The sequence below is a fragment of the Caretta caretta genome, chromosome 1, assembly GCF_965140235.1.
Source record: "Caretta caretta isolate rCarCar2 chromosome 1, rCarCar1.hap1, whole genome shotgun sequence".
Lineage (NCBI taxonomy): Eukaryota > Metazoa > Chordata > Testudines > Cheloniidae > Caretta > Caretta caretta.
In genome coordinates this window covers 23273925-23346013 of record NC_134206.1, presented here as the reverse complement: position 1 = coordinate 23346013, position 72089 = coordinate 23273925, and the positions used below count along the sequence as shown (strand labels likewise).

At 44.2% G+C, this 72089-nt stretch overlaps 1 protein-coding gene across 4 annotated transcripts; it reads right to left on the bottom strand.

Moving 5' to 3' along the window:
* Positions 1–37849: 37849 nt before the first annotated feature.
* Positions 37850–50623, bottom strand: PRSS23 (serine protease 23). 4 transcript variants are annotated; one of them, XM_048841823.2, is made up of 2 exons: positions 50187–50623; positions 37850–41211 (listed from the first exon to the last, which is right to left on the bottom strand). In XM_048841823.2, exon 2 carries the CDS (start codon positions 41196–41198, stop codon positions 40080–40082), a length of 1119 nt encoding a protein of 372 aa, XP_048697780.1. In that variant the 5' UTR covers positions 41199–41211; positions 50187–50623; the 3' UTR covers positions 37850–40079. The 4 variants fall into 4 exon arrangements, with proteins under 4 accessions (XP_048697780.1, XP_048697771.1, XP_048697797.1 ...); XM_048841814.2 differs by having other exon boundaries at positions 50191–50621; XM_048841840.2 differs by lacking the exon at positions 50187–50623 and adding an exon at positions 48077–48101.
* Between the last annotated feature and the right edge of the window lie 21466 nt (positions 50624–72089).

Genomic DNA, 72089 nt, shown 5'->3' with positions numbered 1-72089 from the left:
CCCTGCCCCCATGGGCCCCAGGGACATGCTGGCTGCTTCTGGGAGCCTTTTGGAGCCGGGGCAGGTAGGAAGCCTGCTCCCTGACATGCTGGGAGAGAGGGGTAGGAGTTTCTCAGTGGGGCCTATGATCCCCCTGGAGTACCTTTGCGGGTCTGCAGACCCCATTTTGAGAAACACTGATCTAGCAGGAGTAGATGGTCCAGCACTACAGTGGCTTCAGTTTGTTCCTCTCCAGCAGAGCTCAGAGTGGTGATGGATAACTTCTCCTTCTCTTCAAAGGCCCTTGTCAAGATTCCTTCCCCATTCTGAACTCTAGGGTACAGATGTGGGGACCTGCATGCAAAAACCCCTAAACTTTGCCTTGTCTTTGAACCGTATGCTGCCACCACCAAGTGTTTTAAACAAGGGACAGGGAAAGAGCCCACTTGGAGAAGCCTTCCCCCAAAATATCCCCCCGAGCCCTACACCCCCTTTCCTGGGGAGGGCTTGATAAGAATCCTCACCAATTTGTACAGGTGAACACAGACCCAAACCCTTGGATCTTAAGAACAATGAAAAATCAATCAGGATCTTAAAAGAAGAATTTTAATTAAAGAAAAAGTAAAAGAATCACCTCTGTAAAATCAGGATGATAGATACCTTACAGAGTAATCAGATTCAAAACATAGAGAATCCCTCTAGGCAAAACCTTAAGTTACAAAAAGATACAAAAACAGGAATATACATTCCATCCAGCACAGTTTATTTTACCAGCCATTAAACAAAAGGAAATCTAATGCATATCTAGCTAGATTACTTACTAATTAACAGGAGTTGTAAGGCTGCATTCCTGATCTGTTCCTGGCAAAAGCATCACACAGACAGACAGACCCTTTGTTCCCCCCCACAGATTTGAAAGTATCTTGTCTCCTCATTAGTCATTTTGGGTCAGGTGCCAGCGAGGTTACCTTTGCTTCTTAACTCTTTATAGGTGAAAGGGTTTTGCCTCTGGCTAGGAGGGATTTTATAGCACTGTATTCAGAAAGATGGTTACCCTTCCCTTTATATTTATGACAGCCCCCCTCTATGGGGTCCTGCAGGGATCCAAACTATCCCTGCTTCTCTTCAATAGCTACATGAGGTCACTGGGAGAGAGAGTGAGACACCATGGGCTCAGCTGTTAACAGTATGCTGATGACACTAAGGGTATGTCTTCACTAGCAATGTTAAAGCATTTTAATGTGGCTATGTAGTCATGGCACCAGAGAGAGCTCTCCCAGTGCTGTAAAAAACCCACCCCCACGAGGGAAGTAGCTACCAGTCCTGGTGCACTGTCTCCTTCCACCAAAGGCTCACCACTCCCATTCATCATGGGAGCACAAGGCCTCAGCATCCTCTTTGAAGACTCATTAATCTTGGATGGCCAGTTAGTATCAGCTTCTAAAACTGCCTTATTTGACCTTCAGCTAGCTAAAAAACTTCATCCCTTCCCCCTCACAGATGAGGATCTAGCCAGAGGAATCCATGAATTCATCATCTCCAGGCTGGATTACTGCATCTGACTGTACATAAAACTGGATGTGAAAAAATGCACAGGTTCCAGCTGGCACAGAATGCAGTTGCCCATTGTTTCCAGGGCTTAGGCTGCCCTCAATTTATCAGGCCCATGCTCAAGTCCCTCCATTGGCCCCCATCAGCTCTGGATGCCAGTTTAAGGCCTGGGTCCTAATTTTCAAAGCAGTTAATGGATCAGCTACATCAAAGACTGAGTTTCAATCTGTGAACCACCACAGCGGCTGCACTCCTCTGGGTCAATGTGGATCACCGAGACAAGGGCAAAACACATAAGAGCTGGAACAAAGAATTTTTTTCAGTCAGGGGAATCTCGCAATGGAACAAACTTCAAGAGGCGATCAGACAAATCCAGAGGAAATCCATTTTAAGGAAACACTGCAAAACCTTCCTCTCAGTGTCAGCTCCATTAAAGTGTGACTCAGTCCAACAGCAATTAAACATTGTTTTCATTTCAGCTGCATGTCTCCAAGGTCACTTTTGGGATGAGATATTTACTGTTTATGCTTGATGAACACTTGCTGTCTGGAAGCAAAAAGAACATGATTTTCTTCAGGAACTGCTCATCATTTAGATAGACCTTTTTTAGCCCTTCCTTTGCAAAATACCCTTTGGAAACAAATGTCTGTCCCCAGAAACTGAACTCCTTTTTAAAAAAGTCACTAAACAGAACTATTTGGAACAAACAGATGATCCATGATCTAAACTAGAAAACCAAGGAAATAAGTCTCCCTGGTGCCATCTGACAACAATGACATTTAAACCATTAATTTCCCCCAAAGCTTTGCATTTATTATTAATAATCTGTTTTATGGAAACACCAATAGGCACCAACCAAGGCACTGTACATACATACAGTAAGACAGTCCCTGCCCAAAATTGTTTCTTTTCTAAATAGAAGAGACATATGGTAGGTGAAAAAACCCTTATTATCTCCATTTCACAGGTGACTTGTTCAAGGTCAAATAGCAAAGTCAGGGTGATCTCTTTAGACTCAAGCCAGTGTCTGAACCACAAGACCAACAGTCCTCTCTGAGCCTTTACCCATATAACTCCCATTCACTTGACTAGGAGTCACATGACCAAATCTCCAGCCAATGCTTTGAAAATGCGTAGTGTGGACAGCAGGTTTGGTACTCAAGGATTAGGCCTTCTTTTTCAATTGCCCATAACTTGGCCAAGCTAATTCTTTTGGGCTGAAGACTTCAGTGCTGCTTCTTATCACAGTGGTGAACCTTTTGGAACTTCAGAGTAAAATCAGTTACGTGCTGCCTGCCCTACCCCCGCCCTACCCCAACCCACCCACCCCGGCCTACAAAGCAACAACAGCTAGATCTCAACACTACAGTTCCAGAGAAGTTGGGTACAAGTTGCGATTTGTGTAGACTTTAGAGAGTGCGGGGGTCAGATCTTGTCAAATGGAAGGTATGTGACCACCGTTGGTAGCCTGCTTTTGAGCTGGCACCATGGGTTAACTATTTATTGTTTATACTGTGGTATTACTGGGTGCCTTGGTTTATGACTGGGATTCCTATTGTCCTACACACTGTGCAAACACAGAACAAAAAGCCAGTCCTTGCTCCAAAGAGCTCACAATTAAAGTAGTGAACGCACTCGCCTTACCTTTGGATTCAAGTGCTGGTTTAGGCGTCAAGTGAAGATAAGCATGGGCGCCTCTGCTGATCTCCATTTGTGTATGTCACAAACTACTACATCCTTTGTTATAAATGGCAGGCTCTGCTAAAGGTGTTCAGCACTGCAACAACAGGGACTGTTACAGACCAGAACTGAGGTGCTCCAAAAAAAAAAAAAAAAAATGAGAAAGATTTGCACAGAACTTGCCTTGCTCAAAAGAGTCTTGTTTTCTTGATCCCCTCCCCAAATCAACTCAAACTAAAACAAACAAAGAAACAAGTACCCCCTTGTAGTGACATATTGAGCTGAATTTTAATACATAGTAAAGTTTGTAGATAAATTTGTTCAGTTAAACTTTATTTATAAAGCAAAAGAAGTATAAAGCCATGTATAAATATAGCAACCTACCCATGCCAAAGGACATGACTCACAATATTACAAGTTATAATATTTATGGAAAGTTGGCAGGGTTTGGAAAAATACAGAATGGTCTTGCTTAGCTAGACTTCATCTAGAACCAGACACTGGCTGAAGTAGCTACAGGGCTAAACCTAAGAACAACAACAGTAGTCAAAATGTTCAAAGTGCCTAAAGTTAGGTTGCAAAATTCATATTTTAAATAAAAATCAGTCTGATTTTGAGAGGTGCTGAGGTCCCACAAAACCCACTGAAGTCAATGAGAACAGCAGGAAATTAGCAAGGGCATCAGTTTAGGTGCCAAAATGTGACTTTACCAACCTATCTGAAGGCACCCAGCTTTAAACATTCTGACAAACATTTTTAGTACTTCCTTACAGAGCAGAAATTATGTTTCTCTGTTCCCATAGCACCTAGCATAATGGAGTCTTGAGTCTTATTGGGGTGTCTGGGTGCTACAGCAGTAACAACATTACACATTTTATTTTAGTGATATCCCTATTTGGATTATTCAGATAACCTAGAGACCTTTGCAAGGAAGCAGAGAAGAAGTAATTTTCTTGCAGTCATTTAAATGTGTTTAGATTATGCGATAGTGCCACACTGTAGGTTTACAATTTCGATAAGTGTACCTAGCATGATCTCTAGGTGCCCGGGGTCCCTACCATAATATAAATATAAATGTCAAGTACATCAGTGTTAACTAACTGAAATACAGATCTGGATAACAACCGTGGCCATACCAAATTCCCGAGAGGAGCACCCCAAACTTTGAGAAAGTTCAGATTCAGATGCCCAACGGGGCTCCTTCTCTTCATTGGGTAAGGAAGCTATTATTGTGCTTTGGAAAGCGTAGTTGGGAACCAGGTTCTACGGAGAATTGTTTGTTATCAGAAGAGGCTAAAGCATCCGGCGTCATTCTGATTGCAGAAAACTTAGAATAATGGAATCATAGAAATGTAGGGCTGCAAGGTCCTTGAGAGGCAGGACTCCCAACAGTCCCTTGTTACAAGGGACAGCCCTTATTTTTTCACCTCTGTACAACAAGATTGGGAGTTGCTGAGTGCTGCAAAAAGCAGCAAGAAATATCCCTGGCAAATGTAGATCACTACTGCTTATTATTACTAATAATAATGATGATGATGATGATATCGGGAGGTGGGGTGCAGTGTGGGTGCTAAGGAAACCGTCCTTTATTTTTGAAATGCAACGCTGGCAACCCTATTGAGAGGTCATCTAGTTCAGCCCCCTGTGCCAAGGCAGGACCAAGTATACCTAGACCATCCCTGGCAGGTGTTTGTTTAACTTGTTCTAAAAGACCACCAGTGCGGAAGATTAGAATCATAGAATATCAGGGTTGGAAGGGACCCCAGAAGGTCATTCCACAACCTCCCTTGGAAGCCTGTTCCAGAGCATAACTACCTTTTTAGTTAGAAATATTTCCTAATCTCTAATATAAATCTCCCTTCCTGCAGACTTGTCCTACCTTCCACGACTGTGCAGAACAATCAATCACAGTCCTCTGGATAACAGCCCTTCCCATATTTGAAGACTGTTGTCAGGCACCTACCTCAGTCTCCTTTTCTCAAGACTAACCAGGCTCAGTTTATTTAACCTTTCCTCATGGGTCAGGTTTTTTAAATCTTTTTTTCCATTTTTGTTGCTGTCCTCTAGATTCTCTCTAATTTGTCCACATCTTTCCTAAAGTGCAGTGCTCAGAACCAGACACAATAATCCAGATAAGGCCTCACCCCCTGTGTCTTGCATCCTCCTGTTAATACATCTGTGATGACGTGTTCACCCCCTGCAAGCCCTGAGCAGGCTAATGTGGGCCAGAAAGGGCCAATTAGCCTTATATGCTGCATCTGGAGAGGAGCCAAGGCTTGATAAAACTCAGCAGCAGGAGGAGCTGGGATTGAATTATAAAGCCAGGAAGTGAAAGCAGGATTGGGCTATAGGGAAAGGGTCTGTAGTCAGTTCTAAAGGAAGAGAGAGTAGGGTAGGGACAAGGAGGAAGTCTAGGGGGAGAGTAAACCCTGGTATCCTGTCCTGGATCAGGGAATTTGTTTATGAGGATGTTCTGTGGGACAGTGTCAAAAGCCTTACTAAAATCAAGATATATCACATCTGTGGCTTCCCCACCCATCTACCAACTTGTAAACCTGTCAAAGAAAGAAATTGGCTTGGTTTGGCATTATTTGTTTTTGACAAATCCATGAACTCTGAAGTATTCAAAACTCTGTGGGGCTGAATAGTGTAATAAGATAAACTGTTAACAAATGTGAGAGTTATGTAGGCAGTTCAGAGCAGGACTCCTAAGCTCTCTTTCTAAATCTGCCACTGACATCCGTCAATTTCCTGAGGGTATGTCTACACTGCAATAAAACACCCGCAGCTGGCCTGTGTCAGCTGACTTGGAGTTGTGGGGCTCAGACTGCAGGGCTATAAAATTGTCGTGTAGACACTTGGGCTTAGACTGGAGCCTGGACTCTGCAAGGGTTCCTGAGCCTGACTGTCTACACAGCAATTTTCTAGCCCCACAAGCCCGTCAGCTGACACAGGCCAGCTGTAGGCGTTTTATTGCAGTCTAGACATATCCTTCAGGGCCAGCTTTTCAGAAGTGCTGAGCACCCACAATTTCAGGTGATGTTAAGGGCAGCTGCAAGTGCTCAGCACCTCTGCAGACTAGGCTCTCCTGTTCTGTTCTATTTAGGTTCTTATAACATGCTCATCAATGTAGTGTTCGAGGGCCTTCCAGTAATCCATTAAACAATGTGACTCATTGTGACAAAGGCAGCTCTGGTGCCAGTTTATGCTATGTCTCAGCTGAACACTGACAAATACATAGCTGGAATCGGTCTGGCTCACCTGTGTGTTAGTGTTGTTAAAATAGGTATTAGAATTATAAAAATGTGTTTAGCATTTATTGAATGCTTGTGAGTTGCTGCCTGCATCAATTTCACTTATAACATCTGTATCCAATATTGAAAGGTAATATTTGAGCAGTTGCATTGTGAACCTCTGTGACTGTGTTAATCACCAGATAGGAAAGAGACATTAATTAGTGTGAAGGGCTGACCTTCAGCAGAAAGTGTTATACTCTTCCCAAAAGGAAAGGTCCATCAATACCAGATGGACTATTGACAAAAGACTTGTTGTTCTGCTCTCCTCCCCGTGAAGATGAATCATGTAAGTAGACTCCTCCCGTTAGCTGCCCAGAGCACATGGCAGGAGTGGGATAAAAACCCTAAACACAAGGAACTTGTTATCTCTATGCTGTTTGGACTGTGGGGGGCAAAGTGTTTCTGGGCATAAGCAAGAGATCCCCAGCTGCTTAGCCTAGGTTAGCACTAGAGGGCATAAAGAGCTTGCTGAGTATAGAAGCTTTTATGAACTTTTGAAACGTAAGTTTGTAACTCATTTGTGTATCTATGTTTACCTGCTTTAGCCTTGTAAATAACTCAGGTTTCCTTTTCCTGCTTAATACAGCTTTATATAATTTATTATAGGATTGGCTATAAGTATTGTTATTGGGGTAGGATCTAAGATACAGTTGACCTGGGGTAGGTGACAAGTCCTTTGGAGTAACCTGAGTATTGGTGTGATTCTTAGTGTAAAGGACAATCTATCACAAAGGTATGCTCACCTGGGTGGTGAGATAAATTGCAGTATCCCAGGGGATGTCTGTGACATATTAAGGCTGTTATAGTGCTTGAGGAGTTGACACTGGATAAATGATTGGTAAAATCGAAGTATAGAACTCACAACCAATTTGGGGATTAGGACCAGGGCAAGACAGTCTGCCCTGAAGTTGGTATTCATGCTTTTGAGTCACTGCAGGCAGCGTTGTGCTAACATCTGTCAGATCCTTTCCCCAGGGAGAGAAACATGTGTAGTGGAATGTTTTATTTTAGTAGGGGTTTTGTTTGTTTTTAAATATATGTTGCTGTGTATTTCTCGGCCACAACTCATCCGGTGTAAATTGGTAACGCTCCATTGACTTCAGTGGAACTATGTCAGTTTACCAGCTGATGATATGGCTTATTGTGCCTCCATTTACGCTTCTGAAAAATGAGGATAATAATACCAAGACACAGGTTTGTTGTGTGAATGCATGCATTAACGATTGCAGTGCTTTTCAGGGAGTGTGGGAATGGTGCTGAATTAATGCAAGATATATTTTTATAACCCTGGACCACAATCTTAATAATAATAATAATAATAAAAAATGAACAAACAGGCCAATCATAAAGAGAACAAATTGCCAAGTAAGGCAATTGAAGTTAATGGTACAGCTAAATTTGAGGCAGGCTCGTTATCAAGAGAGGAAGTATTACAAGCTGCAGTAACCAAGCAACCATAGGAGTAAAGAGGAAAGTAAAGAGGAGTAAAGAGGGGGGACTGAGATAAGATTAATGAAGAAAGACTAATAGAGCCAAGTTTCAGAGTAGCAGCCATGTTAGTCTGTGTCTGCAAAAAGAACAGGAGCACTTGTGGCACCTTACAGACTAACGAATTGATTTGAGCATAAGCTTTCATGGGCTACAACCCACTTCATCAGATGCATAGAATGAAACATGTAGTAAGAAGATATATATACATACAGAAAACATGAAAAGGTGGAAGTTGCCATACCAACTCTAAGAGGCTAATTAGTAAAGATGAGCTATTATCAGCAGGAGAAAAAAAACTTTTGTAGTGATAATCAAGATGGCCCATTTCAGACTGTTGACAAGAAGGTGTGAGGATACTTAACATGGGGAAATAGATTCAATTTGTGTAATGACCCAGTTGGCTTTTTCCTGTTTAAAAAAATAAAATCCTCATGTCCTTATCTGACTAGAAGATAGAGTCGGGAGGTTCTTCAATAGAAGAGTCACACTAAGTGATCTGACAGCAAAAAGAAATAATGGAGAGGAAAGTAGTTAGGGAATCAGTGACACAGAAACAAGACTCTGGGTTAAGTTCAGCTCCAGATATGGCTTCAAACATCTTGGCCCAAGCCCATTTCTAGGAACACGGCAGAGGATAATCATGTCTTAAAGACGGATGTGGATGTTTCATTGTCAGTCCAGAGTAGATAGGCTACAGACTTCCAAGAATCCATGGTACTTGCTGTTTTCACTCTCCCTGAAGTCAATTGGAGCCAAGCATTCTCAGTATCTTGTAGGATCGGGTTCTTGGACTGTAAGTGTCTAGGCCAGAGTCACCAGTGTGTTACTCCAGTGAACTGCTAATGGACATAATGCCTACTTAGCTCTTATATAGTGTTTCATCAGTAGATATTGAAGTACTTTACAAAGGAGGTCAGGACCTTTATCCCCATATTCACATGAACTATTAAAAACAAAACAGTAACTTAGGTTCATTTACTCTATAATACCAGCATATTTCACTACTGCCAGATTAACCCCTTGTAGCAGTTAGCTAGCAAGATGCACCTGCTAATCACCTCTAGAACCATTGCGCTAAGAACAGATGTTTTAATTAATTTCCAGCTGCAGAATCTTTAATATTGGTGATGAAAGAGCCAGGAAAACCCCAGTCTGACTTTAGGCCTGATGCAACACTCATTGAAGTCAGTAGAAACATTCCCATTGACTTTCAGGGTCACTGGATTGGTGCTTTTCAGATTCGAGGCTGAGTTTACAGCTCTAGCGGTTATAAATTCAGCGGATTAGATCTGGATGCCACTGAGAGACAATAAATATGGCACAAACTACTGTCTGTTAGTCATCTTTCAGAGCAGAATCTCCCTCCCTGCAGGTTTGCATTGAGTAGCGTAACCTTTTACAAAGAAGTGTGGTGATGATAATAACATGTCATACTCTCAAGGCTTCATCACATGACAATCTTTACTTAAAGACAATCCTGGAGAGTTGGCAACCTGAGCGACACCTCACAGCAGGGCGGTGAGAAATTAAGTGAGGAGGGGCACCTCCCAAGCCAGGTGTTCACACACAACTGGCTTCAAGCAATTATCCATTGCTTAACCCAGGAAAGGATAATGGTGGACCATTAAAGTTAACGGAAAAACATGGGGGAAACGTACAGTTGTCTCAATCTGAATAACCATGAGTCACCTTAGTCTGAGAGGGGAAGCTAGAAACTGAGGTCTTTATCTAGAGACTGAGGGACAGACACATGGAGGATGCTGTCCAAAAAATGCTGGATCCCCTCTGTGACCAAAGGGTATGCTGAAAAACTGTTCAGAGGCAAGAGGTGAGTTGTACTAGCAAAGGGAGTTTATCTAACTTGAGAGTGTAAAGCTGAGGATGCATCTGTTTATTTTCTGTGTAAATTATGTTCACTTTTCCTTACTATTCTATCTCTGACTTTTCTCTTAAATAAAGTGCTTGTTTTTTACCCCAAGCAGGTCTCTGGTGTGCAAACTAGCTGGTGACTGGGAGCCTGGTTTCATGCCTTTGGGGTTGACTAAGCAGAGGGGGAAAGTCCAGTGTCAGATACTTAAGAACTCAGAGGATGGATCTGGGGAGACTTGGGGCTGTTGATGTCACCCTGCAAGGATTAACTAGGCTGGTGGAAACCAGGGTGAGACCTTGTACTTACAGGAAGGCTATTGGTGTCAGAGGTTTGAACCAAAGCTGTTTTCCAATCCCTTCGTTTACATGGAATAACTTCAAGTGAGCATTTGGAGGATTTACGATAGTAAATAAAGGCACCCAAGGTTACAGGGCAGGCAGTCATAAGAACTGCCATACTGCATCAGACCAAAGGTCCATCTAGTCCAGTATCTTAACTCTGACAGTGGCCGGTACCAGCGCTTCACAGAGAGTGAAAAGAACAAAAGAGTTGGAGTGATTCACCCCTGGCTTCTCCTCCCCTTATGTCCTTCATAATAACACCTTCACAATATCAACCAGAATTCAGAAGTTGCACAGACAGATCCTCAAATAGTCATAATTACTGTGCTCTATTTAACAGATCCAGCCTTTGTTTAGCTAGCTTCCCCTTTATTATACAAAATGCGGTAAGTAATTAAACAGAACACTACTGGCCCAAACGTTGGGGGCATTTGGACTTGGGATTTTGGTTACTATCTCAATAAATTAAGTCTGCAGGCGGTTAGTCAATAAGAAGTGGGTGTGACACCTCATCCCATATTCTTCACAGTGAGATGATGATATGATTATGACATAATCATAATGTATTTTATGCAAGATAAGTCATGTGGGGTGTCATTGGAAAGGTTATGATTTGCTGAGTGTGATTATCTTATTTGTATGCATGAATCATTTTTGTATATGAAGTTATGAATATTGATTATGTAACTGTATTTCAAATGTAGTTACACCTGGGTAATGCCCACTAGACAAGTTGCTTTCATTCTAGATAGTGGGTGGGGAAGAGCTATTAGAAAGAACAATAGTCCTTAGGAGAAGCTTATCTCCCACCTGGTGAGCCTTCCTAAATGCTCCAAACAACCTGTGAATGATGGCTGCTATGACTCTACAAGGACATGCGATGAGACCACATCTCTAGACTCCATCTTGGGATGTCAGTGTTTTTCCATAGACCGGTCTGGGAACCAAACTTTGGAACAAAGGGTTTCCACCATATGCAAAAGCTATATAAGGCAGGGAGTGACATCATCTGGTGTTCTTCGCTCCCCACACAAGAACACTCCTGGAACCACCTGAGGAATAACGACTGAACTGGGGGAAGCGTTGGGGAAGTGCTAAAGGGATTTTTAGCCTGTGAATGAGACACCTGGGGATTCCAAGCTGTAAAGCAAGTGCAGCTTGCCCCTCAAGAATCTGCAGCCTGCTTCTATCATCTTTTAGGGTGAGAATCTGCTATTCCTATCCAATCTACTTCGTATATTTGCTTTTTTATTTATTTGCTAGGTAATCTGCTTTGATCTGTTTGCTATCACTTATAGTCACTTAAATCTATCTTTTATAGTTAATCAATTTATTTTTGCTTATCTAAACCAGTGTGTCGGAATCATAACTTGGGGAAAAGGCTGTTGCATATTCCTCTTCACATTAAGGGAGGAAGTGATTTTTATGAGCTTATAGTGTACAGTTCCCTGTGCAGCACAAGATGGTATAATTTTGGTTTTATACACCAGAGGGGTGAGGGGGCATGCTTAAGGAGCTGGGAGTAGTTTTCCCATGCAGGGGCTGGTCAGAGAGCCTGCTTATAACTGAAGCTGGGTTTGTCCCTACCTGTGTCTATGCTGGTGAAAGAGTAGGCTGGAAGACTTTGTAGCTTGTCACAGAACCCAGGCTGGTGGGTCAGGGGGCTTAGTCATATCCCAATTCCAGGTGGCACCCTTGGGGGCACCCATCACATTCTGAAGGGCAAAGATTATTTTAGAACAAGTAAGGTACTTAGGGCCTCAGTTCTGCCCTTGACCGTGCAAAGGGATAAACATTGAGAGCCATTTTCTCCCATCATAAGCATTGAGAGCCATTTCCCCCATCACACACATACTCAAGCAGCAGGGTAGGATCTCGCTACAGCACCCACTAATGTGTTTGCGGTGGGTCCAGCTAACACAACAGCCCACACATAACTCCTCCCGTGGAATGTGGTCTGTCAAAGGCCTCCCAGACTGACTGCCTCGTACAATGTCATCCCCAGTAAGAGCTGCTAGGTGTGTGTGTTACTCCCTCTGAGAGAGGCAGTAAATGATGCCTGCTGAGTGGTGCCATAAGCCTTGCTGCGGCATCCTGCTTTGGCTGGCAAGATCACTGTGCCAGAGGACTTATTAGCTAGTTCTTCTAACTTTTTTTTAACTAGTGATGCTAAGAAAACATTCAGGACCAGATGCAATTAACGATAAAAAAATTCCACCCAGCCTGGAAATCTGTGCAAACCCCGCAAGCCCTGAGGACACAGCAATGCCCAGAGAGGAGTAGTGATGTCAAGAAACTGGAGAGTAGTTGGGCAGCAGATCAAACAGGGGGCACGTACTCTAAAGGACGCGTAATGGCTTTGTTCTGGGTCCCAATTCTGTTCCCGCTGAAGCCAATGGAAGAAGTCCTGTCAATGTAACTGGGTGCAGGAGCAGGCCCTTGTACTGCAAATGAAAATGATTTCAAGTAGAGAGGCTACCAGGCCAACAACTGGCCCTCAACGGAAGGAAAGCAGATAGGTAAAGAGGGGAGATAACTTCATGCTGGTTACAATACTTGATGGCAAATTTTGTACACCTATGACACTGTTTAAAAATAATGCCCAAGGGACTGACTAGTGCTATTCAAGCATTAAGGGCCTGCTGCGATGCCCACTGCAGTCAAGTGGAGTCTTTCCATTTACTTTAATAGATGTTGGATTGGACCTTAAAGGAGACTAAGTCAGTCCTTGATTGGCACACATCTAAGAGCTTAATAAGGGCTTGCGTCATGCAGAGCCAGGCCAAGCCTGAATTATACAACCAATCAGGGCCAGATTTCCAATTAGGCACAGTAAGCACATGCTGAGGGGTGCTGGCATTCTAGGGGTGCCTAAAAGTTAAAAGTGGTTTAAAAGTTAAGTTAATGCAGTAGAACCTCAGAGTTACAGAACATTTCAGAGTTACGGACAACCTTCATTTCTGAGGTGTCCGAAATTCTGAAGTAGAGGTTACAGACTTCAGCCACACAGGGGGTTGGGGCTGCAGCTGCGGGGGGCAAAGGGGGGGGTCAAGGCTCTGGGCAGCATTGGGGAGTTGGGGCTTCTGACTCTCAGGGTGCCAGGGCTCTGGGCGGGGTGCTCAGGGTTTCTCCACCAGGGCTCAGTGCTTTAGACCTGGGGGCGGCGGGGGAGTGCTGGGGTCAGGGCTTCAGCCCTGCGTCTCCGCTCCCAATTTCAGCCCTGGGAGGGGGCGGGGATGACGGGGCACAGGGCTTCCCCACAGCTTCACTCCCTGCTTTAGCTGGGGTGGAGGGTGTGCCAGGGGTTGGGGCTTTAGTTATGGGGGGAGCACTGAGGCTGAAACTGGTACTCCACCTGTAGCCCGAGCCTCTGGGTTGAAAGTGGGAACAGAGCTGCTGGGCTGAAGCCCCGAGCTCCAGGGCCCCCCGTGGGGCTGAAACCAAGAGCTGAGCCCTGGGCCTGAAGCCCCCAAACCCAGTGCTGCCCCCTGTCTAAAGCCCTGAGACCTGGTGCTCCTGAGGGTCATAAGCCCGGAGCCCTGACACACCCTGTGCAGCTGCAGCCCCAACCCCCTGTGGGGGGAGCTGAAGGTGCTGTGCCTACGGGTGCATCAGGTATAAAGTTGGCCCTGCAGCCAAGCAGCATTACTCTGGAGCCTATTGCTTCACAATATGACAATGGGCTTCTCCAGCTGTATAACTTCAGAATGGAATGAATGTGTAACCTACAAGACCCAGTGATGAATGATGAAAACTAATAAAGGGGAGGTGTAATGGGGTATACTGGCCATTTAAGAGTAGAGGAGGCCAGAAGACCCCGTTTCGGGGAGCTGGAATAAACAAGGGCCCAGGATATGGCCTGATGGCAGAAGAGAGGAAACTCTTCTGGGGAACTAGGAGTTGGTTGGGAGGAAAACCCCAGGACACTGATCTTTTAAGGGCCCAGTATCATGATCCCTGTAGCATAGGGCAGGGCAGGGCAGGGTTCCCCTCTCTTCCAGCCAGTCAGGAGGAGCTCTCTTGAGGAAGGCAGGATATAGACTGTCTTCCCCCCCAGAACAGGGGAGAGACTGGTGAAAGAAAGAAGCCAGACGACTAACCTCTAGGGAGAGAGACAGCTATGAGAAGTGACCTTGTGAAGAGCAGGCTAAGGCAGGGGAAGAGCTCCACGTGGATGGCAGAAGAGCCAGAGATAAAACTGAACCTTCGGCTTGAAGTGATGGACATAGGTGCCGACTCCACCCACGGGGAAAAATTAGTGGGTGCTCTGCACCCACAGGCAGCCAAGCTCCCCTGTTTGGCAACATTAGCATGCTCTGGGAGGGGAGAGGAGCGGGAACGTGGCATGCTCAGGGGAGGCGGCGGGGAAGAGGCGGGACTAGGGCAGGGTTTGGGGGAAAGAGTTGGAATATTGGCAGGGAGGGGGTGGAGTTGGGGCTGAGACTTTGGGGAAGGGTTTGGAATGGAGGCAGGACAGGGGTGGGAAGGGGCAGGGCCGCCTGGAAGGGGTGGAGTGGGGGTGGGGGTGGGCACAGAGGAGCAGGTCGAGCACCCACGGGAAAGAGGGGAAGTCATGCCTATGGTGATGGACTTTATTGGTGGGAAAATTTGTGGGCATTAAAGCAGCCCCAAGTAGAGGATGGCAGGTCTTACATGAGGCTCTGGGGAGCCTGTAAAGGGCCCTGAAGAGCGCAAACAGAGGGAGGCAACTGCAAAGGGATCTCTGCAGCAGCTCTGTTACAGGGGCAAAAGCCCCAGTGTGCTTCCTTGCTATGTGTCTTTCCCTTAGAATTGTGTGTGGGTGCAAAGGTGACTATTACGTTTAAAAGGGTTTATAAATGTAATTATTTGGATCAGGAGCCTAAGTTAATAAACTCTACATCTAGGTAGCCTTGTAATGAAAGTGCAATACTGGGTTAGTGAGCATTAATAGCTAACTGTTCTATAGTCAAATTAAGGGCAAAATCTCAAAGTGCCATTTATTTGGTTCAAGCTCTTAATAAAATCATTAGAACAACAGTACATTTTATTAGTAAGGTGCATTTCTGTCACAACTTGTATCAAGAGATCTTGAAGCACTTTACAAACACTAATCCTCACAACAACCCTTTGAGGTAGGTGAAGTATACATAAATAGGCTAGTATCCCTTTAAATAGCTTGTGGAGCTCGCTAGCAGCGCTCACTGTGTTCTATTTTAGAAACCAACTAGAGCACTAGTGTGCCTAGCAGTTGTGCCTTGGATATTAAGTACAACACTGTTGTTTGGACTCTACTCTATCTGTGTGATTGTTTCATGTTATGTTTGTTATGTAAGGCACAAATGGGTAAACAACAGTATTCCTTTTTTACAGATGAGGAAACTGAGTCACAAAGGGGGTAAAGTAGCTTGCCCACAGTCACACAAGATGGTCTGCGGCAAAGTGAAGAACACAACTGAAGTCTCTTGACTGACAATGCTTTGCTTTAACCAATAATCCTTGTTTCCTCTTAATATTAATAAAAAATGGTACTAATTAGTCCATCTAATAAAAAGAGATTTGAAAGCTATGAATGGTATAGAAGTGCAATGCATTACTAACCACCAAAACTCCAGAAGCATCATCATTCGGCTCTTTTAGTTTAGTTCTTCTCTCAAACATTGCTATCTAAAAACATACCTTCTTACTTGATAGAGGGTGCACATACTGAGTCAAACTTAACCAACTTTTTGACTTTGTGCTACTTCTAACCCTATGGAGCCAACACAGCCATGGGAGCATGAGGTGGATTGTATTCTGGCTTGCACATCAACAGAATTGTTGACTCATTTCCAATTGCAGCCTCTCCATTGTTAGTGATGTCAGAGTCAGAAAGCACCCAGCTTGACTTCCAGGATTCAAGTGGAGTTTGCAGGGATGACAGAAAAAAACATTTGATTTGTAATTTGAGCAAATTTGCTTTGGAAGTGGCTGAGAGGCAAACACGAAGCCCCAAAATATTGTTTTGCAGAATCACTTTCAGAGCACAGCGACACATTAAAATTGGGCTAGACAAAGCACTAGTGCACTCTCTAAGGCAGCGGTTCTCAAACTGTGGGTCGGGACTCCAAAGTGGATTACGACCTTGTTTTAATGGGGTCGCCTGGGCTGGCATTAGACTTGATGGGGCCCAGGGCCGAAGCCAAAGCCCGAGCCCCACCGCCTAGGACTGAAGCCGAAGAGACCTGGGTAGTGGACCACAGGTTACAGGTCCCTCTGCCTGGGGTGAAGCCCTTGGGCTTCAGCTTTAGTGCCCCCACCACCACCCACCGGACTCAGACTTTGGCTTTGGCCTTCCTGCCCAGGCAGTGGGGCTCAGCTGGGTCATGCTTCTGGTCCCCCGTCCTGGGGTCGTGTCGTAATTTTTGTTGTCAGAAGAGGGTTGCGGTGCAATGACGTCTGAGAGCCCCTGCTTTAGGGAATTATTGTACAAGAGCAGAGGGCTGGACTAGACGATGTAATCAGTCTTTGCCAACATTACTGTCTATGATTCTAAGTCATTAGAATGCTACTAAGGACAAGGTAGCAGCACAGATTTGGAAAAAGGACAAATTGCTGTAGAAGTTCATGAAACGACTAGGGCTGCCGGTTTATGATGATGACTTCATGACAAGATTCCTTTCAGTTAATACGATGGTGTGAGCTTTTCAGAATACTCAGAAATCACTGGCAAAGGGTAGTGCAACCAAATGAAAGAACACAAAGAGGAAAATGTCTAAGCGGCTGCTGTCAAAATCAGTCTGTGAGATGGAAGCAAAACCAGCAGGCAACTTATTACAGGCCTTCTGTCAAAGATAACAGCATCCAGTGCATTCTTCTGTCACCTCCTTCACTCACGGCATCAGATTAACTCATTCCGGTGTTTCATCAGCAGAAAAAGAAAAAAAGAGGTTTTAAAGACAACATGTTAAACAGGACAAAAGCTCAATAGGTCAGAGGGGAAGCAGGTGACAGATAGATGGGGCAGTATAAATGAAAAGGAAACCCCCAGTGTACTGAGTCAAGATGAAGGAGAAACTGGAAAACAAGATTAGGGGCGTAAATAGGTGGGATTGGAGGAGTGGGCAGGGTAGCACATGGATATAAAGTCAGCACTAGATGGCAGAGAATCTCCATGGAAAGTTTGGAAAAGAGGGAAGGTGATTTCTAACAAGTGGAGGAGATGAATAGGAAGCTGATGATGGTGAAGGGGGATGTGGTGATACGGTCCTGTTTGTTAGAGCAAGACTCATGTGGACCACAGCATCTGTAGACCAGGCACTGTATGGTCAGATTACATGATCCAGAAGTCTAAGGCCTTCTGCACACTCAGGCTTGTAACTACCCTCAGGCTTGTAACTACCCAGTTTTCGAACCTGTTTACACATGTGACACAGTTTGTGTCCATGCTCACAGTCGCAAACAATGTTACAGCCCCATTAAGAACTACGGAACCCCATGATGCAGTCTGTAGTATGACTTAGACTAGTATGTTTGTTTAGGGGAAGAAATTACCCATCTGTAGTAGAGCACCAAACCCTGCTCTCTACTGCTCTGATGTTGGTGTTTGAGAGAACTTTTTAAAAAGTGAGTGTAGTTTGTGTGGCATCTGCTCCAGGGAGAAGAGGCCCCATGAGGCACTCCATTAATATGTGTGCAAGAATTTTTAATGGATGGGGAGAAGAATGGAAACAAAGAGCCACATTTGATCCAGGGTTATTCAAGACCTTGACTTTCCTGCCAAAGAGGACAGCTCAGACATATTTGGGCTTGTGACCAAGCCCCTTGCGTGACTTTGGAAAGTTAACATGTAAGATGGGGGGGCGGCGGAAGCTTTTATGTTCCTAAATGCTTCAGATTATTGATGAGAGGAAACAAGGATACAGGAAGTGACAGAGGTCTTCTTTTTTATTTAATCGGCCTGTATCGGCCAATGGTGTAAGAGCAACAGGAAATCCTGTTTGAGGGTCACAGAGTGCATTTGTTCCCAAACCAAACCCTCAGAAGAGATTTGGTGGGAGTGGGAAAGTCCTCTGGCTAACACGGACGTCTCTGTTTTGTATCTGACCTAACTCAGGGTCAGAACAATGGAATTCAAATCCGGAACCAGATCCATATACAAAGTTCCCCAAATATCACAGTGGTTTCTGATTTGCTTTTTCTAGTTCAGGACCATGCCCTGGTCCTGGGAGCCATATTCAGCAGTAAACAAAAGCTACTTTCAGATTAAGAAAGGAAAGAAAAGGAGACTGGTGGCACCTAAAGCACAAGATACACAGCTCTGCCAAAATGGGCGGCGGGGGGAATAAACCAATACTATCACAGGAGTTTTAAATACTAGGTCAGGGGTTCTCAAACTTTGTTGCACCATAACCCCCTTCTGACAAAAACTCCTTCTCTCTCTCTCACACACACCCACCAGTGGGGCTTGGGCTTCGGCCCTGGGCCCCAGCAAGGCTAATGCCAGCCCTTGGCAACCCCATTAAAATGGGGTCATGACCCACTTTGAGATCCTGACCCACAGTTTGAGAACCATTGTACTAGGTGATTAAGCAGTGGCATGTTAAATCATAGTTTTCTTAATGTCTTTAGTTAACGTAATCATTTCTGTACCACTGTAAGGGCACACGAGTTAAAGAAAGAGCAAAATTCCTGCCCTGAAGATCTTACAATCTCTTCAGCACAATATGGTAGAGCAGAGTGAGCAAATAGAGTGCTGGCTGGTGACTGTAGCTAGATTGTGTTGGAGAAGAGTTGATTGACTTTTCCTTCAACATCTCCCCAGTACTCTTAGTTCCATGGCTCACCTTATGACGGTGGGCACAGTACAAAAACCTGAATAGAATAATTAAAGATGTGCCAAAAAGGGAACCTCAAATTGAAACCCCTTTGAGTTTTAAGAGGAGAAGGGGTCACATTTGAATCTCCAGATCCAAACAGACCCTGTTGTTAGGGGGCTTATTCCTTCACCCACTTACTTCCCTGGTCCTTCTCGCATGAACAGAGAGCAACAATATCCGAAGTCCAAAGGTGCAAACAATTCGATGTTTATTGGGGTGAACTTCCAGCAAGCATGATTCCAGTTTCCTTCCTTAGTATCCTCCTTCCCAGCTCTGACACCACAGAGCCTTATACCTGTGTCCCTGTTCCCATTCCTACCCTTAGCCAAACATGATTCCAACTTCCTTACTCCCATTCCCTGTTCCCATTTCCCCCTTTAGCAAAACATGATTCCAATTTTCTTACCCGCATTCCCTGTTCCCATCTCACCCCCACCCCCACCCACTTCCTCATTGACTACAGATTATATAGTAAAACTTGAGCTCTATACCTTAACCAATCATTTTCCTGAAATTTAACTAACCAATCCTAACATATTGTAACATGATTATGTAACCAATTATATCCCACCACCTTAATTAGTTTACACCCAGCAAAATTAATTATACAGCAGACAGGAACCATCACAGAACCAGACAGAGATTATACAGACAAACAATAGCAAAGTGGGAACTATAATGACAAGACAATACAGAAGTGAGGATTTCACATCCCAGCTATTGATAAGTGAGTTCTTGCCAGACAGGATGCTATCAAACTAAGTTTACTTTTACATTTTCTAGGCACTTCCCTTTCTCTGGAGGTGATAGGAATACAATCCTGTCCTGATAGTGCCTAACAGCCTAATAGCACCTTATTTCAATGTGACTAGTTTGGAATTTGAGGATGTGACTGTTTGCTTCCTAGCTTATGGCTGCCTCTGCTGCTTAGCCAAAGGCCTGAGCCTAAGAACAGGGCCTCAGACTGTCACAGTAAGAGAAGGGCCCTTACACCAGCAGACAGTGATCTTGATTCTTCTTTTATACCTCTAGAACTAGCCAAGTGATAAGAATACACCTCAATTCTTAAAGTACAGGCCTTTGCAGACAGGCCTGAATATCTTTATCCTTACACCTGTCTTTAAGGTACTTATATGGCCACCATTACTGTAGCATCTGAACACCTCCTAATTTTTTAAGTATGTATCCTCACAGTGCCCTAGTGAGAGAGAGAGAAGTACTGTTATCCCCATTTTGCAGATGGAGGAGCTGAGGCACAGAGGGCCAGATTCTCAGAAGTATTTAGGCTCCTAACTTCCATTGAAAGCTATGGAAGTCAGGAGCCTAAATATCTTTGAGGGTCTAGGGCAGAGGGACTAAACTCCTTGAAGAAGGTCACACATGGAAACTATGGTAGATCCTGTAGGATTTCTACCTTCCAAAATAGCATAAATCTCACCTGGATTGCTAATCTTGAAATTTACACCATGTTGGAAATCTTGCACAAGATCAGATCACCTGATTTTACTACTTAAACCTTAAACCAAACCTTATTTTGTCTCAAATTTGCACTTCACCTAGAATCACGTAGAGCCTCCTCAGCTGGTCTCTACTAATAACTTGTATATTAATAAAAAGAAAAGGAGTACTTGTGGCACCTTAGAGACTAACCAATTTATTTGAGCATAAGCTTTCGTGAGCTACAGCTCACTTCATCGGATGCATACTGTGGAAAGTGTAGAAGATCTTTTTATATACACACAAAGCATGAAAAAATACCTCCTCCCACCCCACTCTCTGCTCCCACCCCACTCTCCTGCAGGAGAGTGGGGTGGGAGGAGGTATTTTTTCATGCTTTGTGTGTATATAAAAAGATCTTCTACACTTTCCACAGTATGCATCCGATGAAGTGAGCTGTAGCTCACGAAAGCTTATGCTCAAATAAATTGGTTAGTCTCTAAGGTGCCACAAGTACTCCTTTTCTTTTTGCGAATACAGACTAACACGGCTGTTACTCTGAAACCTTGTATATTAATGTAGTCTTGGCACTAAGTTCTACAGTAGTCTAAGAGTGTGACGTCTGTCCTAGAACACACTGGTTAGTTGCAGTGGTGCAATGTTAAGTGTTTGTAATTTTTCTGTAGAAGCTGCACATAATTATTTAAGGTTATAGGTTAAAACTACTGGCTGGGAAGTTACTACTGCAGTGGATTACCTCTCTGTCATGCAAACACAGTCATTATCTCAATTTTCCTCTCCTTTGCCTCTGGCTACACTAAAGCTTTACCCCTTCCAGGGTACAGAAAGCCCCAAATAACAGAAATTCAACCCCTCATCCAGTCTCTCTCTCTCTCTCTCGGATCTGGGGATCTTCTCCCCTCTCCTGGGTATAACAGTAACAATTCTCCCCTTGCTGCTGGTGTGGAGGGGAGCTCCCATTTGTCTTTTCCAGAAGACTGAGTTTGGTCCCAGAGAAGGAGACGACTCCCAGTCCATCTCTTTCACACATCTGGATGAGCTTCTCCCACTGAACACTCCACAAACTTGTGTGAGGGAATCCACACACTGAATCCCACATGCCCTCAGCTTGCTGGGGCTGGGCCACTCAGGCATGCACTCCAGGTACACTGCAGACCTCAGTTTGACATCCCTCTTTGCAGTGAGGACCCCACAGTCCAATTGCCTAGGCCTTGAGCTAGTACCATGTCTTCCAACCCTCTCGAGTAGCTCTTGTACATTCTGTAGAATCCCACTGATGCTGTTTGCCTTCTGGGTTACAGTTTACCTCTTAAGAAGCACATGATAGTGAAAGCCAACAGACACCCAGACAGACTTTACACCATTACTCTTAGGTGGCATGAAAAATACACAGATCTATACAAAATTATAAACAGCCCGAAATGCATTTCCCTGCCTCAGGTTCCTCACCACTCTGGAGAGTTCTTTGGATTTGGGCAGAGTCCTCTGAGATGGTCAGGATTCTTCCCCTAAAACTCTTGACATCTTTTCCAAATCATGGAGTCTCTCCAACCCAGCTAGCTTTCTCTAACCTTGATTGGTCCAACTGTTAAACTGGACCTCTCTCTGATATGAAAGCATGCTCCAAGCTTCCTGTCTGTCCTAAAGCCTTCCCCTTTTGTTCTTTTTATAATTCCTTTTTAAACCCCTGCTTTGTCACCTCTGTCTCTGTCCTGTTTAGGAATTTTCTTTTCTACACTTTCCCATCTCATAGACTTTAAGGTCAGAAGGGACCATTGTGATCATTTAGTCTGACCTCCTGCACTTTTCAGGCCACAGAACCTCACCCACCCATTCCTGTAGTGACCCCTAACCTCTGCAGACAAATTGGAGAAGAGGCTAGGTCTAGGAGAAGCTAATCTCCTTAGTATATCCATTGTTCAGTCCAGAGCAGAGCTGTTCAGGTTAATGACTCTCCATTGTCCCTGGACTGCTAGATACATGCTGCAGCTCATGTACTCTACCTTAAAAAGCCAGGATGCCCTGTTATTATAACTGGGGCTGGTAGAGTCACCTATTATTAAGGTTGTCAGACATTTCCCATTATAAGGCCCTATTTTCAGTTTCTTATAATTTTGCCATACTTTAATCATTTGGGATGAAATTTTCCATGCTGGGTGACTGCCTCAGGCTGGCATTTTGTTTTATTATTATTAATTATTATTATTATTTTATTATGATTTAATTTCAGACAAAAAGATTCAGCTGTTTCTGAGAAGGAGGCTAGGGAAAAATATGATCTTTTGCCCATGTTAAAAATTCTGGCAACCTTTTTTTGAAAACCTCTAGCACCCCCATATTTCGGATGAGGAACTTGAAATTCGACAGAGGGATGGCCTTTGTGTCGGGGATAGGCCTTTGCCATCCCTGTGAAAATCCACCCAAATTTGACTGTTACAAGCCTTTGAAAAACTGCAGCTCACACGCTCAACAGATTTCAGAATAGCAGCTGTGTTAGTCTGTATCCGTGAAAAGAACAGGAGTACTTGTGGCACCCTAGAGACTAACAGATTTATTAGAGCATAAGCTTTCATGGGCTACAGCTCACTTCATTGGATGCATATAGTGGAAAATACAGTAGGACAATTTTATATACACAGAGAACATGAAACAATGGATGTTACCAGGCACATTATAATGAGAGTGATCAGTTAAGGTGAGCCATTACCAGCAGGAGAGGAAAGAAGAACAAACAAACAAACAAACAAAAACCTTTTGTAGTGATAATCAAGATGGGCCATTTCCAGCAGTTGACAAGAACGTGTGAGGAAGAGTGGGGGGGGGGAAATAAACATGGAGAAATAGTTTTACTTTGTGTAAAGACTGGGAGTGGATATGTCATTACAAAAAGTAAAACTATTTCTCCTTTCCCCCCCCCCCCACCCCCACTACTGTTCCTCACATGTTCTTGTCAACTGCTGGAAATGGCCCTTCTTGATCATCACTACAAAAGGTTTTTTTTTTTTCCTCTCCTGCTGGTAATAGCTCACCTTACCTGATCACTCTCATTATAGTCTGCATGGTAACACCCATTGGTTCATGTTCTCTGTGTATATAAAATCATCCTACTGTATTTTCCACTGCATGCATCCGATGAAGTGGGCTGTAGCCCACAAAAGCTTATGCTCTAATAAATTTGTTAGTCTCTAAAGTGCCACAAGTCCTCCTGTTCTTTTTACGCTCAACAGAGACGACTTTGAAATATCTGAAGATGCCACCCTGGCTGAGCATTCTCAAGCCTCTCACAGCTCTTAGTGCTGACCCAACTACATGTGCCACCCTCAAGCATAGAGTAACGGAGCATGCTCGAGCCCAAGGCTATGGGGACAAAGCCACACTTTTTCTGAAATGGCTGCTCCTAGCTGCTTCAGAGTAAGCACTGGAACTGAGAGTCCCGCATGCTGTCAGTAGGGCCTACATTCTTTGGTCGTAGATGTATACATTTACATTTAGCCATATTAAAATGCATATTGTTTGCTTGCATCTAGTTTACCAAGCAATCCAGATTGCTCTGAATCAGTGACGTGCCCTCTTTGCTATTTACCAGTCCCCACATTTTTGTGTCCTCTACAAACTTTACCAGTGATGATTTTATGTTTTCTTCTGGGTCATTGATAAAAATATTAAATAGCATAGGGCCAAGAGCCAGTGCCTGTGGGACCCCATAAGAATCACACCCACTTAAAGATGATTCCCCATTTTCAGTTAAATTTTGAGTTAGCCAGTTTTTAATTAATTTAATGTGTGCTATGTTAATTTTATATTCTAATTTTTTAATCAAAATGGCATGCGGTATAAAATCAAATGCCTTAGAGAAGTCTAAGAATATTATTTCAACACTAGTACATTTATCAACTAAACTTGTAATCTCATCCAAAAATAATATTGTTAGTTTGCTAGGATCTAGTTTCCATAAACCTATGTTAATTGGCATTAGTTACATTAGCTTCCTTTAATTCTTTATTAATCGAGTTCCATATCAGCCATTCCATTATGTTGCCAAGATCAATGTCAGGCTGACAGGCCTATAATTACCTGGGTCATCCGAGTTACCCTTTTACTCAGTATGGTGATGCTGGCACAACATTATCTTTCTTCCAGTCTTCTGGAACTTCTCCAGTGCTCCAGGGCTTACTGAAAATCAACATTACTGGGCCAGTGAGCTCCTCAGCCAGCTCTTTTAAAATTCTTGGATGCAAGTTATCTGGATCTGCTGATTTTAAAAAGTCTGACTTTAGTATCTTCTGTTTAACATCCTTCAGAGATACTAGGGAAATGGAAAGAGTGTTATCATCACCATATGATGAGACTGCATCATCTAATTCTTTTGGGAGGTGTGTAGTGAATGAGGCACAAGAGTTGCAGGAAGCGAAAGAAGGTGCTCATGGTTAAGGCAATGAATGATGCCCTGCAGCATTGGCTTCTATGCTTGCCTTTGCCACAGAGCCAAAGTCTTCACAGCTGGTCACTAACTGGGTATTCCTCACTTTCTGTGTGCCCAACTTGATACCCTGGCATCTGATTTGCAGAAACATTGAACATGCTCAGCAGCAACAGAGCTGTGCTTTGAACATATAAAACGTTATGTAAGACTAAGTACTCTAAAAGGTGAGGTCCTACTCATCTCAAATTGGATACCCAAAATGGGTAGAAACTTTGACCTTAATCTGTTTTTCAGCTCCCAATCTGTTAAATATGGATAATAGCCTGATAATAATAGCCCCTGACTTCCCAGGGCACTTGTGAAAATAAATTAATTCATGTTTATGCAGCATTCCCATACTATAACGATGACCACCATAAAAAAGCCCATGAGGAAATTAATAATTCTATCTTCAGAGAAGTGTTTGGTGTGCAGTAAATAAGGCTTGGGGGCCATACACTGAACAACGAAGAGAAAACAAAATATTGAATAGCTGAGCATTTAGTGAGCACCGTGCATCCTGTACACTGAATGAAGTAGGGGTCCTGTGAAAAAAATTAGTGTGTGATCATGTAAATAAAGACTTTATTATGAGGGGTGGAATTAAGGATGAACAGGCAACCTTCATTCTGACATTTCATAACTTAATAATGTTCTTTTAATACGGTGGGTAGGAGGGGGTTTAGTACTACTTGTAGACTGTCTATGATGAGAAACTGCTCTGGGTATCAGCAGGAATATGTTAAGCTTATGCTCAAATAAATTGGTTAGTCTCTAAGGTGCCACAAGTACTCCTTTTCTTTTTGTTAACATTTACATAACTGTATTTCATTTTCAGATAGTACATGAGATGTTGCAACCCAGGCTTACCCTATCTTTGCCCTTGTACAATACGGTTATGCACAATTTTTTTCAGTAAATTGCAGGAAAACTCCAATAATGTTCATGCTTCATGTATATTCTTTGGTAAGGGCTAGTTAGCTTTATTGCTAATGTTGCAGTGGCAAGATAATGAGGTGTCACGCATGCTGCGGACAGTGTGCTGTGGCAGGAGCATTTTCTTGTTGGGAGGCCTATATTGACTTTCATAACTCATTGTGTAGATAGACAGACATTTTTGGAATGCCGCTTTTCACAAGATATCAGGGCACTTATCACTGTTGTGTGTCACTTTTAATGAGAGCCACATAAATTGTGTACAGTATATAAAGAGCAAATGTACATGCCGAATGGCAAGCAGCCCACATTTCCAAAGATCAAAGCAAGCTATGGCACCATGTCCTCCATGTGCTAAAGGCTTTTTAATAGAACAATGTGTTCTGCAATGGGGAGAGCACAGAGAAGCGGCATGCAGCACTTTAACTAGACTCATGTTAAAAATATGCGTAATAGCTAGATTTTGCAGCTAATCTAAGGAATGTATTGTTATTGCAATGCACAGGAGTGCAGAGACTGTGCTTAGCCCTGTACAACACACAGAGTGAAGAATGTATAGTCTACATAAGAAACAGTGCACAGAGCACATTGGGAAATCCAGCCAAAGGAATTATTTGTACTGGTATTTTGTGTGTTTTTATATTATTGTCTCACATCGTGTGAGCGTTGCAGAAGAAACAAGTCTTTGAAAGACACTTGACTGGAGCCAGTGTGGCAGCATGGTTATCGAGATGGGGATGCATCTGGGATGCTGGCTTCCTTACCTGGTCACTGTGCGCATGGAGCTATTGACTCTATCCGGAAGCTCTCAAGTTCAGCTGATAAAATTTTGCCCATCTCCAACTAGGAAGATTTTATAGGGATAGTCCTAATATTTGGGGCTTTTTCAGATATAGGCATTTATTACTCCCCACCCCCTGTCCCAATTTTTCACACTTGCTAGCTAGTCACCCTGTCTCCAGGGGATGACAGTAACAACTCTGAGAAGAGCATGCTCTCTCCCACCTCCAAGCACTCTGGCCCTGGGCTCAGTATGGTGATGCTGGTATCAGGTCTGACTTCAAACTCCCATCAAGGCCAGTTCCTTTGACTCTGCTACTGATCCTTCACTTCCATCTATAGACTGGTGTGTGTCTGAGGCCCAAATGACACCCTTGCTTCAGGGTACCTTACTCAGCTGTCTCTCCAGGGTACTTTTCCAAGCTGTCTGTCTGTTGCTTTAGCCCTTTTCCTCCAAAGCTCTTACCCAAGCCTTCTGACTGGAGAGATCATAGCACTTTCTCCTTTTCCAATTGCTCTCCTGCCTCTTCACAGGGGAGTCCAACCAGTTCTTCACACTGAGGAAAGGGAGTTGTTTAGATTCCCTGCACCATTTTCCAGCATGCTTTACTGTCCCTGCTTCCAACTTCCAGGCTTCCCTTCGGCCTGCAAGTCCCAGTATACTAGGAGGCATCTTGGAAAAAGGTGCAGAGACAGGAGAGGCAGAGGAGCCTAAACTTAAGACTATCATCTATTCAATGGCTGAGCAAAGCTAGAGATTCATAAGGGAAATAATGGATGTTAGAGATTCATAAGGGAAGCCACCTTCACTGGAAAAGTCCCCTCTCCCTTCTCTTAGCTGAGCCCCTCCTAATCAAACCTACAATATATAGATGTCGATCTCCTGGAACGAATATTCCACTTGCTGCCACAATATTATTCACTCTGCTTGTGTGTTAGACCCCTGCTCCCACCTGTGTCTGTCTTGTTTTAGTAGACTGTAAAACTCTTCAGGGAAGGGACCATCTTTCTGTTCAGGGTTTGTTCAGTGCCTAGCACAAAGGGGTCTGGGTCAGGGTCTATGACTGGGGCTCCTAGGGGCTAGGATTATACAAATAACAACTACTAAGAGTACATATTTCCCTTTAGAAAAATTTTAACAGAACACTATATGAAAGGGGACTTCCGGGAGCCATGTGGAGACAGGGCAGGCAGGGAGCCTGCCTTAGCCCCGCTGCGCCACCGACCAGGAGCCACTGAGTTAAGCGCCACCTGGCTGGAGCCCACACCCCGAAACCCCCCCTGCACCCCAACCCCAGCCCTGAGCCCCTACCGCACCCAAACTCCCTCCTGGAGCCTGCACCTAAGTTCCCTCTAAGCTGCACAGCTGCCTATTAAGCCCCGTGCAGGGGCTCAGGACTGTGGCGGGGACAAATGACTCTCCCCCAGCACTGACCTGCCATGGCTGTGAGAGAGGTGTCACCCTAGAGCTCGCATCCCCAGCCACAGCCCTCAACCCCCCTCCCTGCACCCCAATCCTCTGCCCCAGCCCTGAGCCCCCTCCCGCACCCAAACTTGGAGCCTGCATCCTGCAACCCCTCCCGCACCCCAACCACCTGCCCCAGCCCAGTGAAAGTGAGTAAGGATGGGGGAGAGTGAGCGATGGAGGGAGGGTGGATGGAGCGAGGGGGTGGGGCCGCGAGGCAGGGGCGGGGCAGGGAGTGGGGCAAGGGTGTTCGGTTTTCGGACACCCTAGCCCCTATCCTAAGTGACCATGACAAGACTGGGGGTTGAGCCCCCCCAGGAATCCTGAGCCCAGCCTTGTCAGCTTTGTGAGGACTTTGCCACACAGGAGAGTGGAAGGGGAGTCCTTATGGCCAGGAAGGCCTCTGGGTAAAGGGAGTGGGAGTAAGGACTCAGATCCTTTCACTAGCCAATTCCACTGGGATAGTGCATAAACCAGGAATGTTCCCCACAATAGTGGGACCATTCCCCTGCTTACATATAATTTAAAAATAATCCCAACTACATAAAAGAACTCATCTGAGCTAAAGGGGGACAGTATGGTACAACATGTAGCACTCCTTCTTGGGAGACAGAAGACATGGTTCTAGTCCCATCTCTGCCACTGACTCACTAGGTAAGGTTAGACAAGTCACTTATTCTGTGCCTCAGTTTCCCTGTGGATGCTGCCGCTTCCCATTTTTGTAAAGTGCTTTTAGACCTGCAGCTGAAAGGTGATGTATGTGTTAGTTATTATTAAATTAAAATAAATTTAATTCAGCTTTATTTTCCCCTTTCACCCTCCACATACAGGCCGTCTCCAATTAGAACACAAAACATACCTGTCTTGCTGGTATTATCTTCAGGGCCAGTCTCAGGTTTTTATGTAAAGTAACAAGTACATGGAATATTGTCATAAAAGGGAAGGGTCACCACCTTTCTGTATACAGTGCTATAAAATCCCTCCTGGCCAGAGGCAAAGTCCTTTTACTGTAAATGGTTAAGAAGCTCAGGTAACCTGGCTGGCACCTGCCACAAAGTGACCAATGAGGGGACAAGTTACTTGCAAATCTGGAAGGGGGGAAAAGGCTTTGTCTGTCTGCGTGATACCTTTGCCAGGAACAGATCAAGGATTCAAGCCCCCCAACTCCTGTAAAGTTAGTAAGTAATCTAGCTTGAAAATGTGTTAGGTTTTCTTTGTTTTGGCTTGTGAAATTCGCTGAGCTAGAGGAAATGTGCACTCTTGTTTTTGTGTCTTTTTGTAACTTAAGGTTTTGCCGAGAGGGATTCTCTATGTTTTGAATCTGACTGCCTGTAAGATTCTCTTCCATTCTGATTTTACAGAGTTGTTCTCTTATCTTTTTTGTTCTTCTAATAAAGTTCTGTTTTTTAAGAATCTGATTGGGTTTTTTGGGTCTTAAAAATCCAAGACTGGTTTGTGCTCATCTTGTTTATTCTCAAGCCTCCCCAGGAAAGGGGGTGTAAGGGCTTGAGGGGATATTTTGGGGAAATAGGAACTCCAAGTGGCCCTTTCCCTGTTCTTTGTCTAAATCACTTGGTGGTGGCAGCATACTGTTCAAGGACAAGGCAAAATTTGTGCCTTGGGAAAGTTTTTAACCTCAGCTGGTAAAAATAAGCTTAGGGGGTCTTTCATGCAGGTCCCCACATCTGTACCCTAGAGTTCAGAGTGGGGAGGGAACCCTGACAAACATCTAGATTCCTTTCCCCTGTGACTGCAATTCTCCCCACATGTAACTAACCCTAGGAGAAAGGAAAACAAAACAATGTTGCAGAAATTTGAGAGGCCTTAACAGTAAAGGAGATTAGAAAAAAAAATATGATACATGGTAGTGTCTTATTTAAACAGATTGGAGCTCAAGAACACTGTACCAAGTTCTGTAATGTTTGCATCTTCAGGTTCCCTGAAATAGTTGAGGATGAGGAATTTTATTATTCAAAGCTGACATCTCTGAATTTGATTAGTGATTGTAGCTCTCCCCCCTTCAAATATCCAAAATATTTTGTGTTCTATATAGGGGCTTGCTGCCAAAGCCTCCAATAAACCAACATCACAAACTATTATTGTAACCTTTCCTAGATAGTGAGAGCCAAAATCTGGAGAAAATGAAGGTGACATTATATTTTAGAATAAAAAGATTAATATATTTCCAGATGTCTCACAATCCTTTCAGGCTCAGCAAAAGAAAATATCACTTGTGACAAAGCAAATTTTATAGCCTTGGGCTTCAGAGTCGCATCAAAAATATGTCTCACACATTCTCATCAAAAGAATGATCTGTTTTATGATTTTGATGAAGCTAAAGATATCTGCTCAGAAGATTAACAACAGTGTAAATGAGGCAGTTATAGAACATACGTGATTGCAATTCTTAATTTCTGTAGTTTATTACCTGCTTTAATAATCAACTATTTCTGAAAAAAGTCAAGGTGATCCTTAAGTTTTGAGTGATCATTTAAGAAAAAATATAGATCTATAGAACTTTTTGTTAACCTTGAAGCTCAGGGTGATTTTGAGGTCTTATCTCCAAGATTCTAGCAAATAATTAAAAAAGGAAGGTTATGAAATAGTGGGTTTGTATCACACACGCTTTATCCTAGATTCTGAACTTGAGGTGGCAGCTACAGTCTTTATACTTGTTAGTACATTTCTTAGCACACTGGGACCATAAGGCCTGATTGGGATCCTAAAACACTGCAGCCATGGAAATATTAAATGACATGCACACACTTCTGTGTGCCTCTGGGAAAGATGTTGGTGCATGTGGGGCCCCCATTTGCAAACATGCTGTCTCACTGATTCTTTAAACTGATTGTTTCTAGTATAGAATTTCAGATAAATATTCATTGTGCTTGTTCCCACCAAGGAGAAAGCTCCATTACGTACGGGGCAGTATTTAATGATCCATTGACAAGAATCAGTACATCGTGTTTTCTCTCACACACAAAGAAACAAGGTGTGACAATTATTGCTTCCCTGATTCCAAGAGTCCAGTGTCCAGGAGAATGCACTGTGCTCTCCTGAATAGCTCTCATGGCATCCCATAATGGTTCAGTAATTCTACCTGCTGAAACATTGATCCTCAAATCTCCCTCCTCTATTCCTCCTTCCATGTTGTCTCTACTATCACTTTTGGACTTGTCTTAATGGGTCACTAAGGAAAGTTAAACCTAATTATTTTTTAAGTGGAGTACTTAAACTGTGTTAAACCCATATATGGATGCTCTTATTCAGAATTAAAGTGATCTTAATTCAATTTAGCTTAATTAAGTTAACTAAATTGAATTAGGACACTTCTATTCTGAATAAGCCTGCCCAAACAGGGGTTTGATGCAGTTAACTAATCCACTTTATATTCATTATTTTATTTAATTAGGATTAACCGTCCTGAACATCCCTTGTGTAGCCAAGCCCTAAATATTGCCCTACAGGGCTTTAAGTTTTAAACCTTTATTTTAAGGAAAATAAGTTACAAAATTATACATACAGTGAGTCAACTGACAAAATGTGTCATATCCTGACAGATTCTGAAACACGGTAGAATCTCAGAGTTATGAACCCCAGAGTTACGAACTGACCGGTCAACCACACACCTTATTTGGAACCAGAAGTATGCAATATCAGGCAGCAGCAGAGACCAGGGAGGAAAAAAAAGAAAGCAAATACAGTACAGTACTCTGTTAAACGTAAACTACTAAAAATGTAAAGGGAAAGTTTATCAAAAAAATATTTGACAAGGTAAGGAAACTGTTTCTGTGCTTGTATCATCTAAATTAAGATGGTTAAAAGCAGCATTTTTCTTCTGCATAGTAAAATTTCAAAGCTGTATTAAGTCAATATTCAGTTGTAAACTGTTGAAAGAACAACCATAAAATTTTGTTCAGAATTACTAACATTTCAGTTACAAACAATCTTCATTCCCGACGTGTTCGTAACTCTGACATTCTACTGTATTCCTGCTTTACTGAACATTTGATTCCCACTCCCTGACCCAACAAGTGCTAGAAAACATCTTCTCCTCTGTTTCTGTTCCTAACAATGCCCTTTCAGAAGAACTGGCATGATAGAAGCGCTCTCTCACATGACCAGTGGCATTTGTTAAGTCTCATGGTATTTTACTGCGCACACAGACCTTCCTTCTGCTCCAACTGAAGTCAATGGCAAGACTCCCCACTGACTTCAGTGGAAGCGGGATTAGGTCCACTGTGACATTTTCCTTCCGCCCCCAAACTTCTTAGCTGACTGAAACTTTTGTGACATGAGGCAGGACAGAGTGCCCACGTTTTTACAAGGCCTGCATAAGACAACTTATTTGCCAGCCAGGTTCTGGTAACACTTTACTGGAGAAGTTATCAACTGGCTTTCACGGAAAGACCATGACCCTCGGAAAGAGTTTTGGTAGCATTATTTTCCCCAGGCAGGCTAACTATCAGACTACTTTACATTCTAACCCAGACCTCATGACGGAGACTTGATGCCTGTGTCTTAGGAGAGCATTAAAAGTGACAGTGCGCCTTTCACCTGAAGGCTGCCATTTCAAAACCAAATCCAGGGCAGTAACAACAGGAAGCTGTCCATCCCACAGCTCTTCTGTAACCGGTGTGAAATAAGGCTAATACTTCCTTGTCCCATTCCCAGTAAATCACCATTCTCACTTTGATCAATCAAGGATGGAAATGAATTATTCTCTCACCCACAGCATCTGTGCCTCCAGCTCAGAGCTAAAGGGAAACTGAACAAGTATATTCGCTGCAGTTTTGCATAAGGACTAGGCGGAAAATACATCCAAGTGATGTAGGCTATGTCTACGCTCCTTCCCCTGCTCACGTACACATCGCGCTAGTTCTCATCGAGTGAGTACAAGTATAAATAGCGGTGTAGCCAGTAACACAGCAGCAGAGGCATAGCTCCCCTGTGGTGCGTACAAACCCACCTGAAACCAGTGGGTATATACTCGGCACAGCTCAGACGTGCCCTCACTACTGCTACCAGTGCTAGTGCAGCTACACGGCAATTTATACTCACAGTAGCTTGATGAGAACTAGTCATGCGTGCATACACAAGCAGGGGAATCACAGCCCAAGGTAGCAGCGTAGTCAGCCTTAGATATAGTGTCTGGATTCCATTGAAAACTGTCTAATGCAGTGATACTCAGACTGAGGATCGCGAGCCACAAATGGCTCTTTAATGTGTCTCTTGTGGTTCTTTGTGGCACATGATATTAAAACAGTGTGTGACTTAATTATTAACCAGCCTAAGTTATTAACCAATCAGGATGCTTTCACTGTGTTAATAACCACTTGTAGTTGATAAAATAATGTAATATTTGGTCAGTCATTTTGCTGTGAGAATAATATATATAAATTAAATATTTCATACTGTTTAAATATGGATATATAGTACTATAGGAAATGGAACAATGCATTCACACTACTGTAGTTCTTTTGGGTAATGTTGATTGCTAATTTAGCTCCTGAATCACTGAGCTCTGAGTATAATTGGAAATGGTTTATTTAACCCTTGAGCTAAGTGTCATTTCATATCCCCATTATGGCAGCACTCCCACACCCACTAACTACCTTCCTTACTGAAACCCCCCCATGTAATTAAATTCCTCTATTTAATAGAAATAAGATTACAACAAAGCAACTACCAAATGAGTTTTTACTTAATATAGAATTTTGTTTAGAATATTGATTATAAGCTACAGTACCAACGTCTGAGCACTGAGTCCATCCCCCTTACACTGAGGACAGAATAGTACTAATACAGAAGACCCAGCACAAAAGTAATGGTACAACTCAGCTAAAACCAACCTTTGTGTCACCCAACCCCCTTCCATGCTGTGGTAAATATGTCTTGGTTCCAGCTCAGAATCTGGTTTTAGGACTAGAAAAGCTTTTAAGTAATTTTTGGAGATGTTTTAAATGAAAACGAATGAATATTTTCCCCTAATAAGCCCCACATGTTAGCTAAATGCCTCTGGATTTACAGGCAGAATGATATAAGAAATATTTCCAGTAAAAAAGATTTAAGTCTACATCATTCCTAAAATAGTTTTTTTCTGTATCACATATAGCATATGCCACGTACATGATGGCGTGGCAAAAACATTTTATTAGAACTTTAGTATGACACACAAAATGTCATGACACTCTTATGGTTTCACTACAGCTGAGGATGTCTGTCATCCCAAACAAATGCTGATAAAACCTTCATACCACACTCTACCGTCATGTATTACACACAATTCTCCTTGGTCTCTTATCAGGAAAAGAAAATCTTCCTATCAAAGTACAATAACCAGTGATTTCTGAATCCGAAGTTAGTGAATGTTGATGAATTTCAGTTACACATAATAGACAATTTCCCTATGTGGAGTGAATTGAATTTCTAGTATAATATAAGCATATGTTCGACCGAGTATCAAAGGTGTCTTGTTCTTTAACTGCAGCTGTACATACACATTGGTCTACATTCATGCTGTTAATTATGTTTTATTTTCTTTTAACAAAAACATTAGACATCCAATAAAATCTTTGCATAAGAATATTAGCTTCTCTCTTCCACTAGCCCCCAAATTTTATATAAACTCACTCAGCAGTTGTTAGTGAAGTACTTTCAAATCTTTAGCCAAAAAGCACTATAAGCCTGACTAATAATCCCCCTGAGTTAACAGAAAGACACCAACTGACTTCAGAATCAGGCCTCATAGAACTGTGAAGTATTATTGCTAATTTTCACCCAATTTCTCATTACCATTGGCAAGAGCTCAGGCCACTCAGATGTTTTCCCTTCCAGTTTTGTTCTACCCTTTTTTTACTCACCTGCACAAATCCACATTCAAGTAGAATCCACAGTAATACACCTTTCAGATGCCCGCTAGTATTTACCACGCAGAAATGGGAAAAGATGTTCTTGTGATTCAAGGATATGATTGGGCTGGAAAAGATCTGGGCTGTAGTCTCAGCTCAAGCGAAAACTTCCTGTGTGACAATGGAGGAGCCACTTAGGCCAGAATTTTCAAGTATGGTTGCCTAACTATGGACAACCAAGCTCCATATTTGAGCTCCTAATTGGGAGTTTAGGACACCTGTAAATGAGGCCACTTATTTATCTGTAGATGTCTAACTTTAGGATGTATGTTTGGAAATTTTGGCCTAAGCTCTCGGTGTCTCAGTTTTCATGTCTTTAAAAAGTCAGATACTACTACTTACCTACCTACCTCACAGAGGCATTTTGATTAATTAATTTATGCTTATGATGTGTTTTTAGATTCTCAGATAAAAAATGCTATGGAAATGTAAATAATCATTTACAAAATGTGACCAATACAGTACTTTAAATCCTGTTCTTATTGTATGCTGTACTGATGCCCCATTTAACTACACTCCTCTCTCTGCTGCTTTGGGCTGTCCACCATTTCCTTTCACTCCAAGAAAACAGAAATGTTTCTACCCACCCGGCATGCTCTTTCCATTCTTTGAAAGCTTCCCTTGAAAAAGACAGTGTGCACATTGAGTTGGCACTCTACCAGGAAGGGCTAACAAATGGCAGATTAAGTGGCAACACGGAAAAGAATTTCAAGTATGTATTATACTTGCTCAGAGTTCAGCATGGAACTTTAAGATCACCACTGCACTATACGCAGCCAGGCCCGGGAATTCCATTGCAAAGCAATTACAGATTCAAGGAGAATACCTTTGCTCTGACAACGGACCATGTTGACATTCTACAGTTCTCAGTGAAACAAGCTCAGTATGGCCACCTGGGAGAGCTGAGAATGTTCTGTGTTCTTGCTTCTTTTCAGTTTCCATCTTCCCCACCCCCATCCCCTCATCAACCCCTCCATCCAGAGGGGAGAGTTATTTCAGACTAACCAGGATTTACCCTATGTCAGCCTTGTAAGGATGCTGTAACAGGAGAGGTTCGCTTCAACCCATGTAATCCTTTCCATGTACCAGAATCTAAAACTAACCAGAACAGAATATCTAGGTTCCTCCTCTGCACTATACTGAGATATAAAAGCAATGTAGTATATTGTTAGATGTGGGTTTGCCATATTGTGCCTTTAAAAACAAAAGTTATTTTTGCCCCCTTGATGAGCTGCTTTTCTCTAGTTAAAATATGCCCCAATTATAACATCAAGACAAATGCATTCAGAGAACGGGATTTTCAAAACCACTCAGCATTGGCTGAAGTCTGCTCCCACTGACAACAGTGGCAAAACTTCCACTGATGTAACTGGGAGCAATTAAGCCAATGCTGAGTATATATGAAAATTCCACCCAAGATGTCTACAAATTCCCTTGAGTTTATGTTTAAAAACCTAGTGCACGCATAGGGATTACGGTAAGAGGAAAGTGATCCCCCACTACCTCTTTCTAAACTTGCTGCATAAGTTACTGGTAATTTGACTGATAAAAAATTATACATACCAGTTGGCTTGCCTATTGAAAATGTTCACTCCACCAGCCTTAACAGCATCTCTATATTTATATTAAGATGCTTTAGAATACCTGAGAGCTAAGGCTTCAGTTTCGTAAAGCACTTAAGAATGTGCTTTAATGGGAAGTAAGCATGTGCTTATGTGTTTCAAAGAATCAGGGACTAAATTCTCAAAATTGCACATCTAAAAACAAAATTCAGTGCATGCACCATATTTTCACTCAATGACCCCTGTTCTCCTCTCACTGTAACTGTTGTTGTCAAAGGCGTTATTTCCAATTTACACCAACGTAAGAGTAGGAAAATCGGGTCCATTATATTCTTTGTCATGAGACTATATCCTGCACTTGCAGGAGATAACCGGTTTCAGACTAACAGCCGTGTTAATCTGTATTCGCAAAAAGAAAAGGAGGACTTGTGGCACCTTAGAGACTAACCAATTTATTTGAGCATGAGCTTTCGTGAGCTACAGCTCACTTCGTCGGATGCATACTGTGGAAAGTGTAGATCTTTTTATATACACACAAAGCATGAAAAAATACCTCCTCCCACCCCACTCTCCCGCGGCTAATAGCTTATCTAAAGTGATCACTCTCCTTACAATGTGTATGATAATCAAGTTGGGCCATTTCCAGCACAAATCCAGGTTTTCTCAGGGGTGTGTGTGTGTGTGTGTGTGTGAGAAAACCTGGATTTGTGCTGGAAATAACCCAACTTGATTATCATACACATTGTAAGGAGAGTGATCACTTTAGATAAGCTATTAGCAGCAGGAGAGTGGGGTGGGAGGAGGTATTTTTTCATGCTTTGTGTGTATATAAAAAGATCTTCTACACTTTCCACAGTATGCATCCGACGAAGTGAGCTGTAGCTCACGAAAGCTTATGCTCAAATAAATTGGTTAGTCTCTAAGGTGCCACAAGTACTCCCTTTCTTTTTGCAGGAGATGGAATCATTGGGCCACATTCCTCCCTTTACTGCAGTGGAGTTACATTAAGAATGAGTTTGACTATGTGTTGTAATAGGTCATTTTCATCTCTAAGGTGATCCTATGACTCTTGATTTGGAAATGCAACCATCACATGCAGGCGAGCATTTCCAGAGGCCTTTCAGTAGGGTTAAATAATCATCTCTACTGAAATACATTTGATTATCTGCAATGACTGTGGAGGAAAGAAAGAAAGCTGAAAGGAAATAAATGAAGAAACAGCATCGAGGATGTTGATACAACTGTGCTTGTATTTGAATGCCTTTACAAATAAGTAACAGCTAAAAGAGATTGAAGTTACAAACCCAGGTATGGTACAAGTACAAGTACAAGAGTGTCTGCACTGAAATTCCATTACTTTTCTTTATTCACTGTGATACATTCAAACAGAAGTGCTCCAGCTAACAGCCACAAAATAAAGTAAATCTAGAATAAAAAAGGCAGAAGAAGTCTGTCAAATACATATGGTGATTATTCATATTTTTAAAGCATTAGTAACTGTACGTATCTGAGTGCAAACACCCAGCAAGGAAGGGTTCCACAGTCTTGAACACTGCACCTGCTATCAAAAACATCTTTAGGCTGCTCTAGCAAAAATGGCTTTCAGAAAGCCTCTAGAAAGATAAAGCACCATCAGGAGTGTGTTTTCCCACACCACAAAAATTAGTAAAGTGAAAGAAAAATAAGGCTTAACTGAATTACAATTCTCCTATAAAGCTCAGGAACAAAGCCTACCTAGACTCAATCTTGCTCAGCTCAGCCATTTTGCCGGACAGCGCTGCACTTTGCAGTAATATCTCTGCAATGCATAAGTCAACGAGCTTCAGAAATTAGCGGGAGATGCATGGATGGAATGGAGACTAGAGTTTGAAGCAGTGTCCACCTTCCTATTTAAAGAGTGGTGACAGCCTGCCATGACACCAGCCTAGCAATGTTACTGAAATACAGTGGTGAAATCCATCTGAGAAATATTATATGTAGAAAGTTCTTTGTTTTACCAACATTGTTTGCTGCACAACAGTATTTGGCTGGGTTTTCTCAACTCATAAAAAGGTAGTTTTTGTTGGAATTATGATTTTGCTACAGTAAAATTACAGGCATCAATGTCTACAAGAGACACTGGTGCATCATTTTATCCATATTTCAGACTACGTCCTACAATTTGGCTCTTTCAACTAGCTCTATTACAGCTGCAGAACTGGTGAGTTGTGCGTGTCAAGAACTGCTCATGACTAGCAATTCTGAAAAAAAACTGCCCCAAATGCTGTAAGAAAAAATAAGAAGTCAAGATCTGGGTTAAGGTACACTGTCAAAGTGGGATGGCAGAGAGACACATAGAAATCTAGTTAACAAATCTTTTCTTTCTTTCTCATCCATCTGTGGGAAGAAGGGCACAGATTCAAGGGATGGAAGGAAAAATGCAGTAACAACTACATCATCCTCTCTCCTTCTATTTATTTTAAGGCCTTACAACTTAGGAAGCCAAGAAAACTAAGGATGGTGGTTCTCCCCTCCCAAAGGGCTTGCATTGCTGGAGGGGATGCTGACGGCTAGAAATTTTCCATGATTAAAGATCTAGATAAGTCACAAAAGGAAACAACTCTCTTCCCCCTATACACCTTCTATACAATATATGTATAAGGACCCTGTCATGTTAACAATTGTGGCCCAAATGCTAAAAATTTAATCCCATGCACAACTCTACTTAAGTGAGCAGAACTCAATAGCACCGCTTGCGTGACTCAAATTCCATGCATGCCTGGCTTTGCATGATTATGGCCTAGATGTTTAAAAAGTATTTTCTTACCTATGTTACTCATAAAGCCTCAAATCACTCAAAAGTTAAAACTGGAAAAATCACATCTATTTATTTACCCTTTATGTTATTTGCATGACATTCATCCTCAACAATGTAAGCCTAAAGAAGTCTCTCTTGCACTCTGGTTCTCATGTACTAGCACAATACTGCAACATTTAGGTGGCAAACACTGCAGGTGGGGGGTTGTTGTTAAACACCCCTTTTTACCTCCAATATCATGGAAATATTTTTGTTTAAAATTTCAGATTAAAACATTTCCATCAATCCTGTGTTTGGGGTACAAACAAAGCCGGTGTGAGGTACCCGACAGCATTCCTTTCATACAACTCTTTGGAAACCCTTCAGATTTTGCATTGTCTACCAACCCCCAAGTTAATCTTAAACTGCTAGAACTGCAAAGTCAGCAATTCCACCTGAGCTCTCCTCTCCCAGCAGTTATTCTTCCTCCTCAAATTAACATTTTCTAACTGCAATTATGTCACACAATCACTTTCCAAAGAACAAGGTGGCCTGCTTGTAATTTTATAAATTATGTCCAGGTATCTCAAAGTAGAATCACACACATTCGTAATGATAGAAATTTGGCTTTTCCTTGGATAAGTAATTAAGGCTATGAAGTGCTTTCTGGAAGATTCATTGTCTTTATCCATCCCTACAGTCAAGATAGTTGCCTTTGATCCAGTAACAGATCTGTGCATATTTGAGGGGTGTAATGCGAACAGCCACATTGAAATCCTGTGGGGAACCATTCATGTCCACCCACTGATGCCCTGAAAATATCCCAATAATTTTACGCTCCCACTTCTGATGCTGTCTCTTCCACATCCTCACATACACCCCAGAGCCGCTCGCCCCTGGCTGGGCATCGCACTGCTGATATAAGAGGTCAAACGTTTCATCTTTGACATCACAGAAACGGTAAACCAGATTTCCCGGACGATCATTGTCATAGCCAGAGAAGTGAATCCTCCCTCCAGGCAACTGTCTAGCTGGTGGGCTCACACCTATCTTCATAAATTTTCTTTTGTGCGGCTTCTTGAGCTCCAACAGGGCATAGTCATAATCCATGCCGATATCATTGGCATTTCCTTTGATCCATCCTTTAGGGACGTGTGTCCGTTTCACCCGGATCCACTGGAATTTCATTTTTTCAGGCATTGTTGAGCTCGTGATATTAGCCCCTTTGCTACCATCTTTCACTTTAGCCCTCAGGAAGCCCACCCTCAGTTTCTGGGCTCCTTTGACGTAACTTTTGCCATCGTGAATGCAGTGAGCTGCGGTAAGGACATGCTTTTCTGCCACCAGCGTCCCTGTACAACCTGTGGACAACTTCACCGAAGTGGAGAAAGGGTAATTCAACAAGAAGTCCTTGCCAAAAATGCTAAACCTGCTGTCGTAGCCATAAATCTGCCTCTTTGTTCGAGATCTGCTTTGTGACCCATCACCACCACGGCTGATAATGTAAATGCCTACTTCAGTTTCAACAAGACTACCATTGGCATACAAGGTCTCATAGGACAGGTAGTCCTTCACTTCTTCATACGTCGGCAGCGGGGAGCGCTTGTGGCACTCTAGGCCACAAGAGGATACCACCTCCAGTTTGGTTTCTGCATCAAATTGTGGTTTGTCTAGATTAAGGGTAGATTGTGGCAGGATTACTGGCACTTTGTAAGATGGCCAGGTTGGTTTCCAGCGGGAATTGGATGGTAGAACATCCTTAACAGTGCACAGGAAGAGGATCAAAGTTGGCACACCTGCCATGCTGAACACCAATCTGGGGAAAGAAAAGAATCCTCTGGTTATTAAAGCAAACATTCATTCACCATTGCAAAGCAATAGTTTTCTAGCCAAACAAAATGCCTGGCATTGTTCTGAAATTTTATCCCTACTTAAGGGTAAATCTTGATCCTATTGAAGTCAGTGCACAGGATCAGGCGATTCGTAACTGGGGGAAGGAAAAGTTCTGTATAATACATCGTAGCTCATTTAAAGCTTGCACTTGACCTTGGGATTATTTATGTGGTCTACTGCCAGTCCTGAGATATCAACTGATTGTCTTTCTGTTCTTAGCAAACTGGTAGCATTGTAGGTATAGTACAGTTTTATGTCAGGCAGCCTACATCACGCAGCCCGCAGGCTCCACTTCATAAGCCCCCTAAGAAGAGTTCCCTGCTCCCAACCAGTAATTTTAATGGTCCCAATTGTTTCAAATTCTTCTTTTACTGGATATTAGGCTGACTGCTAGGTCAATGCAGACATTGTAACAAACCCCTCAGGCTGACACTTTCAAATTTGGGTGCCAAGAGTGGGAATCTAAATCTAAATTTGGCTGCACAGTTGTAAATAGGTAGCCTCCTGGTTCTCCAGAGGTACTGAGCACCAGCATCTCCCATTGACATCAGTGGGAACTGCAGGTACTCAGCATCTTTAGAGGAGCAGAACAAAATGCCAGGCTATTAGTATATACCTACATTCAGAGGCTACAATGAATTGACTTATAATCTATTGTTTATATTACAGTAACCCCTAGAGGCCCTCACTGAGACCAGGACCCCACAGTGCCAGGCACTGTACAAACAAGCAGTAAATAGAGGGCTCCTGCTCCAAGGGGCTTATAATCTTGGTTAACAATTAATCAAATGGATGAAGTAAATACACAGGTGGCATGTTTCTGTAGCATTGGTATATTAGAGGCTTGCTTCCCCTGCAGTTTAAGACAGAGGAGGGTTTCTAGTCTATTTAACATACTTTACCCCTTAGGCTTGCATGGGGAAGGTCCGGCTATTATGTGAGGGTAGCTAATGAAGAAAAGATTATAGGTACTGAAGGAACTTTCAGCTAACATATTGATTTATTCCACAGTAAATCAAATTAATTAGAAATGCAAACCAACCCTCTGACAGCGCAGAGGGACTGTAAATGTGTTTATGAACCACAGGCAGAGTGTCTCAAGCAGCAGAGAACAAAGAAAATGTGTAACTGAAGTTTATTTGAAAATTAGCCATACAGCTGAATCACTGCAGGAGCCATAGTGCTCGGTGGGAGAAGGCAGGCAGGACTTCTCTTGAACAAGGATTATACAAACAAAACATCACAATTATATTGAGCTTATGTATATTGAAACCCTGCTGGTTACACTGATAATGGCTTCATGATCATTCCTGAAATGCCTCAAGTGAATAAACTACAACAAACAGTTGCAGAAGATGTCTACGAACTAAAAAGAAAATAACTCTCCCCAACTCTTTACAAAACAGTTCTCTGTTCCTAAGGTGTATTGGGGAGCCCTTCGGGAACCATGGTCTGGCAGAGAATACAGGTGTCTGATTCAAATATTACTTCTGGATAATTTTACAGTCAGCATCATTTGTAGTAATCAATGCTAAGACAAAGGTAGGCAAAACACATCTTTCAGAATGAACATGATATATTAAGGAAGAGTCAATATGGCTTTTGTAAAGGGAAATCATGCCTCACCAATTTATTAGAATTCTTTGAAGGGGTCAACAAGCATGTGGACAAGGGTGTTCCAGTTGATATTATGTATTTGGACTTTCAGAAAGTCCCTCACCAAAGGCTCTTAAGCAAAGTAAGAAGTCATGGGATAAGAGGGAAGGTCTTCTCATGGATCAGTAACTGGTTAAAAGATAGAAACAAAGAGTAAGAATAAATGGTCAGTTTTTACAATGCAGAGAGGTAAATAACGGGTTCCCCCAAAGATCTGTGTAGGGACCAGTGCTATTCAACATATTCATAAATGATCTGGAAAAGGGGGTAAACAGAGAGGTGGCAAAGTTTGCAGACAATACAAAATTACTCAAGACAGTTACAGCCAAAGCTGAGTGTGAAGAATTACAAAAGGACCTCACTAAACTCCGTGACTAGGCAATAAAATGGCAGATGAAAGTCAATGTTGGCAAGTGCAAAGTAATGCCCATTGGAAAACATAAAATCCCAACTATATTACAAAATGACAGGGTCTAAATTAGCTGTTAGCACTCAAGAAAGAGCTCTAGGAGTCACTGTGGATAGATCTTCGAAAACATTTGCTCAATGTGCAAAGGCAGTCAAAAAAGCTAACAGAAAGTTAGAAGCTATTAGGCCAGGGACAGATATTAAGACAGTAAATCTCATAATTCCACTATATGAATCCATGGTGTGCCCACACCTTGAATACTGAGTACAGTTCTGGTTGCCCCATCTCAACTATATATATTAGAATTGGAAAAGGTTGAGAAAAGGGCAACAAAAATTATTAGGGGGATGGAACAACTTCCATGTGAGGAGAGATTAAAAAGACTGGGACTGTTCAGTTTAGAAAAGAGACAACTCAGAGGAGATATGATTGAGGTCTATAAAATCGTGAATGGTGTGGAAAAAGTGACTAGGGAAGTGTTATTTACCCCTTCACATAACACAAGAACCAGGGGCCACCCAATGAAACTAAGAGGCAGCAAGTTTAAAACAAACATAAGGAAGTACTTCTTCACACAACACACAGTAAACCTGTGGGGTTCATTTCCAGAGAATGTTGCGAAAGCCAAAAGTATAACTGTGTTCAAAAAAGAATTAGATAAGTTCATTGAGGAAAGGTCCATCAATGGCTATTAGGCAAAATGGTCAGGGACACAACTAAACCTCTGAGTGGCAGAAGCTGGGACTGGACAACAGGGAATGGACCACTTAATAATTGCCCTGTTCTGTTCATTCCCCCTGAAGTATACGGCACTGGCCACTGTCGGAAGACAGGATACTGGGCTAGACTGACCATTGGTCTGACCTAGCATGGGCTTCTTACATTCAGGACATAAGCTGCGTTTGACAGCAAATTAGATTTCTGCCACACCACTAAAAAAGCAGATAAAACGTGTAGATTATGGACTTGGTGAATGGGGGCTGAACATAATGCCCCAGTTCCTAGCCCCAGAAATGGTTATATGATTTTCAGAAATAACTAGTGATTTTGGGTGCCTCGATTTTTGAATGCCAAACAACAGACACCTTAAAGGTGCCTGATTTTCAGAAAGCATTGAGCCCCCACCCTTTGAAGGGTGCGGGATCATTAGTCACTTCTGGAACATCTGGAAAATCTTAGCCAGCCTTGAAAATCAATAATAATCACAAAATCAGAGACCTCATAAGACTGGGAAATGGCTGCTCATTTATTCAGCTAGAAATGTTGACTTCTCATGCTCCCTTTCCTGCCTTGCATCCTGAATTTACACACATTCATGATTTAGACAGCAAAGTGTTGGATTAATATTGGAAACCAGCTGGGTCTTGCTAAATCTACCGATTTAGACAGCTGCAAATTGGCAGAAAGATGGCATAGTGAGCACTGGTTGCATAAATAGTGAGAGGAAAAGTACAGAATAACAAACTAACCACTGGGAGGAGTGGTAGATATGCTGGAGGGGAGGGATAGGATACAGAAGGACCTAGACAAATTGGAGGATTGGGCCAAAAGAAATCTGATGAGGTTCAATAAGGATAAGTGCAGGGTCCTGCACTTAGGACGGAAGAACCCAATGCACAGCTACAGACTAGGGACCGAATGGCTAGGCAGCAGTTCTGCGGAAAAGGACCTAGGGGTGACAGTGGACGAGAAGCTGGATATGAGTCAGCAGTGTGCCCTTGTTGCCAAGAAGGCCAATGGCATTTTGGGATGTATAAGTAGGGGCATAGCGAGCAGATCGAGGGACGTGATCGTTCCCCTCTATTCGACATTGGTGAGGCCTCATCTGGAGTACTGTGTCCAGTTTTGGGCCCCACACTTCAAGAAGGATGTGGATAAATTGGAGAGAGTCCAGCGAAGGGCAACAAAAATGATTAGGGGTCTGGAACACATGACTTATGAGGAGAGGCTGAGGGAGCTGGGATTGTTTAGCCTGCAGAAGAGAAGAATGAGGGGGGATTTGATAGCTGCTTTCAACTACCTGAAAGGGGGTTCCAAAGAGGATGGCTCTAGACTGTTCTCAATGGTAGCAGATGACAGAACGAGGAGTAATGGTCTCAAGTTGCAGTGGGGGAGGTTTAGATTGGATATTAGGAAAAACTTTTTCACTAAGAGGGTGGTGAAACACTGGAATGCGTTACCTAGGGAGGTGGTAGAATCTCCTTCCTTAGAGGTTTTTAAGGTCAGGCTTGACAAAGCCCTGGCTGGGATGATTTAACTGGGATTTGGTCCTGCTTCGAGCAGGGGGTTGGACTAGATGACCTTCTGGGGTCCCTTCCAACCCTTATATTCTATGATTCTATGATTCTATGAAAAACAAATCTTACCATTCCAGCTCTGTAAACCATATGTTCTCGCATTAGTCAGCTGAGAACTAACCTTACTTGTGATAGGGAGGACCATATGTGGGAACCATTAGGAACTGAGTATAGATGTCATTCTGGCTAGGTAGTTCACAGGGTAACGTATTCCGTTACTGGAACTGCACAGTAACAGGCTTCATTTTGGTCCTCTGTCTTTCCCAGAGTTCTAGAGCAACATGAAGATCATCCCTTAAGACATATGACGTTTCAGACATATACATCAGATCCCTTTTTAATTAATTTGTCACATAAAGCCACTCCTGGTGACACGACTGCCACTCACCCTTAGCTGGTTTATTTAGGAGTGGGCAGGAGGGGAAGAATGAAACTGTTTCATGCTGCAAACCAGTGGTTTTCAACCTTTTTTCATTTGCAGCCCCCTAAAAAATTTCAAATGGAGTTACAGAATCCTTTGGAAATTTAGACATAGTCTGTGGGCTCCTAGGGTCTGCGGACCACAGGTTGAAAACCACTGCTGTAGACCATCATTTGCCTAAAGCTGAAAGTTTCCCCTTCTCTGTGTAAATGTAGTTTCAGCCAGCAGAGGGTAGCCTTCCAATGAGGAGAATAAGAAGATGAATGTGTTGGAACTGTACATGTGCCCAGAAAACGTTTCAAAAGAATGAATCACATCTGTGCCTACTATGAACTTTTTTAAAGCGGGCTTTACAGCAATTAATGCATTTGTATAAAGCTTCCTGTAACTTTTCCCTGTCTTTAGTGCTGCCTGATCCCATTGTGAGTTTTTTGGATGTAAAGGCCGTTTCATCAGCTACTATTCTGTTATCTCAATTCTTATCAAAACATAAATAAGGCACTAGAGAAAAAAAATTAAAAGCTTCGGTGTCAGATTAGTAGCCAAAACTGATTACAGAGTGGGACATTTGTTTCAGTCTGTGTAATGTATCCAGATAATAAATTACTATTGTTTCACTGTTAAAATCTAAGAAACTCAGGTAGGCATATATCTATACAAGCTTATTCTGATGTACAGTATGTAGAATAAATTTTGTACAATTTATCACGGGATGCAAACCACTGCATGTCATTTCTTTCCATATGGGGGAATCATCTCAAAAAGTTATCTGAGGGAAACATGAGTTTATTTTTGAAAGCGAGTGGATGTTCCCTAATTCTGAAACCAAAATTAGGCACCATGCCAAATTTATTCCAAGGGAACCTAGTATTTACCCCTTCATTTCTAGTTTTAAAGAAAATAAATAGTAGGCAGGACATTTCTGTGCCATATTACCCTTGAACTAGATTCAAATAATGATTATTTTGCAAGTCTTGCTCAAAGATGTCAGAAAACAAGATAAAATGGAAAAGAAATGAAGCACATTTCCATTGATTATTGTAACATATTTTTAGTTCATTGGTGAGAATACTGTTCAGCAATGTACAACTGTTTATACTTTAGAAACTATTGTTCTGTTTTACTGAATTCTCAGAGAGACAATGCAGGTGATGTACTATCTTTTACTGGACCAACTTCTGTTGGTGGAAGGGACAAGCTTTCAAGTTCTTCCTCAGGTCTGGAGAAGGTAACCAGAGTGTCCAATAAAAGACATTACCTCACCTACCCTGTCTCTTTCTTATCCTGGGACCAACATGGCTACAATAACACTTTCGTGAATTATGTCAGAAGCGCTGAACACTCTTTTACTCAATACAAAATATTGCTCTGCTATGCAGGATAGGAACCTCCAGAAAGTGTTTTGTACATGGTCAGGTGTGATAATGGCATTACAATTGCTTTGGGAATGGAAACACTGACAGCTACTCTGGGGCTCCCCATGCTACTAGAACACTTGCAGACACATTTTCCTGTCTGCAACAGACAGTCATGCCTTAAGAAAATGCTGGTGAAAGAGAACTGCCTTGTTCGGAGCATACATGAATCATCTTCTAATAAGCAAGTACATTTTTGAAAGAGTTCAGCATTCAGGGGTGGTACTCATAATAGACTGTAAAATGAAAATAAATCCTGGAATGTACAGTGTGCAATCCTAGTCTGAAAGACCAGACTAGTCTCCACTACATTTTGAAATGAAGAAAGTTTTTCCATAGGGCTGTGACAAAAAAACCAACCAAAACCTACCTCAATCCAAATGACAGAAATGAACCAAATTACTGTTACAACTGTGCCAAAATACCTCAGCTGCTTTTCTGAGTCATGAAACTTGTTAAAACACAGAACTAACCGAGCATCAGTTTAAGAGCTACCAAAGCTCTCAGTGCAATTAAAACATAACACATATACATTAGTCTGTCAGTGACACTGAACAGTGAGGCCAGTGGCTGAGTAAAGTTTCACTCACTCTGTCCCTTCTCCACTAGTTTGAAGATTATAAGAAGAGATGTGCTGGAAAACCTGAAACAGATTTCAATACTATCAAATCAGAGGTATCTACCAACATATACAGTAGACACAGAGGGCATTTTGGCACATGTACTAGAGTGACACAAAAAAAAAATAGAACCATATTTATATTTTTACCAATTAGTTCAATTTCTTTAGAAGATTTTTCTGTCTGCCTCCCCACCCACCCCCATCCATTTTTTCCCCTTGCTATAAAATAGTTTTGGTTTTCATTACACAGGACCACAGATTATGGACCATTCTCTAAATTAGCAAATTGTAAGTGATGATACACATGGTCACTGATATCAACCAACCTGAGCCATACACACTGTAATGTAATGTGACAGGAGTTATTGTAGTTGCCCAAACACTGTTCCCTATGGCAGTGGTTCTCAGCCAGGGATAGATGTACCCGTGGGGGTACACAGAGGTCTTCCAGGGGGCGCATCAGCTCATCTAAATATTTGCTTAGTTTTACAACAGGCTACATAAAGAGCACTAGCCAATCAGTTCAAACTAAAAGTTCATACAATGCTCTATATACTATACACTGAAATGAGAGTACATTATTTATATTCTAGTTGATTTATTTTATAATTATATGGTAAAAATAAGAAAGTAAGCAACTTTTCAGTACTAGTGTGCTATGTATTTTTATGTCTGATTTTGTAAGCAAATAGTTTTTAAGTGAGGTGAAATCTGGGGGTGCGCAAGACAAATCAGACTCCTGCAAAAGGTACAGTACTCTGGAAAGGTTGAGAGCCACTGCCCTATGGGACATTGCAAAGCAGATCTCCACTTGAGCTATCTATCACCCACCCTAGGAACAAGACTGAATGTCCCCAATTGTAGCAATAGCCTAAAATACAGGTAATTTAATATCTTTATTTAACAAAAATGGATTATCAATAGACCTGCAGCCATTCAGTGCAGAGCTCAGCACCACAACTCCTTACCTAGGAGAACTTGCTCCAGCTGCTGGCTATTGTGAATGTCTCCTGGGTGTCACCCAGTGTGAAATAAAGAAAACATGATTTTTTATCAGCTATTTTCTCATAAGATGCTCTGCCAGTCCCTGTTTGTACTTCAAAATGATGTAATTTGCACAGTGTCAGTTCTACTAGGCATGTTTTTTCTTCTATTTAAAAATTAACAACTATTGATGAATGATTATAGCTTGAAAAAGAAGTGTTTGCATCCAACAAATGCCGATACTATAGTTTCAGGAGTTAGGTGATTTCAGTTCACAATCAGAATCCAAGAAGAAACATTATTCTACTTTTTGTTTGCTAGATATATTTTCTGGGGGGAGGAGGGTTGGCCAGGGTGTGTTCACATTCATGTAGCTAAGAGTTAAACATTAATTTCCACCCAAAGAAATTGCCTTATGCTTCCTAAAAATGTGTGAACAAAACTGAAGGCAGGCAAACTCATGGAGGAAAGACAGCGGTCATGAAATAATTCTCTGGATTCTATTTAATTTATTGGCTAGTTTCTTTCTGATAACTAATGCCAAAGATTTCATTCTTCCTAAATAAATAAATAAACTGCACCGGGCTAAAGGTCCCAAGACTATCTCTCAATTAGGAAATGTGATATTGACTTTGGATTCCACAACTTCTAGCCTGAAATGACTCTTCTACTTTGTCCGTATCAACTATGTCTGATGATTAGATCTCGGTAAGATTTTGTACTTGTATCTTTCTCAGCACAAAAACCATTTTAACCGAATAAAGAGACAGCTAGTAATACTTTTAACACATCTTATCTAGGCAGCTTGGTTATCCCCATCCCAATACCCTTTGTCCACCCCCTGGCTAATACTGATCCATGGATCAGTGATTTGCTGAAGGAATTTGTTTGGTTTTTTTTTTTTTTTTTTTTTTTTGGTAGCAGACTGTTTACAGCTTGCAAAAGTTATAGACCCAAGGACTCCCCCTTAAAAAAAGTCAGCATCCCAAGCCCCAGAAAGAATTGTCTCCTTTTGTGCAGAGAATATGCCAGCCAGGTCTATTTACACTTGCACTCCCTTCTAAAACCATAATGTCCAGGATCGCTTTACGTACTTACCACCTCCTCACATGCAAGGCTCAGTCACGGTTTACAGCTAAGTGCCCTTCTGAGCAAGATCAGGCAGGTGAAGGGTCTGGTCCCATAACTCCAGGCTGCTCTGCTGCCTTCTGATGGAATCTCTCGCTGACTCAGACCTGCCTCCTCCTATCACCCCCTCAGTGAAATGCTCAGGTTGCTACACACACTTTGGGGTTTCCAGTTGCATTTCCCTTGCGATCCCCAGTGCACAGCTCCCCTGCATTGGCTAGAAAGCTTCCAAGGGGAGCGGGAAGGGGATGGGAGGGGGGGCTGGAAAAGGCAGCTCAGTCCTCCTTGCAGGTGTCACCCTCGAGCCCTCCGGCTCCCGCTGCTGCTACCAAAACTTTCCTGCAAAGAGCAACTGGCGCCTCCGCAGCGCAGGCGCCATGAGACCCAACCCACCCGCACTCCGGATTGCTGGAGCTAGCAGGAGGCTGGCCTGGTGCTGCAGATCCACTGCCCTTCCCCCCGCGCAGCACCCCCACTCCGGGCCCATCGCCCCCTCCCCTTCTGTGCGCACTCGCGGCACAAAGAGGAGCCAGCGGCCGCCTCTCCGCCTCCCTGCACCCTTACGCCTTACCGTGGGGAGAATTGCAAAGACGCAAGGTGTGGCCCCCCCGTTTCCAAGCGGGCATTTCTGTGGCAAAGATCCTCTGCCCACCCCCCCTCCAAAAATCCTCGGGGCTGCCTGCAGTTCCTTTCCAGCCCCAGGGAACGGCCAGTGCCTAATCTGCTTCGCGTTATTTTCCTGCGCTGGTTTCGCCGTTTGAAAACTGGCTCACAAAGCCCTTGGAGCTCTGTGCGGGCGGGTTTACAAGGTGCCACCTACCGCACCCATGGTGGCGTTAATACTGAGCTTGTCACTGCCCTGGGTGAAGATGCAGAGCTTTGACTGACACCTAAGAAGGCAGGGATCCTTCTCTGAGAACTTTATGATCTTAATCAGATGCATAAAATAGATGGGGAAACAGCTGACTCCCCCTAACTACCGCACTCTGGGAATTTCACACCATACTGTAGCCCACTGAATTCTGCAGTTATGGTCTAAAGCACAACTTGCAATAGGGAGGCTGCAGTGTTCGCGGCTGTTAGTGTACAGTTGTTATATTATTGCTTAATAAAGGGATGTTACAAATGATATTTATAGGTCTTAACTTCTTACGAGCAGGAGTCTGCTGGTCAATTCAAAGTAAAGGCAGGATGGGCAGGTACTCACGCTGATAAAGGCTGTGGGACCAGACCTTAAAGTGTAAGTATGAATTTTATGGGCAAAATCCTGATCCCAGTGATGTCAGTGGGAGTTTGCCACTGCCTTCAGTGGACCAGGATTTCTCCTCTGTACAAATTTTACTTATTCCGTTGAATAAGGAAGGTTCTGACTCAGCGGTGGGCAAACTTTTTGGCCTGAGAGCCACATCGGGGTATGGAAATTGTATGGCAGGCCATGAATGCTCACAAAATTGGGGGGTAGAGGTGTAGGGGAGGGGGGTGAGGGCTCTGGCTGGGGGTGTGGGCTCTGGGGTGGGGCCAGAAATGAGGAGTTCAGGGTGCGGGAGGGGGGGTGAGGGCTCTGGGCTGGGGACGAGAGGTTTGGGGTACAGGAGGGGGCTCCAGGCTGGGACCGAGGGGTTTGGAGGGCGGTGGGGGGGATTAGGGCAGGGGGTTGGGGTATGGGGGGGGGTCTGAGGGCTCTGGCTGGCGGTGTCGGCTCTGAGGTGGGGCTGGGGATGAGGGTTTTGGGATGCAGGAGGAGGCTCCAGGCTGGGACCAATGGGTTCAGAGGGCAGGAGAGGGATCAGGGATGGGGCAGGCTGTTGGGGCACGGGGGGGGGTGAGGGCTCTGGCTGGGGTGCGGGCTCAGGGGTGGGGCTGGGGATGAGAGGCTTGGGGTACAAGAGGGGGCTCTGGGCTGGGATTGGGGGGTTCAGAGGGCAGAAGGGGGAACAGGGCTGTGGCAGGGGATTGGGGAACGGGGGGTGGCGCTTAGGGGTGCAGGCTCCAGGCGGTGCTTACCGCAAGTAGCTCCCGAAAGCATGTCCCTCCTGCGGCACCGAGGAGCGGCCAGGCGGCTCTGTGTGCGGCCCCGTAGAAACCATGGCCAATAGGAGCTGCGGGGGTGGAGCCTGCAGGCAGGGCAGCGCTCAGAGCCACCTGGCCATGCCTCCCTGTACTACATAGGAGCCGGAGCGGGTCATACCAGCTGCTTCCTGGGAGCCACACGGAGTGGGTCAAGCCCCCTACCCCGCTCCCTGGCTGGAGCGCCGGAGCAGGGTAAACCCCCTACCCCGCTCTGTGGCGGGAGCTGACGGCTGGCTGTGGCCCGGGGGCCACAATTTACCAACCCCTGTTCTGACTGGTGAATGCTTTCCCACATGTGTAACCTTACACACCGAAGTAGTAATATCAGTGGGGCTCTTCACGTGCGTTAATTTGCTCACATGCATGTTTGTAGGATGAGTCCAAATGCATTTTGTCACACAGCTCTGCAGTGTATCACACAGCTATTGCCACATCATGCAAATATATGATTCTAATTATTTGTATGATATATTATGTCTATATTTATTTTTAATTGCCCATCTTTGTTGAATCTATATAATGATATCTGGCAGGAAAAGAAAAGAAGAGCCAAGAAGAAGAAAAGCCAAGATACAAACACAGATGCAAAAATCCTGCAGATTTGCGGGGAAAATCCCTGTAGTTTTTGCCAGAATTCCCTGCTGATTTCCATTAGCCATTAGCAATAAGTATAAATTCTTCAGGAATCAATTTGTGTGCTGACTCGAGCCTTCTCTCTCATCCTAACTTTACAAAGAACTGGTAAAGCTTGAAATGCAGAGAAAACTGTACTAAATAAGCCATAGATTGCTTTTCCACGTGGATAGTCTTAGAAGCTGAGATGGTGCTGGAACTTCAGTTCAAGGAATATACAGATACTTTTTGCTTTAATTTATTTTGATTTTGTATTATTAAAAAAACACCAATCCCAGATTCTAGGTGCCCTGTCAGCCGATGAGAATGACCTATTTGGTTTCACAAAAGGATTTTAAAGTGAAGGTTGGAAAGAGCAAGGGGGACAACACAGTTAGAAATACATATTAATTGTGCATTACATCACGCAGTTTGGCTTCAGCACATATCCTTGCTTCCCTAAAATGGCTGATTACAGCGTCACATATTGATTTCCAAAGATCTCCACGAAGCAGCTCCAGCAAAAACGTAAGTTAATGTACTGGCTGGCACTAAAAGGTAAACAGGGAGGTGCAGTTGATACTAAGTCAGCCACTGCTAGCTCAGAGGGAAACTGAGATTGCACATTGTGCAATGATTAGCAAATCCCAGAAGTATCACTAGTCAGCTCACCTTTTGACAAGGGTTAACAAGTAGAACCAGGATATGGTCCTCCCGAGTGATACTGATGATAAACTAGTCACCATCCCTTCCTGGGGAGAGTTCAACAGGGCTTCAAATCTTTTCTGGGCCTTGTGACTGACTATAAAGCTCAAACTCCCATTGCCCTGAAACATATGTTCCCTAATTAAAGATATGAAGTCCCACTGCTGTAGGGTTCTTGGCAGCAGACTCAGTGAGGCAGGAAAAAAAGCTTTTGCTATTCTGCATGGATGGAGAAGTATATTCAGCTGTCTTGGGAGGAGGCAAAATCTTGTGACAGTGGATCCTGTGGCACCGGACGCTGCAACAATTTTCTGATAAGGTTCTTGAGTTCCACTGACCTGCCAGCAGGTGCACTGCTCCCAGGCAGCAGTCGATCAACAAGACTCCCTCTTCTGGGGACCATATCTCACTATGGTCTTCTCCAAGTGTAGGAGCTCAGAACACAAAATCAGATTTTGTGATTTTCGAGGTCCTCTTCCTCTTTTGACGAAGCACAAACTTAGATAGACAAGGTGGATGAGGTAATATCTTTTATTGGACCATCTGCTGGTGAGAGAAACAAGTTTTTGAGCTTACACAGAACTCTTCTTCAGGTCTGGGAAACTAAGGGCAAGTCTACACTACAAAATTAAGTTGGCCTAAGTTACTTTAAATTAAAATTAAAATTAAATTGCTTTTGCATGTCCAGACTATGCTCCTTGTGTCGGCGGTGCACATCCTCACCAGGAGCGCTTGCACTGATTTGACTGTCAGTGTGGGGCACTGTGGGGGGACGGCTTCTAAAAGGCAGCAATAGTTGATGTAAGCAATGCAATGCCTACTTCGACCTAAGTGCTACACCTCTCATGGAGGTGAAGCTATTAAGTCGGTGTAGTGGGCAAGTTATATCGATGGGAGCTACATTTTAGTGTAGACGCTTACAGAGTTAGGTCGACCTAACTCTGTAGTGTAGACCAGGACTCACTCAAAGTGTCACTGCTAAATACAAGATGGAACAGATTGTTTAGCATAAGTAGTCAGCACATATCCTAAGGTGAAGTGGCCTATTTATACCCCATAGTCGTAGGACAAAACAGGGAGGTTACAGAGTAGCAGCCGTGTTAGTCTGTATCCGCAAAAAGAAAAGGAGTACTTGTGGCACCTTAGAGACTAACAAATTTATCTGAGCATAAGCTTTCGTGAGCTACAGCTCACTTCGTCGGATGCATGTAGTGGAAAATACAGTGGGGAGATTTTATATGCACAGAGAACATGAAACAATGGGTGTTATGAGTTACGTATTGTTGTAATAAGCCATAAATCCAGTGTCTCTGTTCAGTCCATGATTTAAGTGATAACTCATATATCTAGCAAAGTTACGAATTTAAGTTCTCAGGCTTGTCTTTTGAAAGCGTTGTGCAGGTTTCCTTTGAGGACAAGGACTGATAGGTCAGTTATAGAGTTATCACTTTGTGAAAAGTGTTTACCCACAGGTGATATGGTGTTTTTGTCTTTTATCATTTTTCTGTGTGAAGTCATTTGAGAGCACAGTGATTGTCTGGTTTCACCCACATGGTTGTTATTAGGGAAGTTAGTGCACTGGATGAGGTACACCTTCAAACAACCCCCCAGCCTCTCCAAGCTCATCATCCCACAAACCAGGACACACCAACTCAAAGCAGCAGAACAACAGCTGCAAAACTTGCAGACATATCTCCATGGCTACTGTGATCAATACTCCCCACAACACACCTTTCAAGATCCCTGGGTCCCACACATGCCTATTGCAACATGTGGTGTATCTCATCCAGTGCACCACAATCTCTAATAGCCTGAGACCAACAGAGCTACAACAAGACTGCATACGAAGCACAAACTGTCATTCCCAACTGCCATGGAACCTTCAGTCCTCAGCATTCCACCCAGCTGCTCCCCAAATCTCATTTCTCTTGTCTGGAGCTCATCTAGTCCATCTATCATCACCATGGCATATCAAGGGCCACAGCTGCTGTTTAGCCAGCAGGAAGAGGGAATGAATATTATCCAGATTGTCTCACTTTTTCATCTTCCCCTTTCAGCTCTTTCCCTTTCTATCCCGACTTTCTCTCTGTCAACTACCACGAACAAAAGCAAGAGGAAAGACCGGATTATGAATAACTCTAGAGGGATTACTTCATCTCCAGACAAGAGCCAAAACTGGCACCATCCTAGAGTAGCACTTAGATATTAGGTTGACAGGTGCCATAGCAAAACTTAAGATTGATAGATATAGACAGACAGATCATATGAGTAGGGACTTAAACCACTCTCGATAGAGTCTGTAAGACTCTTCCAGAGGGGTGAAGCCACAAATAAAGTGCTGTGGTAAGGTAACTTTAAATTAAAATTGATTTTGAGGCAATTGGTTCCCATAGCTGTCAACGCCAGACATTTTTGAATAAAATCCTCCCAAATTTTAGCTTTTTAATTGTTTTTAATAAACGCTTACATTGAACCATAAATTCACACAGCTTTACAAATAGATTAAGACGCATTTCCTGCTCCAGAGAATTTGTAAACTAAGACAAACAAAACAATCACAAAACACTACAGCTATTCAAAAAAAAAGAGAGGGGCTGAAGGTGGAGATCATTAGTGATGAAAAGAAGGGAGCAGGAGTTGCTTGAAGAGATGGATGGAGGGATCTGGGAGTTCTGGGTTTAGATCCTGGTTCTGCTCCCTGTGAGATCTTGGACAAGTAACTTGGTCTGTTGATGCCTCAGTTCCCTATGTGTAAAATGTGGGTAGCAGCACTTCCTGACCTAATAGGGATGTTGTAAGGAGAAACGTATTACTGTTTTGTGGTGCTCAGCATCAGGAGCCCTGGGGTGGAGTTCCCTCAGCTGATCCCTAGGCTAGTTGGTACAGCCTTCAGACAAGTTAATCAGCCCAGATGGGCTGCTGCAGAATTGACTGATGGCCAGCCGACCCAACTGACTGAAAGGAGCCAACAGGTCAACATTTAAGCTCAGCAGCAGCAGTAGGTTGCTGGCTGCTCAATGCTTATGTTTGCAATTGCAATCACTTCTGTGCTTGCCTTGTTCCTGTATTGCTCCAATCTGATCCTGCCCTGTTCTGGTCCTGAGCCAGTCCCCTAAACCCAGCTCCCTTGCCTGGCTTCTGACTCTGGCTCTGACATTGGTTCTGGTTATTGGCTTCTGGCTCTGGCTCTGGTTATTAACTCCAGCTCTGGCTCTTGACTTAACTCCTGGTTTCTGACTCCTGCTTTGGCTTGTGTCCTCTGCCTCGAACCATGAGGCTGGGCTCTGGTTCTAACGAACAGGTCAGACAATCCATATCTCGGTCCTGACACTGAGAAGGGAGGGTGATAGATTTTGAATGAGGATTTAAAAGAAGAGAGAGGACTCCAGATGGACAAAATCAAGAGAGCCTGGTCCAAAGCAGGGGGGCAGCACTAGAGAAAGTGCAAAGATCATGGGCCTGATTCTCATTTACACTGAAGCCACATTATGCCACTCTTGAAGTGTAAAGGGGCTTGAAGTGAGAGTAAGGCTGTAGCTGGGTAGTCACCCCACTCCAGCCCTGAAAAGAGAGGGCTGGGAGAGGGCTGGGGCTGCGAGAAAAGGCTAGGCGGATTGGGAAGGCAGCCACAGTTGGGGCCATGCCCCAATCAGGCCACAGCTGGCCCTATAAAAGGCCAGTGAACCGGGAGCTGGGAGAGAAGGACCTGGCTGTTTAGAAGCTGAGCAAGGTACCTTAAGTGGGGCCAGGGCTGAGGAGCTGGGGCACTCTAGCCTGGAAAAACCCCAGGCTGTAGGCCTTGCTAAAGGCCAGGAAAGGTACTGGGGTTATAGAGGTGTAGCCTGGGAATAGGCAGAGGCAGCTGGTCCAACCCCCTTGCTGATTATTGGTTTACAGACTGCCACCTGCCCCAGTGAGCAGGGGTTAGATGATGACTGGCAGTAGCTGCTAAGGCAAGGTGGGGATTCCCTGGGAAGGAGAGATCCAGACTGTGGGGGTATTACAGGGGGCAGAACCCTGATGTAGAGGGGCACTGGGGTCCAGGAGGGACAAAGGGGCCTGAGGCAATCGGGACACTGGCCTGCAGAGGGTGCTCTGGAGGGCTAACTGCCAGGGTGACCAGTGGGAGGTGCCACACCGGTGAGTTGCATCTTGCTACAAAGGCCTTGCCTATCTAGATATTCATATGCTTTTATCACCATAGTATCTGAAGGAAAATAGGAAAAAGAGATGAAGGGAGCAGTATGGTAACAGCATTGGTCTTTTTCCTCCTTTAGATATTAAGTTAAAATTAGAGGCATTGTAGTTGCAGTTTATTCATACATGTATTTCCTAGAAAACAAGAGCTCCTAGGATCTTGTGAAATCAGACTACCCCTGCATAAAAAAATCTTGACTTCTGAATTCTGAGTTACTGTAAGCCATTCTGTAGGCAAACAGTGAGGAGTAGCAACAAAAAAATGGTGAAAGTATATTAACAGTGCAGCATTATCAAGTGATAACACAGCCGCTAATATATGTCATCAGCTCATGAACAAGTGGCAAATGAGACAGCCTCAAGCTGGGACCCTGATGGACTGCATTATCTGGAGATAATTTCTCTTGGCTGAAGGAATCATCTATTCTGAGATGGAAGTGAAGAAATCTGGCATTCTGCACCTGATCCAAATTCCACTGAAGTCAATAGACTGTCATTGACTTCAAGCCTGAAGTGATCATCAAATGGTGGCCGCTGCTACTTTATTTAGAGTTACAGTAGATATTTCAAACCCAGCAGTGGGGCCTGGGGGAAGAGCATGAAAAGAGTCATATGGAGGACTATGGCTCAGATGATTCAGGAAGTTTTTGGAAAGCGTAGGGGACAATTTCCTGGCGCAAGTGCTAGAGGAGCCAACTAGGGGGGCGCTTTTCTTGACCTGCTGCTCACAAACCGGGTAGAATTAGTGGGGGAAGCAAAAGTGGATGGGAATCTGGGAGGCAGTGACCATGAGTTGGTTGAGTTCAGGATCCTGACACAGGGAAGAAAGGTAAGCAGCAGGATACGGACCCTGGACTTCAGGAAAGCAGACTTCGACTCCCTCAGGGAACGGATGGCCAGGATCCCCTGGGGGACTAACTTGAAGGGGAAAGGAGTCCAGGAGAGCTGGCTGTATTTCAAGGAATCCCTGTTGAGGTTACAGGGACAAACCATCCCGATGAGTCGAAAGAATAGTAAATATGGCAGGCGACCAGCTTGGCTTAATGGTGAAATCCTAGCGGATCTTAAACATAAAAAAGAGGCTTACAAGAAGTGGAAGGTTGGACATATGACCAGGGAAGAGTATAAAAATATTGCTCGGGCATGTAGGAATGATATCAGGAGGGCCAAATCGCACCTAGAGCTGCAGCTAGCCAGAGATGTCAAGAGTAACAAGAAGGGTTTCTTCAGGTATGTTGGCAACAAGAAGAAAGCCAAGGAAAGTGTGGGCCCCTTACTGAATGAGGGAGGCAACCTAGTGACAGAGGATGTGGAAAAAGCTAATGTACTCAATGCTTTTTTTGCCTCTGTTTTCACTAACAAGGTCAGCTCCCAGACTGCTGCGCTGGGCATCGCAAAATGGGGAAGAGATGGCCAGCCCTCTGTGGAGATAGAGGTGGTTAGGGACTATTTAGAAAAGCTGGACGTGCACAAGTCCATGGGGCCGGACGAGTTGCATCCGAGAGTGCTGAAGGAATTGGCGGCTGTGATTGCAGAGCCATTGGCCATTATCTTTGAAAACTCGTGGCGAACGGGGGAAGTCCCGGATGACTGGAAAAAGGCTAATGTAGTGCCAATCTTTAAAAAAGGGAAGAAGGAGGATCCTGGGAACTACAGGCCAGTCAGCCTCACCTCAGTCCCTGGAAAAATCATGGAGCAGGTCCTCAAAGAATCAATCCTGAAGCACTTGCATGAGAGGAAAGTGATCAGGAACAGCCAGCATGGATTCACCAAGGGAAGGTCATGCCTGACTAATCTAATCGCCTTTTATGATGAGATTACTGGTTCTGTGGATGAAGGGAAAGCAGTGGATGTATTGTATCTTGACTTTAGCAAAGCTTTTGACACTGTCTCCCACAGTATTCTTGTCAGCAAGTTAAGGAAGTATGGGCTGGAAGAATGCACTATAAGGTGGGTAGAAAGCTGGCTAGATTGTCGGGCTCAACGGGTAGTTATCAATGGCTCCATGTCTAGTTGGCAGCCGGTATCAAGTGGAGTGCCCCAAGGGTCGGTCCTGGGGCCAGTTTTGTTCAATATCTTCATAAATGATCTGGAAGATGGTGTGGATTGCACTCTCAGCAAATTTGCGGATGATACTAAACTGGGAGGAGTGGTAGATACGCTGGAGGGGAGGAATAGGATTCAGAAGGACCTAGACAAATTGGAGGATTGGGCCAAAAGAAATCTGATGAGGTTCAATAAGGATAAGTGCAGGGTCCTGCACTTAGGACGGAAGAACCCAATGCACAGCTACAGACTAGGGACCGAATAGCTAGGCAGCAGTTCTGCGGAAAAGGACCTAGGGGTGACAGTGGACGAGAAGCTGGATATGAGTCAGCAGTGTGCCCTTGTTGCCAAGAAGGCCAATGGCATTTTGGGATGTATAAGTAGGGGCATAGCGAGCAGATCGAGGGACGTGATCGTTCCCCTCTATTCGACATTGGTGAGGCCTCATCTGGAGTACTGTGTCCAGTTTTGGGCCCCACACTTCAAGAAGGATGTGGATAAATTGGAGAGAGTCCAGCGAAGGGCAACAAAAATGATTAGGGGTCTGGAACACATGACTTATGAGGAGAGGCTGAGGGAGCTGGGATTGTTTAGCCTGCAGAAGAGAAGAATGAGGGGGGATTTGATAGCTGCTTTCAACTACCTGAAAGGGGGTTCCAAAGAGGATGGCTCTAGACTGTTCTCAATGGTAGCAGATGACAGAACGAGGAGTAATGGTCTCAAGCTGCAGTGGGGGAGGTTTAGATTGGATATTAGGAAAAACTTTTTCACTAAGAGGGTGGTGAAACACTGGAATGCGTTACCTAGGGAGGTGGTAGAATCTCCTTCCTTAGAGGTTTTTAAGGTCAGGCTTGACAAAGCCCTGGCTGGGATGATTTAACTGGGAATTGGTCCTGCTTCGAGCAGAGGGTTGGACTAGATGACCTTCTGGGGTCCCTTCCAACCCTTATATTCTATGATTCTATGATTCCTCCTATCTTTTATTGTGGTGGAGATCCAATACAGTCAGGAATAGGCCAGAGGGGTGTTGGTGGAGTGGAAGCAATATTCCTCTCCCTCTGATCTGCCAGAACCCCCTGCAAACAGGGGTTTGGAGGTTCCAATGGAAGCAGAGAGGGGAGGAGCCCAAAGATAGCCCTTTTGAAGCAGCAGAATTTGAGGAGAGGTGTTACAGAGATTAGGGAACTAGCCTGCAACTTGGGAGACCTGTGTTCTATTGTCATCTTTGCCACTGACTCATGGTGTGTCCTTGGGCAAGTTCCTTGGCATCTCTGCCTTGGTACCCAATCTGGTAAAATGAAGATGATAATGCTTTCATATCTCATATAGGTGTTGTGAGGTTAAGTATATTGAAGATTGTCCAGCACTCAGATACTATGGGAATAGGGGCCATATAAGTATCTAAGAGTGATTGCAATGTAAAATTTTGCTACCCTGATCAGTATGAATTCCCTTTCCACAGCTTTACAAGGTTGTGGAGATGATGGTGGCTGGGGGAAGGCATTTGTTAGTGGTAATAAGAACCAAGATGTTGTTCCCATGAGACCCCAAACCCATTGGGACTGAAACCCCTGGAAGCTGGTCCTTAAGTTTCTACAGTGGTTAGATAGAAGAACTGGGAGCCAAAGCACAGATCCTCAAAGTGTTTAGGCACCTAACTCTCAGGATGTAGGGACCTAAATACCTTTGAGAATAAGGGCCCAAGTCCTCTGGCTGTTCCATCTTGCTAGCAGTCCTTTCAACAGTAGGGAATGATTCAGTGAAATAGGGAGGGGCCTAAGGAGCCATAGGTCTGACCTCTTCCTTACACAAAAGGGAGGATTTAAACCTGTTTGCAGCTAACCCTCTCACTACAGCAATAAGGAATTAGACTGTGCACTCCTCTCAGCAGGCAAGAACATGCTGATGAACAACAATGCTGTCATCTTAAGACAGATAGAGCCTTAGGTAAACCTCTTAAAATCATCAGCAAAGTGAACTGCAACCACATAGAAAACATAATAGGTAACATTCCATTTTGTAAGCACAATAAAACCCAGCCAACATGTACAGAACGTATTTCATGTGGAAAAGCATTTTGACTCCAGCAGTCTTAATCCTACACCTGGTTTTGTTTCAGATACAGTGTTAAGCAGCTCATTTCATACCAGTAAAGACACTGTCCCATGTGTATATGTACCAATGTCCTCTACTGGATGGAATAAGAACTCCTCAACCAGTTTCATAGACCCTGTACATCAGCGGTCACCAACTGGTCAATTGCCATCAGCTGGTCAATTCTGGAGACTCTCCCAGTCGATTGCGATCTCTGGTGGTGCAGCAGGTCTGCAGTTAATGCAGGCTCTGTGCCTGCCCTGGCCCCACGTTGCTCCCGGAAGTGGCCAGCATGCCCCTGTGGCCACAGGTGAGGGGGAGAAGCAGAGGTCTCCGTGCACTGCTCCTGCCTGCAAGCACTGTCCCCACAACTCCCATTTGCCAGGAACAGGGAACTGTGGCCTGAGGGGCAGTGTGTGGAGCCACATGCCCCCCCCCCCGCAGGGGCACATTGGCCCCTTCCAGGAGTGGTGTGGGGCCAGGGCAGGCAGGGACCCTGCCTTAGCCCTGCTGCACCACTGACCAGGAGCTGCTTGAGATAAGTGCTGCCCAGCAGGACCCTGTACCCCAAACCTCTGCCCCCTGCTGGAGCCAGCACCCCATGCCCCCTCTTACACCCCAAGCCCCAGCCCTGAGCCTCCTCCCAGAGTCAGCACCCCATACTCCCTCCTGCAACACAATACTCTGCCCGAGCCTCCTCCTGCACCCAAATTCCCTCCCAGAGCTTGCACTCCTCACCCCCTCCTGCACCCCAGCTTCCTTCCCCGGGGCCTCTTCCCACACTGCAAACCCTCAGCCCCAGCCGAGAGGCTGCACTCTCTTCCCAACCCCCTGCCCCACCCTGATGAAAGTGAGTGAGGGTGGGGGAGAGTGAGAGACGGGGGGAAATTGAGTGAGCAGGGCGGGGCTTTGGGGAAGGTGAACGGTCTCAGGGAAGGGGCGAGGGGTGAGGAACCTGGGTTGCCCTTAAATTAAAAAAGTGATCTTGGCAGTAAAATGGTTGGAGACCACTGCTGTACATCTATCAGAGTTTCTTCCTTTAACTCAAGTTGTAGGGCTCTGTGTTCTGCCCTTTCAGTTGCTATAAGGTTCTCAGTAGAGCTGGATGCCATCCTCTCAGTGTTGCAGCTCCAGGACAGCCCCGCTATGCTGACTGGCCCAGGAGTCAGGAAGCCCTGGGTTCTCCAGCCTGGCACAGTCCATCTGGAGAGGCTGCCAAGGACCCTGAAAACCCATCCCTGCACTGCCAGGCTCCTGGCACTGAGGGTCCCAGCTCAGTGGCTGGTAGTCTGCTAGTCCTGAGAACCCCAGCTCGATTCAGAAGCCATGTGGTGGGGTTGCCCAGGAACTGTGGAACCTGTAAACCCTGGCGTCCTTGGCGCTGGGGCAGTTTGCATGTTGCAGCTGTTTCAGAGTCAGAGACCCTGGAAGCCTGAGGTCCCCCACCCAGGGCAGTGCACATAGAACTCAAACTGATTAGAAAATTTCTAAGTGGTTTTTATATAGTTACAGAACTGTGGGAAGACTAAAAGAGGTCATTTATTTCACAGCTCTAGGGTTCCTTTCCTCTTAGTTCACATGCAACAAGAGCAATACCACATGCCTTTTATTTAAGAATCTAACTTTAGGTACCCAGCACTGAAAATTTGGGTATATGTCCTGACTTTCAGCAGGGTGAGCACCTGCAGCTCCCATTGACTTCAACTGCAACTGTGGGTCTTCATTTCTTTTGAAAAGCTGAGTCAGGGCACCTCACATTGGGCATGCAGAAAATGAACACAAAATTTGAAAATGTTGGCGAAAGTGGTGAGAAATGCATAATATAAACAACTGAAAAAACAGGGGGAAATTATTTTTTTTTCTGCAGTCTTGTTCAACTATACTGATTGTGGGGATTGCTTGTGATCATTTTAAAGTTGATGGTGTCCCTTTGATTTCTAGATGGTGAAAACAGGCTGAAATAAAACAGGCAGTTGGATTTACTCCAGCAGGACTCAGTTGCATGCAAGGCATATCTTCACAGCTTGTATAAACAGCATAATGATAGAGTGAGGTAATCCCAAAATAGCACCTGAAAAATAAAACATGCAGTGCAATTAAACTCATCAAGAACTAGGGAGTTTCCTCAAGAACAGATCCTTCAGTGTTACACAGATATTGGGCCAAATTCACCACTAGCATTTATCTGAGTAGAAAAAATATGCCAGTTTAGCTGTCTAGCTTAGTTTATTCTATAGTTCACATCACCCTCGTATCTTAGTAGGACCTGGGGCAGAAATTGTACAAGTGGAGAAGCAGAACTGGTTCAAATAAATATAGGTCTCCTGCTAACTAATTCAGTTGGGTCCCCATCTACAAAGCCCAAGATCATGTACGTGACTGGTTCTCCTTCAGCTCTGATGGGGAAAGCTTTAGATCCATGATGTAGGGTTCTATGAGGAATATGTCCAGAACTAGAGTATGAATTTTTCTCAAGGTATCTCCACAGAGCTCTGTCAGCATGAAGCAGGTTGTACTCCATGCCTGGCCTGTGAATGATAAACATGCTGTTGTTGATTTCACATGTCCTGGCTGGTTAACTGAGGACCCCTGATAGCAGCAGATATGGATGAGGTTGGTGACCAATGGGGAAGGGAGAGGGGATTAAGTAACTGGGGCTGCAACAAATGTGGGAAGTGCTAGTACAAAAGGACGATGTTCCAGAAAGCCATCATCACTGCTGATACAGGGCTCACTGAGGAGGCTGTTGGCAGAAGCTCTGGAAGAGAGCTCTGCTTTAATTTCAAGTTGCCTACATCGTCTACCTGGCACAGAACAGAGGGGGAAATGTTGTCTTTCCTTAACTAGGGTGAATCTATCCAGAATGCTGTGGTAGCACAGGGTATTCTGAGTCTGAACTTGGCCCATTCTGCCTTTAAACTACAAGACTCTTTAATATTATCTGATGTGTTTGCTTTCTAGTTAAGTGAGATTCCCTCATTGATGTAATATTGTGAGAGGTTACCCCCCACTCAGGGGTGCCACCTGATGTACAGGGGTACCACTGAGCCTACCTATTCCACTTACCCTCTCCTGCTGAGCCAGGCCCTCAAGCTTCCTCCAGCACACATACAGGTAGAGACACACCCAGCTGCAGAAAGACAGACACTGAAATCAGTTCTGCAGGGGAAGACTCAGCTAGGGAATTGCCCAGCACTCAAGTGCACTCCCCCTCTGGAGAGTAAACACAAAATTGTGTTGTCTTGTTCTGCACAGAGAACTGTACAGCATAAGCTAATTGAAATTTACCCTATCCCTCAATGTGGACAAAGATATGCACAGCTTTTTGCCCTCCCTGCCCCCCACCCCAGTCATGAATTGCACAAACTGTGATTAGCGAAAACAAAACAAGTTTATTAACAACAAAAGATAGATTTTAAGTGATTATAAGGGATAGCAAACAGATCAAAGCAGATTACCTCAGTAAATAAACAAAAACCACAAACTGAGCTTAACACATTAGATAGGTATATCCTAATATATAGGATATAAATTAGCAAATTCTGACCCTTGGCTTTCCCAGATTTTCATACAAAGGCTAGACACCATCACTTCCCACCGTTCAGTGCTTGCCCCTCAAGTATTTCCAGGTGTGATGTTGCAGGGAGAGTGAGGTCTCCCCATGCTGTCATTGTCCCCCTTTTATATCAATCTCACAACATGTGTCAGTAGCACGTACATAGCCTAACTTCACATATGAGGATAACACATACAATCCAATGAGATACTAATGTCTAGCAAATCACGACTTTTAGCATATCATCTCACAAGACATACTTTGTACAAAACATATCCTAATTACATGACAGTGGTGAATATTGGGATGTCAGGGTGTCACAAATATATCCTAAAACAATGTAATCAGAGTAACAGGGACACCTCCCCTTACAGAAGCCACCAAGAGGCTGGAAAAGAAGTAAAGAAGTAGAAACCCTCCCTGCTCTAGTACAGCCAGACAAGGTTAGGGGGGAGTTTTTATTTATTAGACATCTACTGGTTGGAGGCTGACATGAAAAATGGAACCCCCCCTCCCGACCAGGGTTTAGGGACAGCCCGCAATGGGATTTCCAACCACTTCCTTCTCAGTATGAAGCAGGATCTGTGTTTCTCACCAGTGCATTGCCCTTGGACAATTCTTTCCCTCATCTTTCCAGAGTGAGACTGGCCTCTAGCTAATAGTTGTCTAGAAATTTTTCTAAGCTCTGAGAGTTTCCACTGTGCAGATCATGGAGGAGATTTTTGTCTCAAGCAACTTATTTAGCTAACCTGTGGTCCTTCCTCTTCAGCTGCAGTATATCATGTCTCAAGTATTTGCAGTATATATCACACTAAGAAGGAACTATTTAGTGTGATACAAGAAAGTCTACTGATAAGTAATGGGGTGAGATTAAGAAAGGGAACATTTAGGCTAACTAGTGAAAACTATGTGGTTGTGAAATACTCTCCCCAGAGAAGTCAATCCCTAGGGATACTGGGCAAAGCACTAGACAAAATATTTTGCAGGGAGCACTCCCATACTTCTTGACAATAGTCTGGCTTACCAAATAGGTCTTTTTTCCTTCTCTAATTTCCAGGATTCAAGACTCTATAATGCATCCAACTGTAGATTATTATAAACCATTTGGTGATACATTGTATGGGAAGCCACCACTTACGATATTTACAACAAGACTGGATTTCTAATAACTTGCTTACGTCTTAGAGCATATCTACAAGTGCATTTCTCCTCTGAAAAGTCAATCTCTAAGAATACAGCTGTGGTGTCATGTACCTGTTTATTGTCTATCTGTAATTTCTGTCTCAAATGTGTTTGGTTTACAAGTAAAGATGCTGAGCTTTTCTAAATGACAACCTGGGCCTGTCAAGCTGCTTTCCATCTTGTGAATCTTCACCAAAAAAAGAGGTTTTGAGGGACAAATCTAGCTTTCACTTACACCTGTGCAACCCCGATGAAGGCAGAGCCAGATAACGGCATAGACACTGTCAGCCCATATCTAGGGCTCCAGCTTGAGGTGTCATGTGATTGTATCAGAATCGCAGCTTTCACTTAAAAAAAAGTTTCTAGTCCTTGTGGCTGCAAAGAAAATCTCATAAATCTGAACCAAGCATAATCAATGTAGAGACGCCTGCCTGAATCTGCTGACAGCCTGAAACTATAGCTTTGTGAGGTGTGGACTGTCCCATTCATCCCAAAGGAGTAATAACAAGTTGCACTGTTCTGGAAAAACCCTTCAATGCCACCCAAACAGAGGGCTTTGTGTGTGGCAGGAGGAGAAGAGTGCAGTGGGCCCAACCCACACACCCATTCAGATACTCCCCAGCTGTCACCTCCTCCACTCCTGGGGGGAGAAAGGGGCGCCAAGTCACTGTTTCTGCCCCATCTCTCTGGATTAGTAGGAAACCCCCTGTCACTGCCACTCCAAGTGGAGGTGGCACAGGGCTGTGGGGGCAGTGCCATGCTGGGCCCCATGTCATGATATGCCTAGAGGTCTGGGTTGACATAGGGAGTTTCTTCACTGCAGAGTTAACTCAAGTTATCTACACTTGGGTTACTTCTCTTAAGTAGCCTACACTGAGTGAGAAGAGTCACACTGTGAAATAACACTTGAGTTGCTGGGTCCACACTGGCACTTCCCTCATTCATGTGTAGTGCTAAGACTTCCAGGGAGCATATTCCATGGTTCTTTGTGCTGCAGTAGGCTGAGCCACTCTATACATTCTTTCCCAGTGAATTGTCGGAGAATTTCTGAGCCCATGGAGGGAATTGTGCCAAGGTGCTGGAAGACTGGCAGCACTCAAGTAGAACTGGTCTGCATCCACACTACAGAGTGGTTGTGCTAGCAGCTGACAATTTGTGCTCGTTTGAGCTGTAGCCTATACACCCTGACAGGCCAGCAACCCAAGTTAAGGTTTGTGGGTGAATGGGACTCAAGTTGGGGGCAACACTTGAGTAACAAGTGAAGTTAACTTTGAAGTGAAGACAAGCCTTTAATCCAGTCCTAGTTGAAGGCAACGGGATTGCACAACATATGGTTGGCTGAAACTCAGTAAACAGAAAACCTGTTGAGGACACTCAAGCACTGGATCCCAGCTCGACACAGCTAAGAGAGAGTGGTCTTGCAGGTCCAAAAGAGGTGAAAAGCATTAAAAACTATTTGTCTCATAGTCGATGTTTTATAGCAAAACAACATGCCAATGTCTTCATTTACAGACTTTCATAATTTCCATGTAGAAGGTATGCTAGCAAACCTCCTGATCTCCTTAAAATGGATTGTGATAGGCATTATTGTCCTGATTCAGCAAGGTACTCAGGAACAGGCTTAACGTTCAAACACATTGACTTCAATCCTTGCTGAAATGGAGCCGTAATCCATTAATAATGATGCTTAAAAATAATTACCTACAGATCAATTGCCAATTATTTCCTGCATGCCATATTAGGAAGGAGCAAATAAAACAATCCCCTACTGTATTGTTACAAGCAGAATTGTAATAGCCTAGAGTCAGGTTTAAAATAATGAATTCCCTTTTTATGTTTTGTTAAAAGCCAACCCTCTGCTACCCTGTAATCTGTTCCAGAAACACCTTAGGTTATTCTTTGTCTAAATGTACATTGCTTATCAGTGTTATGATTGGTACTTGTTGACATATTACGCCATCTGACTTCTGGACAACCATGCTTGTACCCTTCCTGTGCAGTGAAACCTTTCTTAAAAAAAGTTTTCAGTAAACATGTTCACATCTGCACTGAAAAAAAAATGCAACAGAAAGTCTTTCAAGTAGCGGGAGTGACCATGCGAACTGCTGCAAATGTTTAAATATTTGATTGTTTAAATGTCATGGAAGGCAGCTAGTGCCAAGCATTTGATTTCTCCTCAGGATGTACAAGTCTGAGCTGAAGCATACTGTTTACCCAGTCATTCAGCCCAGATGATCAAGCCCCTTAACGCTTGCAAGCTCACTGCTAGGCTTCCAGTTCCTGAGCCTTTGTGTACATATTAGGCTCACATAAAGCATGGCCCCGGAGCAAGCCCAGATGTTAACAGAGCTGGTGAAACCTCAGGCCATAGTCAGAGTTAGATCACTGCATCATGAATGATCTTGCTCTGAATGTGAATTTGGTGCTTGTGCAGGGAGGAAGACGGAGTGGCAAGAGAAGTGTAAAAGTGAACATGAGGCCCCAACAGTGACTTCAGTGGAAAGAGTTGAGACGGGAAGAGTGGATTGAGCCTTCATTAGTAATTTGGTGACCTAGTCCTTCAGGCACCACTCCCTCTGAAATCAATAGGAGTTTTGGCTGAATACGGACTGTAGGAGACTATTTTGTTATTAAGGATTATTTGTATTACTCTAGAGCATAGAGCAGGGGTTCCAGATCCAGCCCATCTAACATTTCTGTCAGGCCCGCCAGAATCTTTGGCTGCCCCCTTGCGATCTAAAAGTCCCGTGGTGCAGCTGGGTGCTCAGGCAGGCTGCCTGCCTGCCGTGGCCCCATGCCGCTTCCAGAAGCGGCCAGCTCGTGCTGGCATAGGTCTCTGTGCGCCCCTTGTCAGGGGCAGGCGGCTCTGCACACTGCCCCTAGCACCATCCTCACAGCTCCCATTGGCTGGAAACTGGCTAATGGAAGCTGTGGGGGCGGTGCTTGCATGTGTGAGCAGTGCATAGGGACCCACTGCCCCCCTTTCCCTAAGGGGCAGGCAGAGATACGCCAGCAGCAGCCGGCCACAGCTGCTTCCGGGAGCAATGTGAGGCCATGGCATGCAGGCACCCTGCCTGAGCCCTGCTGCATCGCCAGCTGGGAGCTGCCTGTGGTAAGCGCCTCCCGGCCAGAGCCTACATCTCACACCCCCGCCCACAGCCCAACCCCCTGCCCAGGTCAGAATCCTCTCCTGCACCCAAACTCCCTCCCAGAGCCCACACTCCTCACGCTCTCCTGCACCCCAACACTCTGCACCAGCCCAGAGCTCCCTCCTACACCCAAACGCCTGCCCAGACCCTGCACCTTCCATTAATATAGTAGTAATGTGGCGCCTGTGATGACTTACCAAAATTCGTGGAGTGGCCCCCCTGTGAAATTATTGCTTATCCCTAGCCTAGAGGTTCCAACCAGAACTGGGGCTCCAGAGTGCTAAGCACTGTACAAACACACAGTGAGAATCCCTGCCCTGGAGCGCTTATATTCAAAACAGACATGGCAGATACAGAGTAGCAGGTGCAGTGCCCAAGGTTGCACAGCATGCCAGTGGTAGAACTAGGAATAGAAGCCATATCGCTGAGTCCCAGTCTGCTAGACCCCTGGTGTGGGGGCTGGGGGAAAAACTTCTCTGGTCTTGGGGCTGCAGTTGGGGGGAGAGAAAGGAGCACATGGGTTGCGAGTCCACAGTGGGGGGTGGAATGGGGTAGGATCATGGGTGGAACAGGGGTGGGGCTGTGGGGGAAAGGGTGGAATGGGGACGGGACCGCAGGCAGAAGGGGTTGGGAGAAACCCACACACACACACTTGCTCTAGCCAAGAGCCTCCGCTATAGTGGGTTTCAGAGTCCATGCCCATCACCATGGTATTGGAGCACCCTTCACGTTTTAAATTCTTTTTTTTCCCTCTAAAAAGAAATGCCCAAGATCCTACTAGGGGCTGAGCATCTCCTGCAAAGTCCTGAGAGACTGCAACTCCTATTGACTTCAGTGGGAATTGAATGCTCAGTACCTGGCAGGGTCTTGACGGACCAGGTCCAAAGAAGAGTGAAGAATGGAGTACGAAATTTGATAAGCAAGGGTCCAACACTGCCCTCATTCCATGAGGAAACTTCCATTGACTGCAATGGATGCAGACTTTTTAGTTCTTTTTTTCCTATCAGGGTTAGAGACAAGAGGAGACAGAGATCTGAAGCAGAAAGATTAAGTGCTTACTGCTGCTTCCCCCTCCCCTCCAAAGAAGATTTAGAGAAGCTGAGAGGAAAAGAAATGCAGAGGAAAAGGGCACCGTTCAGATTGGGGTGCCGAGGCTTTTCAGAAAGTTCTCTGGGAAACTCAGAGTGGTTTATTTATTCCAGGAGATTAATTTTATTATATCACCTGTTATGGAGGCCATTCAGGAAAAGAAACTCCTTTAAAAAAAAGAAGTCCTTTTGTTGCTTAGGTAACAAAAGCCTTTCTTTTCCTTTTTGGGTTGGTGAAAATGTCTTGAAAGCCCTTCTCTAAACCAAACAAAGAAGATGTACAGCACAAGCAGCAGCAATCTGGGTTTCTCCAAGCAGTGGCTGATTAGCCAATGGGCTGACGGGGCCCATGCCCAGGGCCCCTGGCCAATTGCAGGGCCCTGGAAAAATGGGCACCCTGCCCCTGGCAGACATCCTCTGTGGGGCAGTGGAAGCCTGGAGCCCTGGAAAAAGCATGGGGCAGGATGGGGGAAGCCCCTGCGCCCCGACCCCACTTCCCTGCAGGAGCACTGGGCAGAGCAGGTGGGGGAAGCCCCTGCACCCCAACCCCGGTTCCCAGCAGAAGCACAGGGTGGTGGGGGATGCCCCATTACCTGGACCCCAGCTGCGGCCCCAGGACTGGTGGAGCTCTGGCTCCCAGCCACAGCCTCAGGGCTGGGGGAGCTCTCACTCCCCACCGCAGCCCCGGGACCCTGGTGTGGGGGGTGGGGGAAAAGCTTCTCTGGTCTTGGGGCTGCAGTTGGGGGGAGAGAAAGGAGCAAATGGGTTGCGAGTCCACAGTGGGGGGTGGAATGGGGTAGGATCATGGGTGGAATAGGGGTGGGGCCGTGGGGGAAAGGGTGGAACGGGGATGGGACCCCAGGCAGAAGGGGTTGGGAGAAACCCACACACACACACTTGCTCTGGCCAAGAGCCCCATGAAAGCTTGATCCGCCTCTGTCTCCAAGCTGTTCTAGCAATATGCCTCAGCCCTGCCCTGGCAGCCCAGCTCTTGGGACAAGAGGGTATTCTGGTCTCCTTTCCCCACCCAGTCTTTGGCCTTTCTGCTGATACTGCTAATGAAAGTGTCCATTAATGACAGAGATGAGATAGGCAAGGTAATGTATTGGACCAACTTCTTTCCATCATCAGAGAGCTTTTCCTATTGACTATTGACCTGGGCCAGATCTG

Bases quoted from the DNA above. Each gene is read 5' to 3' on its own strand.
- PRSS23 (XM_048841823.2), bottom strand. From the start codon at position 41,198: ATGGCAGGTGTGCCAACTTTGATCCTCTTCCTGTGCACTGTTAAGGAT.